This window comes from Capricornis sumatraensis, chromosome 4 (genome assembly GCF_032405125.1).
Source record: "Capricornis sumatraensis isolate serow.1 chromosome 4, serow.2, whole genome shotgun sequence".
NCBI lineage: Eukaryota > Metazoa > Chordata > Mammalia > Artiodactyla > Bovidae > Capricornis > Capricornis sumatraensis.
The window spans coordinates 91961966-92034054 of record NC_091072.1 but is presented as its reverse complement, the minus strand read 5'-3'; the positions used below and the strand labels follow the sequence as shown (position 1 = coordinate 92034054).

The 72089-nt window shown below is 42.1% G+C and overlaps 1 protein-coding gene across 1 annotated transcript; it reads left to right on the top strand.

The window, feature by feature from the left end:
- The first annotated feature begins 22143 nt into the window (after positions 1-22143).
- IRAK3 (interleukin 1 receptor associated kinase 3) lies at positions 22144-62520 on the top strand. Its single transcript, XM_068971774.1, has 11 exons — positions 22144-22183; positions 28892-28956; positions 29696-29750; positions 31180-31331; positions 34523-34587; positions 40041-40155; positions 40974-41092; positions 57606-57804; positions 59028-59090; positions 59185-59349; positions 61749-62520. The coding sequence occupies exons 1-11, from the start codon at positions 22144-22146 to the stop codon at positions 62274-62276; spliced, it is 1566 nt and encodes a 521-aa protein (XP_068827875.1). The 3' UTR covers positions 62277-62520.
- Positions 62521-72089: the final 9569 nt, after the last annotated feature.

Sequence of the window (72089 nt, the reverse complement as noted above, 5' to 3'; positions counted from 1 at the left end):
GAGCAGGACATTCTCCAGGCATAGAACAAATGAGCTGGTTAATGACTTTATTAAGATCATTCTCTCACCAGACCATCATCCCTAGGACTAACATCACTCTATCTCTGTGTGGTTACAAAATGGTTCCAGAGACAACCAGAGCAGCCACCTGTCCTTATTTCAGGTCAAGAGCAGTCGAGAGAGAAATCTGAATGAGATTTCGGTCCCCCACGCCATAAATTGTTGGCAGCTCCAGTCACATGCCAGCCTAAATCTAAGTACAAGGACCAAAGCAATTTTAAATATGGAGGTCAGGGAAGAATATGGGAAGAGTATACCAGGCAAGAGAATAGCAAGTACAAAGGGCTCTAATGTGCGATTCTGCCTGCTGTGTTCAAGGACCAGCCAGGAATCAGTGTGGCTATGTAGAATGAACAAGGACACATGATCACAGGGCAACAGGGTGGAGGGGAGTGGGAGAGAGAATGTAGCTCATAGGAAGAGTCTGATTTTTCTTCTGACTGAAAGTAGAAGCCATTGTTGGCTTCTGAACAGAGGAGAGACATAATCAGATCTGATTTAAAAGGATCAGGCTGGCTGCAGTGTTGAGGAACGCCTGCAGGAAGCAATAGTGAAAACTACTTTCAGTTAGGAGACAACTACAGTGATCTGGACAAGACATCATGATGGCTCAAACCAGGGTGGCAGTTGTGAAAGTGGAAAAAATACATATTCTGAATTGAGTCAACAGGATCTGCTGGTGGACTGAACATGGGCTGTGAAGAAACAGAGGAGCCAAGGATGACTCTATAGTTTTTGGTTCAAGCAACTGGAAGGATGGTGTAATCTAGATAAGGAACAGTATTGAAAGGTAGGTTCAGGAGGCACGATCGAGGATTCAGTTTTGGACCTGAGTCTGAAGTCCAAGAGAGAGGTCTAGGCTAAACAAGTATATTTCGCAGACCTGGGTAGATAGTTGGTATTTAATGCCTCCGAACTGGCTGAGCTCACCAAGGGAGTGGGTGTCAATACAGACAACTATGGACTGAGCCCTGGGGTGCTCTGACATTAAGAATTAAGAGAACATGGAAGCAACCAAGATGTCCAAGATGAATCAATAAAGACTTGGTACATATATATACAATGGATAAAGAAGTTGTGGTACATATAAACAATGGATAGGGCTTCCCTGGTAGCTCAGCTGGTAAAGAATATGCCTGCAATGCAGGAGATCCTGTTTTAATTCCTGAGTCAGGAAGATCCCCTGAAGAAGGGATAGGCTACCCACTCGAGTATTTTGGGGCTTCCCTGGTGGCTCAGAAGGTAAAGAATCCATCTGCAATGCAGGAGATCTGGGTTTGATTCCTGGGTTGGGAAGATCTTCTGAAGGAGGGCATGGCAAGCCACTCCAGGACTCTTGCCTGGAGAATCCCTGCGGACAGAGGAGCTTGGCAGGCTACAGTCCATAGTGTTTCACAGACTGAGCAATTAAGCACAAGCACAGAGCTGATGCAGTAAACAGTGAGAAATTGCTGATTCTGTAGATCATGAGAACAGCTGTCTTTAATGCCTAGGAGTATAGGAGAGGAGATAGGATCTATTGCCCAAGTGAAGGGATTAGATTTAGGAGCCTAGATAATTAATCCATGAACAAGGTTGGCGAGAGGGAAGTGTATATTGCTACAGATGCTGGTAGGTAGGTAGGTATGTGGTAATGAGATTTTACGGAAGTTTTCTCCTGATGCATCAGTGCTCTCAAGCTCATTAGTTGAGCATGAGGATGGGAGAGAAGGTGATGGGATTGAGAAGAGAGATGGCATAAACCGGTTGCCAAGGAGTTCATCAGAGTAAAATAAAAGCACAGATGTGACTGTCTGGCAGCATAAAGAACCCACATGAGGCCAAGGCTTTGATTTTAAATTGTGTCCAACTAATAGGGTTTTTATTGCCCCTCCCCCTTCCAGCTACATTCAGGTGTATGTTGCTGCTGCTGCTAAGTCGCTTCAGTTGTGTCCGACTCTGTACGAGCAGCCCACCAGGCTCCCCCATCCCTGGGATTCTCCAGGCAAGAACACTGGAGTGGGTTGCCATTTCCTTCTCCAATGCAGGAAAGTGAAAAGTGAAAGTGAAGTTGCTTAGTTGTGTCCGACTCTTAGCGACCCCATGGACCGCAGCCTACCAGGCTCCTCTGTCCATGGGATTTTCCAGACAAGAGTACTGGGGTGGGTTGCTATTGCCTTCTCCATCAGGTGAAGAATTTCCTGAATTTCCAAATTGGAAAATTGGATTCAATCAGGTTGCTAGATTTGCCAAGGAAGTTCAACAAAGTGACGGGGGAGTAAGAGTAGAGAGAGCATGTGCAAGGGAGGGACTATAATAACTGAGTGTGAACTTTATGGCTAAAGAGAAAGGTGAGAACATCAAGAGGGTGGGGCCAGAGAAGAGGTGGCAAGATATTGGATCTGATATTTTGGTGAGGGTAGGGATTGTTGGGGTCAGAGTACTACAGGATGGGAGATGTAATCAGAGAACAGATTCTTGAAGTAGAATTTACAGACACGGTGCAATTATTGATAATGACAAGTTCTAGGGGATGAGTAAGTGGCTGAAATAGCGTGAAGGAGAAAATTACTGTGGGAGAAGACATATGAAGGAACTGAGAGTCCAGGGTACTAGAGATTATCATCTGTTCTACATATATTTTAAATCACCAAGGATTAAGAAGAAATTAGCATTGGAAAAAAACTACAGTAAGCAGGAGCTATCTAGTTGAAAAAGGAGGAGGAGAAAGTGAGGTGGGGGAGAGCGGTGGATGATAGCAACAGCGAAGAGTAGTAGTCATACAACCTGATGAAATAAAATTCAAAAGTCAAAGGCAGTTTTAAGAAATAGGGAAGGAGCGTGGTCTGATACTAACTGCCAATACTGAAAATAAAAGACATTTCACATAATCTATATCGATTTCCCATAATCCCGCTTTCACGTACAATTCTTGATTCTCTGTAAATTAGACGCTCTGGCAAAGCAGGCCTTGCAGACTGCTTCACTGAGCCATAGTAAATCCCTGGCTCCTTGGCGTATTTGAATTTGGCTCTTCGGTTCCAGCAATTCAAGAACTACTAGATACTTGACCGCCTCTACTAGCCACTGTTGCTGAGTTTATTCAGGTAATCCCTCAAGGAATATAGGGCTTCTTAAGTGTGTGCAGATTGACAGGAAAACTGTAGCCATTTGAACATTGAAACAAGCGGTACACAAACCCTTGCCCAAACGGTATATATATTTTTTATGTTATTTATTTATTTATTACCAATTTTCAAGTATATTTTGTGGAATACTTGAGCTGAGAACGACTTTGAAATTGAGGCAGCTACCAAACGATGGTGCATTATCACTGTTGACCCCTAGAGGGCGTCATTCCCAAAGAGACCAAATCAGAAAGGTTGCAAACAGATGCTGATCTTTTTCAATGGCGGCTTCCGTGGAGGTTCAGTTCAGTTCAGTTCAGTCGCTCAGTCGTGTCCGACTCTTTGCGACCCCATGAATTGCAGCACGCCAGGCCTCCCTGTCCATCACCAACTCCCGGAGTTCACTCAGCTCCACTGATCTCCAGTAGCATATTGGACACCTACTGACTTGCGGAGTTCCTCATTCAGTATCCTATTATTTTGCCGTTTCATACTGTTCATGGGGTTCTCAAGGCAAGAATACTGAAGTGGTTTGGCTTTCCCTTCTCCAGGGGACCACATTCTGTCAGACCTCTCCACCATGACCCACCCTTCTTGGGTTGCCGCGCGGGCATGACTTGGATTCATTGAGTTAGACAAGGCTGTGGTCGTAGTGTGATTAGATTGACTAGTGTTCTGTGAGTATGGTTTCAGTGTGTCTGCCCTCTGATGCCCTCCGTGGAGGTTCAGTGGTAAAGAAATCCTTGGCCAGTGCAGGAGACGCGGGTTGGGAAGATCCCCTGAAAAAGGAAATGGCGACCCACTGCAATATGCTTGCCTGGGAAATCCAATGGACAGAGGAGACTGGCGGGCTACAGTTCACGGGGTCGCAGAGAATCGGACATGACTTAGCGACTAAACACGAATAAATTTTTCAATGACCGTCGTCCACTCTTCAGTCCTTCAGGCTGGGATTTTTCTCACCATGTTCCAATGTTCCATGCTCTTTTTTTTTTTTTTTTTTTTTGGCAGTAGCATTCGTATCAAGTCCATGGGGTCGCAAACAGTGGGACACGACTGAGCGACTAAGCACAGCATTCATATCACGCCTGCGGTGGGATATTATAGCAAAAATGGTAGAAGACTTCAAAACAATGTGTGATTTTACTTAAACTCCTTGTTGAAAGCTACAGGAAAATTCTGCGAAGCATTTTGAGGAAGGAAAAAGTGGTCGAACAATATTTCACCAGGAAAATCCACGGACAAAAGACTCCAAATAGTTTGGAGAATGGACAACTTCATGAAGAAGACGGCCACAATTTCATCCCACTTCGTTCTCTCTTTTGTTTTTCTGTTGTCTGTATGCAGGTCCGTCTTTTCCAATAATCATTTCAGACATGCCCATTTATCTAACTTGGGTAAAAGGTCGGAGGAAAATGTGCCAAACGTTTAGAGAGGTTGGTTGTCTTCAGCGGAGTGGGGCTATGAGTGATTATTTTCCACTTTCAATTTTTGTGGGTTTTTCCAAGTGTTTCCTCAAAGAAGAGGATCAAAAGATATAACTTTGTAAAAAGTCAGTACAGATCATCTCCCATCCATCCAGGCCAGGTCGAGGGGATGGCGGACTCTCCATCAGTTCTGCGCTTCTGGTCTTTCTCACCCCTCCCTCTTTTCTTGGCCTCTTCAGTCTCGTCTCAAAGCCGGAGGAACCGAAAGCCAACCAGCAAGGGAGAAGCTGGGACCTGGTGAGCCGCGGCGCACCAGACCGGGCGGCCGCTGGGGCCTCTCCGGGGAGCCGCGCAGTGCGTCACGGGGGGCCCGCCCTCGGCGCGGCCCGGGCTCCAGGCGGGCGGCCTCCTCGGCCGTCGTCGTGCTAGCAGGATTTCCGCGGTTGTGTAACGGCTCCGCATCCCTCCCAGGCGCGGTCCCTGGTCCCCCGCAGCGCAGCCATGGCCTGGACGGCGGGGGCGGCGGGGCGCGGTGGGACCCGCAGGGCGCTCTCGTCGCACACTCTGCTCTTCGACCTGCCGCCAGCGCTGCTGGGCGAGTTCTGCGCGGTCCTGGACAGCTGCGACGGCGCGCTCGGCTGGCGCGGCCTCGGTGAGCGCGGCGGGGGCGGCGGGGCGGCGGGGCGGCGGGGCGGCGGGGCGGCGGGGCGGCGGGGCGGCGGGGCGGCGGGGCGGCGGGGCGGCGGGGCGGCGGGGCGGCGGGGCGCGCTCGGTCAGACGGGCTGCCCGCGCAGCGGGCCGGCCCTGGGTGCTCAGGGACCGCGAGGCCTCCCAGGCTCTGTTGCGGACATGCCCTTTCCTCATTCGCCCTGGGAAGGACGCAGATACCCCCGAGACCCACCCCAGAGCTCCCCCTTCGTCACGAAAACTTGGGGTGAGATTAAATGAGCGGAGCCCGTGGGGGAAACCAGCCACCCGCGTAAAGCCATCTAACGTTTCGCCACGATTCCTGTCTTGCCTGGTTCGGAATATTTTAAAAAGACACGCCTGTGAAATGTCTCTTGTCATTGTAAAGGGACCACCAGAGTGTAATTTTCGTATGAAGATGTGTTTATACCTTTAAAATATTTATCAAGTAGTGTTTTCGATGAACTCCCCTTAATTACATTTCAGGTGAAATGCTAGAGTAAAAAATTATTTGTAACTAACGTGGCTTCCAGCCTTCTTAATTAAATATACCTTGCTTATTTACCCAATCTGGTGGAATGAAGGTTTAGGTTAGAGAATGGTTCTTGAATTTAGTAAGTTGCCTCCAAGACTCCATTTTATTCAGACTTCGGAAAGTTAAGCCATGGCCTATGGCCATGCGTTGAGTGTGATCAACAGAAATAATTCAGACAAAAATCTGTCAATACCTGCGTTTATGGTTCAATTTGATATTGCATGATGTCACATTTAATGTTAGTTGAAAATAAACACAAATCTGTCAAAACAGTATAGCCTTAATTCTTTGAAATAGCTATCTATTATTCTTACCCCAAATAGCAGAAAACAAAGGAGGAAAAAAGTTTAATTTGTTTTTGATGAATAATATGGTCACACTTTATGAAATGTGGCATTATTGAGTTTCTAGTTGTATAAAGATTTTCTAGGTATTATAAGCTCTATAATTTTATATTATAGCCCTGCAGTAAAAAATCAGAAAACTCTGATTTCTGGAGACCGTGGACATTTCCAGTATGCATTTGAGAGTTAAGATCCCTCCCACACCTTATCTTTTTGAAATGGATGATGGCATGGCAGTTTTTGCATCTCTTGGTTTCCTGGAGTTACCAAATTCAGAAGAGAAAAATGTCTTTAGTTCAGTCCATGGTTAAAGAATGTTAGAGCTGAGCAGGTATCATAAATGAGGGAAGTGGGTTGGTGTAGACCCACTTGAAACCCAAGGGAAGAACATGTCTCATCTAAAAGAGGCAGTTAGTACTCAGCCCCAGGCCACTGCTCCTTTTCAGGAAGTTCAGCTCCATGTTGCTGAATCTTGTTTCTCCCACTCCCCTCTCTCTTTCTCTCCCTCCTTATGAAACTCAGATATTCATTCATTATCTGGGTTGTCTCATAAACTCTTCCAATATCCCTGTCAGGCCGGTGCTATCATCATCAGTGTTTGAACAACTGAGGAAACTGGTGCAAGCTGGTTAAGTAACTAGTCCAAGCCAACAAAGTAAAAAGTCCAAAGCCAGAAAGTGCAGAGCAAGAATTTGAAGCAGAGTATACAGAAAGGATAAAGTGTATGAGGACTCTTTATACTCTCTTCTGAATTTTTCTGTAAATTTAAAACTGTTCTAAACAATAAGGTCTATTTGAAATTAAAAAGAAATAAGACATGTAGACCTTGGAGTTTGATAACCTACAACTTCCCTCTATGACTTCCTCAGGGTCACAAATATTACTGTGTTCTTTCAGCTGCATCTCACAGCCTCCCTAAAGTACAGCCACTTCTGCCATGAAAAAACCACTCGGTGAGCCATTTCAAACACATAGCCCTATTTTCCTAGTAGTGGAAATAAATGAAGACCACCCAAATGAGAACAAGCAAAGGCTATTTATTCAAAGCAAGGGAGTCAGCCCCCATCGCTTGCATTTGACCGAGGCAAAGGCAAGCAGAGAAGTGGAAAAACTGTAGCTCCAAAAGAGAAGGCTTCAGGTGTGCCCCGAATGGAGGCTGTTGGCATGGGGAAGCTGCACATAGGCCACTAGAAGTGGGACATTATGTGTGATAAGGGTACATATTTGGCTTTCGCCAGTTGACTGTAAGTTGGAATTAGGGGCAAAAATTAGGAAAGCTGTCAGCTATTAATGAAGCCCTGGCCATTTGGGGCCAATTGCTGTAAGGGTTATTGTTTGGTTTCCTGGACTAGTTGCTACTGATAGTAGTTTGACCTCCCAGACTGGTTACTCTAGATAGAACACTGGCTTCCTGGGCTAGCTGATGCACGTTGTAGGTCAGGGTTCTGTTTTATAGGTAGCCTAACCTTTGTTCCTTTGTAAATTTGTTCTCTCCTAGGGGGAGACTGTAAACTGTTATAGCTATAATTCATTGTGCAGGGGCCTGTGCCCCTGACTGCCTGGACCATATTCTGAAATGAGACCAGGCATGGACCAGCTACTTCATGAATTGTTGGCTCAGCAGAAAAGGAAGGCTGGATTGGTTCCTGGCTGTTGAGGGCAACTGCCCGTGTTCAATAGACCAAGTTTCCCCACTGGCACAGTGAAAGTAAGAAGTAAGGAGAGAGCTGCAGGGAGGGGAGACTTGACTTTGGAGGGCAGAGGGGAGAATGTCGGAGGACTGAATCAAGGAGATGGTTTCTATTATATATATAATTTAATTAATTTATTTATTTATTTTTGGCTGTGCAGAGTCTTCGTGGCTGCCAGGCTTTTCTCTAGTTGCGGCGAGTAGGGCTACTCTCTAGGTGTGGTGTGCTGGCTGCTCTTGCTGCAGATCGCAGGCTCAACAGATCGTGGGCTTCAGTAGGTGCCGCGCGTGGCTCACTAGTTGTGGCTCCCACGCTCCTGGATAAGGGATTGAACCCGTGTCTCCTGCATCTGCAGGCAGATTCTCTACCACCAAGCCTCCAGGGAAGCCCTGAGGAGACAGTATCTTTTATGCTCAGGACAGCTGAAAGCCTGAGGATGCAGAGGGTCCAAAATTCCATATAGAAAACAACTGTAATAGTGATAGACAAGAGAAGAGAAAAGCAAAAGGGAAGATTAACTGAACTAAGTGTTGGTTCTCACTGGAACTGATCATGTTTGTTGATGATGGTGAATATCAAGCTGTATTTACAAAGGCAGTTCCAACAAAGGCCGATCTTATGGTGGCCTATATGATATGATCAGTGTTTACTGATAAGGTAGGCTGGACGTTGACAAATGGGAATCACTTGCAAAGTCTTTCAAAGCTGCAGATGCCCAGGTTCCACCCCTGCATAGGTCCAGCTTCTTTCTGTTTTCTGCCAAGCCCCAGGGTGAATCTGATGCACAGTCTGGTTTGGGAGTCATTTGCTTAGGCCAAATTCTCTTCTTTAACAGTATCTTAATATAGCAGTTATTTTACTGTAGTCTTTCACTACTCCACTTAATTCTTTCCATTTTTAAACACACCCTACACATTAATCTTTAAATCACTTTTACTTCATTGTTATTAAAATAGTGTAATCACAAGATAATTTATTCTGGTTGATGTTGATGATGTTATGGCTTTGTAATGAAAGTAGGAACCCAATTTAGAAAATGAAAAAAAAAATGCCATTTATCATATACTACTCAGAGACATCATAACATATATGCAGAGCCTCTGGTGACAACTGATTTCATTACATTACATGGAACTAGTGTTTAAATTGTTTGGAGCAGCTTACTTTGTAAAACCTCTCAACACTTATGGTACAATGAGAGAAACCCTTCTTTCTTACAGATACTATGTAATAGGTTATATTCAACTTTCTTCCTCTCAACAAAGGAAAGAAAATTCCCATAGAAATTATTATTAATCTGTTTAAAACAAATTAACTGTAAAATCACATTAAATGTGCATTTGAATATTTAGTAAAGATTTAAAGCAATAATATGATACTAATAGTTGCCACCATCTATTGAGTGCTTGTGCACGCATATTCAGTCGACTACTCAGTCATGTTGGACTCTTTGCGACACCGTGGACTATAGCCTGCCATGCTCCTCTGTCAATGGGATTTTTCCAGGCAAGAATACTAGGAGTGGGTTGCCATTGCCTACCCTAGAGGCACTTCCTGACTCAGGAATTCTTTTCCGCTGAGCCACCTGGGAAGCCTCTATTGAGTGCTTAACTATTTGCCAGAGACTGTGCTAAGCACTGTCCCTGATTATTTCATTATTTATCACAAAAGCTCTCAGTTACTCGTATCTGAGAGGTATCATCTAGGTACTCGTCCTATTTCCATTTTATAGACAGGAAAACTGACTCAGAGAATTTAGGTAATTTACCCCAAATCAGGGATTTCCCAGGTGGCGCTAATGGTGAAGAACCCTCCTGCCAATGCAAAAGATGTAAGAGACACGAGTTCAATCCCTGGGTTCGGAAGATCCCCTGGAGAAGGAAACGGCAACCCACTCCAGTATTCTTGCCTAGAAAATCTCGTGGACAGAGGACCCTGGTGGGCAATAGTCCATGCCATCTGCAAAGAGTCAGACATGACTGAAACAACTTAGCATGTACCTCAAATCATAGTCTAATGAGTTGCAGACTAGGATTCTAACCAGATGGTCAGATTCCAGAGTTTATGTTGTTTTTATTTAATTTTAAATAGACTTTATTGCTTAGAGCAATTTTGAGTTTACAGAAAAATTTAGAAGATAGCACAAAGAGTCCTCATATATTCTGTCCTTCCCATATACTCTGCACCCAGTTTCCCCTGTTATTAGCATCTGACATTAGTATGGTACATTTGTTCCACTGTTGATACACTATTATTAAATTGCATTGATACTTTATTCAGATTTCCTTCGTTTTTACCTAAAGTCTCTTCTGTTTTCCAGAATCCCACTCAGTATATCACATTTCATTTGGTTATCATGTATCCTTTGGAGGCTTTTGGCAGTGATAATTTTTCTCACTTTTCTAGTTTTTGATGACCTTGACAGTTTTGAGGAGTACTGGTCACTACTGATCAGGACTGGTCTACTGTTTTGAAGAATGTCCCTCAACTAAGATTTGTCTGATACTGTTCTCATAACTAGACTGAGATTGTGGATTTCGGGGAAGGGCAGACCACAAGAGATAGAGTGCCCTTTTTATTACATCATATCAGGGGAGCACACTGTTTACAGGACTAATCCTTGTGGATGTTAACCATGGCTGGAGTAGAGTCTGTCAGGTTTCGACACTGTGAAACCACCCTGCCCCACCCCCTTTCCATGTTATGCTCTTTGGAAGGAAGTCACTGTGGGGCCCAACTTAAGAAATAGAGAGTTAAGCTTCCCCTCCCTGAAGGTGGAGTAGAACCCATGTTCTTTGCCCACTATGTCATTTCTCACATCTTACAGTGTTCTGTCTAGATCAGACTTTTAAGTTGCTACCTCTTTCTCCGTTCCCCTTTATGTAAAATTCCTCAAAAGGGCGTTTTATACTCCAGTTTCTCCATCCTCCCTTAAACCTGCTCCAGTCAGGTCTTCTCCCCACTGCCCCGCTGCTCCATTGACGTTCCCCTTGTCCAAGGTCACTGTGGCTAAATCCAACAGTCAGTTCTCAGTGTTCGTCTTACTTGACACATTTGATCACTCCTTGCTCTTGAAAGCTTTGCTTCTAGAACACTACACTCTCTTCCTTGTCTTCGTACCTCGTATGCTCTGTCCTGATCTCTTAGGATACCACTGGGATCAGTCCATGGGCCTCTTCTCTGTTGTTTATCTATCCTACCCACTGTCTTTGTCAGTACCATCTATGTGCTGATAGCTCCCAGATCTCTTGCCCGGGTCTCTGTCTTAAACATCAGCACCATCCATCTACTTGCCTACTTGACAGTCTTCACCACAACAGTCCAGAAGTGTTCCACTCCTTCAGAGTTTTTCCCCGTCTCAATGGCAACCGCATCCTTCATTTGTTCTGGCCAAAAGTTTAGTCTCCTGTGACTTCTTGCTTTCTCTCACAAACCACTTCCTGTCTCTCAGTAAATGCCATTGACTCTGCCTTCAGAATCTATCTAATTATCTGACCACTTCTTATTATCTCTGCCACCACAGCCATCCTGGGCCAAACCACCATCAGATCTCACCTGGATAATTCAGCAGTTTCCTAATTGGGCTCCTAGTCAGTCACCCTGCCTCACCTCGAGTTCCTTTCTTTATTTCTTTTTAAAAATCAGTTAATTATTTAACTATTTTTGGCTGTGCTACGTTTCTAGAGTTGCGGCAAGTGGGAACTGCTCTTGGCTGTGGTGCTCCAGCTTCTCATTGCGGTGGCTTCTTTTGTTGCAGAGCACAGGTTCTAGGTGCCTGGGCTTCAGTCTTTGCAGCTTGCAGGCTCAGTAGTTGCAGCTCATGGACTGTAGAACATAAGCTTCAGTAGTTGTGGCATGTGGGCTTAGCTGCTCCAAGGTATGTGGAATCTTTCCAGATCAGGGATTAAACCTGCATCGGCAGGATCAAAGTCCCCTGCCTTGGCAGGTGGATTCTTATCCACTGTGCCACCAGGGAAGCCCCTTGAGTTTTTTTTCAACACGGCAGCCAGTAAGCCTGTTAAACATGTGAACTGTCTTATGTGTGTGTGTGTGCGTGTGCTAAGTCACTTCAGCCATGACTGACTTTTTTATGACCCTATGGACTGTAGCCCACCAGGCTCCTCAGTCCATGGAATTTTCCAGGCACGAATACTGGAGTGGGTTGCCATGCCCTCCTCCAGGGGATCTTCCTGGCCCAGGGATCAAACCTGCATATCCTATGGCTCCTGCAGGAAGCCTAAAGTGTCTTATACCATTATCCTATTAAGAACCTTCCAGTAGCTTCCCATCTCATGCTAAGCTTCCCTTAGCATGCCTGCATGCTAAGTTGCTTTAGTGGTGTCCAACTCTGTGCGACCCTATGGACTGTAGCCTGCTAGGCTTCCCTGTCCATGGGATTTTCCAGGCAAGAATACTGGAGTGGGTTGCCATGCCCTCCTCCAGGGGATCTTCCCAACCCAGAGACTGAATCCACATCTCAAATGTCTCCTCCATTGGCAGGCAAGTTCTTTACCACTAGTGCCACCTGGGAAGTCCCATCTCACAGTAAACACCAAAGCCCTACATTGCTTTTCTCATTTCCTTCTTCTTAACTGCTCAACTCCAAATTAATTGGCCTCCATGGACATTCAAGGAATTTTTTTCCTATAGGTAACGTTGAGTCTTCCTTCTTCACATCCTTCATGGATTTTGATGAACCATTATGTACCCTGACTATGCTTTTAAAATTCATACATGCTCCTTTATGCTCCTTTGCTAAGTCACTTCAGTCGTGTCCGACTCTGTGCGACCTCATAGACGGCAGCCCAACAGGCTCCCCCATCCCTGGAACTCTCCAGGCAAGGACACTGGAGTGGGTTGCCATTTCCTTCTCCAGTGCATGAAACTGAAAAGTGAAAGTGCTGTTTTTCTCTATATCACTTATCATTCCTTGTATACTTTATATATATGCATATACATACATATATTTCTTTGTTTATTGTCCATCTAGAAATAAGCTTTATGAGGGCAGGGATTTTTTGTTTGCTTTGTTTCCTTCTTACTTCTCGAGCATCCAATGTTGTACCTGGTATAGAGAAGACATTTCAGTAAATATCTGTTGATTGAATGAATTAAAGAAAGTCTGTTAAACATCGAAAACCTTGTTGGGCAGAATCTTAAACAAAGCATTATACTAGATACAATGTCATGGCCCCTGCTTGTAAGGATTTTCCAGTTTAACATAGACAACAGACCAATATAGATCTATAAATTTTAACAAGAAGGAAGTATAGGAAAATCGAACTGATTATTACCTGAGTGTGGAAGGATACAGCTTCTGAGTTCCAGACAGAATCACTGCTGTTGAAGGTGAAATGTTCTTCAGTTATCTTCCCGAAGTCATGAATGTTAGATCCTTCCCTGGGTCAGAGATTGAGAGCTCAGGACAGATGGAAGGATCCCTCAGGCATAGGCCTTCCCATTTATGAAATATGAGTCCTACTCAGGTAGGAAATAAAAAGTACACATAAGCTTAAGTATGGACAAGTATTGTTTCTTGTAAAATGTATGAGTTAGTGGGTGTTAATGCTATGGTCTGGTAAGGGGAGTCAAGCTCACTTAATGCTTTTGAGTTTTGTTTTGCTTTGGGGAGGAATTAAAAATATCATTTCAATCTTAAATTTTTTTTTTTTTGCCTAATTTGTTTGTGTGCTAGACTAGACTAGACTAGACTATTCGCTCAGTCGTGTCCGACTCTTTGAGACTCTGTGGACTGTAGCCCACCAGGCTCTTCCATCCATGGGATCCTCCAGGCAAGAATACTGGAGTGGGTTGCCATTTCCTTTTCCAATTTGTTTATGTGCTAGTGGGAAAAAAAGAAAAAAGACATCTTTTCCTTTTCCCATTTTGTTATCTCAAAACAAACTTTGCAAGAATGTAGATAATTTCCTAGGGGTTTTGGCATGTGGTTATATGCAAATACAAAGATTCCAAATAGGGTATGTTGCATTATTCTAAAAAACCCCTTCAGAGACATATTTGCATGTGGAGAGTGATTTCTGCAGCTGAATTCCCCAGCGGTTAGCACTCCTAGATAGTTCTGCCCTTTCAAAACAGAGCCCCGACGACCTTTGAGCACTGAATAATAATTATCTTCAGATTAATTTCTTTCTGGACTTCTCAGGTACTTTTTGGCTTATATTATGCCAAGATGACTTTCAACCAAAAAAAAAAATGCCTTGCAAAAAATGATTTAAAACAGTGTTTAACTACAGCATATTTTTCCAAATATATCTTTTTATTTAGAATGCTTTTCACTTTCACAACACTGTGGTCATTGAGAAATTCACTGTTTGTTTAGGACTGTTTAAATAAATAAATTTCTATGTTCTGGAACAAGTAAGGAAGGACTAGAGAAGACTTTGCATATTGAAGAACATAACAGGAATCAAGAATTTGTATTCTTGGGTACATATATATGTACGTCTGAGTCCCTTCGCTTTTTTACCTGAAACTATTACAACATCATTAATCGGCTATGAAAAAGTGTAGCTGTTCAGTTGTCCAGCTCTTTGAGACCCCATGGACTGTAGCCTGACAGGCTCCTCTGTCTATGGAATTCTCGAGCCAAGAATACCAGAGTGGGTTGCCATTCCCTTCTCCAGGTAGTCTTCCTGACCCACAGATTGAACTTAGGTTGCCTGCATTGCAGGCAGATTCTTTGCCACCTGAGCCACCAGGGAGTCAGTCCCCTGTAGAAAATAAAAAGGTTTTAAAGAAATAAATTAAAGAATTTGCATTCCTGTCACATCAAATTAATGTTGTCTTGCAGAATTTGATTTAAATGAATTATGCATTTTATGGATGCTAATAATATTCTTTTAGTAGTGTTTCTATTCCCAATGTGTCATCACTGGAGAAAAGCTATTAAGGTTATGCCATGAATCACCACTTACAGAAAGATAATACATTTCATTTCCAGTCCTGGAAGCAACCCATGCTTTCAGGATTCACTGAGCTGGGTCAGTTTCAACACTGTCAACTATTTACTGTTAGAAAAACACCTTTAGCTTTCCTTAGACTTAATGCAAACTCAGAAACCTTTGCCCCAGGTCAGTGTTAGGGAACTGTAAGAACCTCAGCGCATTTGGCATCTGTTCATTCGCCCTCCAGCTAAATCTCAACTCGAGGGAATCATGGCCTCTTGCACTTTTAAAAAGGAAATTCAGAAATTAACGGAAAGAAAAATGGGTAATAGAATTATGTGGGAAAGCTGACATGCCCTGGAACTTGAAAGGTTAACTCCAAATTTCCTTAATAGTTATAAACTGTTGCTTTCCTACTGTGAGAATTGTGAGCTATAAAAAGTTTATACCTTTTTATGTGCAAATACTGTCTATGAGACTCCTGCTGCTATTGCCACCAGATGGGTCTTCTGAAAACTAAAGCTTTCATCTCCTCATTACCTCCTCAGGAATCTTAGATTTGTCCCGTTTACTTTCAGGATAAAGTTTTAAGTTACGCTAACACTCAGGGCCTCTGTCTGTCATTCAGCAAATATGCCCTGGACGTGGACTATGTGCTAAGCACATTCCCATGAAGGTAACATGGACTTCATTGAGCTTACTCACCCTGTCTTTAACGTGAACCCTCTCCTGCAAGCATACTGGTCTCCTCTTGGCCCCTCATGTCCTTTTCTTCATTTCTGGAGCAGTTCTCCATCTGAGAGGCCTTAATCCCCCAACTGTTGCAAAGTGAGCTGATGTCCCATGACCTCCTGCTTCTTCCTTCCCTGGCTGTGGCAGCCAGCATGGGCATCTCCTTTCTTCACCCCTGAGAAGTTGTGTGTAGGTCTTATCTCACACAGTTGAAGTGGAAAGAGAACTGTTTTATTAAGGAAAAAATAAAGTCCTGCTGCATGGTATATAAATAATGTTAATTTTTATGGTACCTTAGAGGCTTCCCTGTGGCTCCGTCAGTAAGGAGACTGCCTGCAATGCAGCAGATCTGGGCTCGATCCCTGGGCCAGGAAGATCCCCTGGAAAAGAAAATGGCAACCTACTCCAGTATTCTTGCCTGGAGAATCCCATGGACAGAGGAGCCTGGTGGGCTACAGTCCATGGGGGTCATAAGAGTCAGACAATGACAGAGACTAAACCACACTTGGTGCATTATGCCTGATTCCTATGAATGTTAGCCAGTTGATTTACTAATAGACAAAGTGGATATCTAAACTTTTCTTTTGCTGAAATTTGATATTTAGCATTCCCTTTCTGGAATGTTAATTTGGAGACTGGGAAGTGTTTTAAAGACTGAAAGTGTTTTAAAGTCCCTGCTTATATAAGGTAGGCCAGGGACTTCCTGGTGGTCCAGAGGCTGTTTCCGTGCTCCCAAAGCAGAGGACCAGGGTTCGATCCCTGGCCAGGGAGCTAGATCCCCTGTGCCACAACTAAGAGTTTGCATCCCACATGCAGCGAAGACTGATGATCCTGCTACAGTTAAGATTACATGTAGTGAAATGAATACATAAAAATAATTTTTAAAAAATCAGCAGGCCAGTGAAGAACAACCAAATGTGGTATCTGTTTTTTGGGAGGGACTGTTTGTCAAAGGACATTAACTGATGAGAAATTTGAGATTGCTCAATGAGGCTGTGACTTGTCTGGAGTTGAACTGTAGGTTGGTGGCAGATCCGTCACTCAATCCACGTGTTCCTACATATATTCACTGGGCTACAATGATGTCTGAACTGGTGACTTTTCTCATTAAAAGAGAGTATAGCCCATGGGGCTCAGAGATCATTCTTTGGTCTTGTTTTCAGATTGGAACTTGAGTGATTTTTTTTTTTTTTTTCTCTCCAGGGTAGTATACTCTATCCAGTTATTCCTTAGGAATTGGCATCTCTTTAGAAATACTCAAAGTTTTAATCTTGACTCAGGCTCTGGAAACCGCTCCTCAAGGGAGCCCATGGTGCCCCATCTTTAGTTAGGGACCTGTCTTCATGCTCCATGCACACTCGCTATGTGCAGTTACGGCACTGCTGACAGTCAGTAGATGCTCACCAGATGTTTGGATGACACTGATTTGTGGTATTACTTCTAGGAACTTTTAGAAAGAGTTGAAGTGTTCATGTGATGAGTGAGTTGTGAGATGTGAGAGTTGGACCATAAAAAAGGCTGAGTGCCAAAGAATCAATGCTTTCTAATTGTGATACTGGAGAAGACTGTTGAGAGTCCCTTGGACAGTGAGGAGATCAAACTAGTCAGTCCTATAGGAAATCAACCTGAATATTCACTGGAAAGACTGATGCTGAAGCTGGAGCTCCAGTACTTTGGCCACGTGATGAACTGACTCATTGGAAAAGACCCTGATGCTGGAAGGATTGAGGGCAAGAGGAGAGGGGGCTACAGAGGATGAGATGGCTGGTTGGCATCACTGACTCAATGGACATGAGTTTGAGCAAACTCCAGGAGACAGTGAAGCACAGGGAAGCCTGGTGTGCTGCAGTCCATGCGGTTACAAAGAGTCGGACACGACTTAGTGACTGAACCACAAATGTTCATAAAATTGTGTCTCAATCAGATAGACAAATGAAATAATCTAAAAACACATTAAAATAGAGTTAGCAGATCTTGCCAAATATTTTGCTTTGAAGGTACCTTTCTATTTTTTTTTAGTGATATTTTGTCTCAAACTTTTATTGGCATTTGGATAGTCCCTGCTTCTCCATGAGACATCATCTGTTCAGAGATGTGAAGGGAAGATGTTCTTGCCAGAACCTAAAATATGGAAGAAGGGCAAGACGTTCTAACTAAATGAATGATGTTAGATATTTTGTAGTAACTCTTCCTCTCCCACCCCACCACTTAAGCTGAAGCATGCATGCATTCAGATTGAATGTTTCAACTTTATCTTCCTTTGTTTGTACTCACTTCCTTTCACTCATTTCGGGTGTAAGATGTGACCGAAATAAAACATTCAAGATAAGAACTTTGTATGTTATTAGTTGGGTTAGTCTAAATTATACTGCAGTTAAAAAAAAAAAAAAGCACAGCAGCTAAATCTCAGTCGTTAACCTAAGAGAGGGAGAAGGCAATGGCACCCCACTCCAGTACTCTTGCCTGGAAAATGCCATGGACGGAGGAGCCTGGTAGGCTGCAGTCCATGGGATCGCTAAGAGTCGGACACGACATTAGCGACTTCACTGTGACTTTTTCCCTTTCATGCACTGGAGAAGGAAATGGCAACCCACTCCAGGGTTCTTGCCTGGAGAATCCCAGGGATGGGGGAGCCTGGTGGGCTGCTGTCTATGGGGTCACACAGAGTCGGACACGACTGAAGCGACTTAGCAGCAGCAGCAGCAGCAACCTAAGAGAAGCTTCCTGTTTGCTTGTGGGAAGAGCACTGAGAGTCCGGGACAGCCAGTGTCCATTGTGGCAGTGCAGCATCTCAGGGCACTCCTTTCTTGACATGTGCTTCTACCATTGCTGCGGCAGGTCTAGGAGCCTGGAGAATTGCACCCTGGCTCTTCAGTGTTTCTGGCTGGAAGAGACACACAGGCATAACCACCAACCTAGAGCAGGAAACTCTTGTCCTCTGATGAGACTGAAGCTGGAAGTACTGGTGGGCACTAGGGCTATCTACCAGATCTGCTTTGTTTTCTCAGAAAGAGGGATAGCAGTGGTATCATTTAGGGCTTCCCACATGGCACTAGTGGTAACAAACCTGCCTGCCAATGCAGGAGGCATAAGAGACGCTGGGTCAGGAGGATCCCCTGGAGGAGGGGATGGCAGCCCACTCCAGTATTCTTGCCTAGAGAATCTCATGGACAGAAGAGCCTGGTGGGCTACAGTCCCTGGGGTCCCAAGGAGTCAGACACAACTGAAGTGACTTAGCACAGCACAGTGGTATCATATTGTGATCTCTTTCAACTTTCAGAATTTGCTTATAATCTCAGCAGAAACATAAAACCGAAGGAAATTAACAGTCCCGCAAACCCGTGTCGGACTGAAAACATGGGGGAGGGATGCCATAGTACACAGAAGATATTTACCTTTCTGATGTCTTGATTCAAATACTGTAACTGGTGTTCAGTCAGTTCAGTTCAGTCGCTCAGTTGTGTCCAACTCTTTGTGACCCCATAGTTCCTTAAGAAATTTTTAAAACCTGTGGAGTCTGAAGCAGACTGAAAAAAAAGATAGTCACCTCGGGCTTACTGCTCTGCTCAGAGCTGAGAGCCTGTTCACCTTTTAAAAGGACATCAGCCTTTGGAGAACGTCTTTGGTGGCTGAGTCCTTCAGTGAGGTTGCCTCTGTTACTACTGGAGGGCAGCTTCCAAATTTGCATGTGTCAGAGGGAGAGGGGGCTGATTCCCACTGCCAGTTATGGTGAGGTGTTGGGGTTCTCCATGAGCACTTTCAGGTGGCAGTTGGATTTTGACCTATAGACCTGTATCTGACTTCCTGGAGTTTTAAGACTCTCTGGAGGATAAAGGTATGAAGGGTTGCTGCCATTACCATCACTGGCCGTAAAACACATTGTTCATTTCAGTACTCAAGGTGGTTGGACTAACCTGTGAGTACTGTCCCAGGGACGAGAAAACTACCTTTCATTTGCTTGATTTTCCCACTCCTTTGCCTTAAAATACACTTTAAAATTTGGAATTTATGTGGAAAGTTTGTATAATTTTTTACCCAAAGAATCCTCTTATCTCACAGTGCCATAAAAAGTCATACTAAATCAACTATACTCCAATGAAACTTTCTTAAAAAGTCATATACTTTCATTTAAGATATCTATATGGGACCCTAAAAAAGTCATAGAGACTGTTTTAGAGTAATTAAAATCCTATTATCCACCAGAACATATTTCCTTGACCCTACTCAGACCCTACCCAGATAATAACTTTTAATTGTTCAAACATGTTCAGCAAGACAATCTAGAATAAAAATTTTAAACAGCATTTCATAAAAGTTTCAACAAATGAACCGAACTAGTGATATATTATCAGTGACCACACTGAAGAAAATGAGAAAGAAAAGAACTGACCTAAGTAACCTTGGAAAACACGCTCTTCCCGGAATAGTCAAGCTGAGGACAAAAACAAGTGTACACAAATGCTGTAATTTGGTTAGCTAATCTGTTCTTCACGGGGATTTGGGTTAGCCATTCTGAAAGTACTTTATGTACATAGTAGAAGGGAAGAAACAAGCAAATCTATTGTAGATAATGAGAGCAGTTTCTCACTGTGTGAGAATGAAAACTAGACATGAGACGGGACTAAAATGCGCCAAATGGTATTGACTTGGATCAAAGGAATCAATAGAAAATCGTGGCTTTTCATATGTGTACCAATAGAAAAATACAGATATATGGGGGAGAGAACCTACATGTATGTGTTTCCCAGCTCTGTTTGCTTGGCGGACCTCAGTTCAGCTCAGTTCAGTCGCTCAGTCGTGTCTGACACTTTGCGACGCCATGAACTGCGGCACACCAGGCCTCCCTGTCCATCACCAACTCCCGGAGTTCATCAAACCCATGTCCATTGAGTTGGCGATGCCATCCAACCATCTTATCCTCTGTTGTCCCCTTCTCCTCCTGCCCTCAATCTTTCCCAGCATCAGGGTCTTTTCCGATGAGTCAGCTCTTCGCATCAGCTGGCCAAAGTATTGGAGTTTCAGCTTCAACATCAGTCCTTCCAATGAACACCCAGGACTGATCTCCTTTAGGATGGACTGGTTGGATCTCCTTGCAGTCCAAGGGACTCTCAAGCGTCTTCTCCAACACCACAGTTCAAAAGCATCAATTCTGTGGTGCTCAGCTTTCTTTAGAGTCCAACTCTCACACCCATACATGACTACTGGAAAAACCATAGCCCTGACTAGACGGACCTTTGTTGACAAAGTAATGTCTCTCCTTTTTAATATGCTGCCTAGGTTGGTCATAACTTTCTTAGCAACAGGGAATACCTCTAGCATCTAGTTATTGCTTTCTAAATACCATTATCCAAGAAAAGGAACTGGGACCCTTGGGAAGAGTAATTATCTTGAAGACTGGAGGAGAAAAAATGCAGAATGAACCTGGAGCAACTTGTATAGTCAGAAAATAAGGAACTGTTCCCAAAATGACAGGGCTTGTCAGAAGAATGCAGAAGCCAAACTGAATGGACAAAGCTGGAGCAATTTTAGCAGCAAAATAAATAATGATAGTATTGGATTTTAACTTGTAGAATAAAGTAAATATTCATGAGTCCACACTGATAAAGATAAATTAATTACCTAAATAAATGGGGAAGAAGAGAACACTTTCTTACAGAATTACCAGTTAATGAACATAGATGAAAAAGCATGAAATAGAAGAAGACCATTAAGCAAATCCTGCAGTAATGATTATGATTAATAAGAACCACTGATAGTTGCAAATATTTGTAGGCAAAATCTGAGAAGCAAGATATTTCCATAGTCTCCAGTATCTCCCCCAACATAGTTATTAGTTTAAAATAATAATAATTTTATAGTGGAAAAACCTGAGACAAGTCCTTAGCCAGCGGATCAAGATTAATATAAGCAGTAATAAGACATGGGGATCACGAACCTCTTGATATTATGCACAGAGAAGGATACAAGTATTTCGCTGTCTGAAAAACAAGGCAAGATTGAGGAACATCAGATTAATGGAAATTAAGGAGATATAACGAGTAATTGAAATGTGAGAAACTGGATAGGATCTTAGAACAGAAAAAAGACATCAATAGAAAAATGGGTGAAATTAGAATGAGGTTTGCAGCTTAGGCTTTCCTTGTGGCTCAGCTGGTAAAGAATCTGCTGCAATGCGGGAGACCTGGTTTCAATCCCTGGGTTTGGAAGATCCTCTGGAGAAGGGAAAGGCTACCCACGCCAGTATTCTGGCCTGGAGAATTCCATGGACTGTATAGTCCATGGGGTCTCAAAGAGTTGGACATGATTGAGTGACTTTTCATTTTCACTTGCAGCTTAGTAACCACTGGGTCTAATCATTGTACTGTGGTTATGTAAGGTCTTAACATTAGGGGAAGTTAAAGGAGTACATGCTAAAATTAGTTCAAAACGAAAATGTAAATAAAAGGTAGTAAAATATACCAAGGACTCCAAAGTAAACTATTCTTTGGTTCTTCCTATTACAATTTCCACAGCGGAGCGGCTTTCAAGCAGCTGGCTGGATGTTCGTCACATTGAAAAATATGTAGACCAAGGTAAAAGTGGAACAAGAGAATTGCTTTGGTCCTGGGCTCAGAAAAACAAGACCATCGGTGACCTTTTACAGATCCTCCAGGAGATGGGGCATCATCGGGCTATCCATTTAATTGCAAACTATGGTAAGCGCTGATCCAGATGATATGGCTCTTGGTTCATTTTATATAAATTTTAACTTGTAAATATTGTATTTTATCCAAGACATTGACTGGTCATGTTGATATGTCAGTGATTCCTTACCTACGGCTTTTACCTGAAGGGGAGTTTGCAGCTTCATCTTTTTGTGACACTTTCTTTTCTTATTGCCTAACTTATACAACAAACTCCTTTCCACCACTTTATAGTTGTTTTTTAAATTTTATTTACAAGCTATACTTCTTAAAATGTTCATTCTTACTTAGTTAAGAGAATCAGCTCTCTTTTCAAGGCTCTGAAACTGAGTCATAAACATGATCAGAACCACAATATGAGTAGAATGAAAATAATGCTATCATTTATTTTACCCTATGATAACAAGTTAAAAATAATTGCATTTCCCCTGTGTATTTTAGGGCTATCTTGGTGGCTCAGCGATAAAGAATTCTCCTGCGAATGCAGGAGACATGGGTTTGATCCCTGGGGCGGGAAGGTTCCCTGGAGGAGGAAATGGCCACCCACTCTAGTATTCTTGCCTGGAGAATCCCATGGGGAGAGGAGCCTGGTGAACTACAGTCCATGGGGACACAAAGAGTTGGACATGACTTAGTGGCTAAACAGCAGCAACCATCCGTGTATTTTGGTGCAAATGATAACCTCCAGAATAACCCTGGAATTTCTCTGTTATCTTCACTGTTGAGTTTATGCCATGGCTTCTAACTGTGCTTTACCTATTTACATCTATTTCACCATGTCCTGCTTCTTCCCTCTCTATGTCTTTTCTTTCTGATGCTGTGCCATTCCCTACATTTAGAGTTACCTGAGAAGTAAAACGTGCGAAGTTTTCCTTGTACAGTCTTTGTCAATAAAATAATCTCCTGATGTCCCTTGTTCTGTTTATTCCACTTTGGATTCATTGACATCAACAAGAATGATCTTGAGTGATCTTGGATCTTAGGTTATGGACGCGGGACTCTTAGGTGGGAAACTCCTTTAGATCAGCAGCCTTATTCTTTGAATCTTTCATCCAGGCATATTTGTAGTTCTGTGTATTTGCACACATGCTGTTTGATAATATATTTAGTTCAGGCAAGCCACTATCTCATCATTTGAAGAAGCTTTACACACATGAGAAGAAATCCTGAGAGATTTGTACCAGAAAACTGTAGCTTCAGACTGACTTTTATCTTGTAGGGTTTTCACATGAACTAGGTATTAGTTCCCATAGGTTTCTAGCATGATATTATCCTATTAGTGATATATGTATAACTTGGCTAATACCTTGTGTCTGCTGCTGCTGCTAAGTCGCTTCAGCCATGTCCGACTCTGTGCGACCCCATAGACAGCAGCCCACCAGGCTCCCCCGTCCCTGGGATTCTCCAAGCAAGAACACTGGAGTGGGTTGCCATTTCCTTCTCCAGTGCATGAAAGGGAAAAGTGAAAGTGAAGTTGCTCAGTCGTGTCCGACTGTTAGCAACCCCATGGACTGCAGCCTACCAGGCTCCTCCGTCCATGGGATTTTCCAGGCAAGAGTGCTGGAGTGGGGTGCCATTGCCTTCTCCTTACCTTGTGTCTATTGCACACTATTTCTTCACTGAGTTTTACACAGCAGAATGCTTCACTATGACACTGACTGATCTAGTAAAATGCCATTGAGTCTCTGGGAGCTGTAAGGTAATGCTTTTTCATTATTTGAGCCTTGTCCAGCCACCTTCACCACCCCTGCAACTTGTTCACAGCATAGATTCACACCAATATATTTTATACTTCAGTATATTTTATACTTCGGTTTTCTGGAATTAGTTGCAGAATGTCTTTTCACACTTTATGTTGTTTAATTATGCAATGGGGGATTATATGGACAAAAATTACACATCTTTGGTTTGACTCCTAGGCTGTGGCACATGCAAAATTTCATTTTTTTTTCTGAGTATTTTTTTGATTCCTCTCTTGTTTTTGTTTATTTATTTTTGGCTGTGCTGGATCTCTGTTGCTCTAGTCGGGCTTTCTCTAGTTGCGGTGACCAGGGGCCGCTCTCTGGTTTTGGCTCACGGGCTTCTCACTTTGGTGGCTTCTTTCGCACGGCCTCTTGCGCAGGCTCCAAGTGCACAAGCGTCAGGAGTTGCAGCATGTGGACTCAGTAGTTGTGACTTGTGGGCGCTAGAGCATGGGCTCAGTGGTTGTGGCGCAAGGGCCCAGGTTCTCCGAGGCATGTGGGATCCCCCCAGACCAGGGATCAAACCTGTGTTCCCTGCATTGGCAGGTGGACTCCCATCCACTGTGCCACCAGGGAAATCCCTTCGTTTATTAAAATGTGAGATTAGTTGATTGGTGGAAAGACAATATACTGCCCTAATACCAGAAGATAGATAAATTTGACATGATAAGGAGTGTTTTGTTCTGAATCCTTTGCTAGGGAAAATAACATTATTTAGTTGGAATTTATTGAGTAAATGCTTTAAATTATAATCTTATAAACATTAATTATATAGCTTATTAAAAGCAGCCAGGTGATGACTCCTGATATTTTTGGCCATATCAGGTCTTGATCGAGGCATGTGGACTCTATAATTACAACTAAGCAATTATAGTCGTGGGCTTAGACACATGGGCTTAGTTGCCCCGTGGGCATATGGGGTCTCAGTTCCTTGACCAGGGATTGAATCCAAGTCTCCTGCACTGGACGGTGGATTCTTAACCGCTGGATCACCAGGAAAGCCCCACTTTGGAAACATTTAAGCGTAATTTGCTACACTTGTGTTTCCTATGACATCAACTCACTGAGTCAGGAGTTGGAGCTCCTAACTGAAAGTACATAAAGAGTTAGTCTTTCTTTCTTGTTAACCATGAACAGTTATCACTTATCCAAATAATCTATTTTTGTCTACTTTTCCTTAAAATTGTTTTATTTGGGGGAGTGATTTTCATGTTAGAGGGTTTTTTGGCATTTCATATTCCAATCTCCAGAGATCACTTTCTAGATTTGGTTTTTCTTTTGAGTAGTAAATCCCCTACATACCAAAGAGTTCCTTCCATTCCCAGAGTTCATTTGTAAATCCAGTTTGTTTGTAAGTCCAATAAAGTTGGCCTAGGTACCCAACTCACACTATCAGCTAAAAAGTATTGTACTTAATAGGTTTATAATACTTTTCACACAAATAAAACATAAAAAGCAAACAAACACAAAAAATAAAGTATGTTTAATCTTATAGTATAGGACCTTGAAAGGTACAGTAGTCTAGTACAGCAGCTGGCATATAGGGCCTGGCAGTGAGTGAACAGGCAAGAGGAGTCACTGACTGGAAGAGGGAGAGGAGGTAGGAGATGGTAGCGCTGAAGGATTGTTAGCAATAGGAAATGGACAGCAAGCTGCAATTAACACCTGAAATTGAGGGAACACGTTTGCATCTTTGGAAGTTCTCACCTTGAAGGCTGATATGTAGAGGACTTGACTGTGTTACAGAGGAAGGCCTTGTATTTCTTCCCAGGCATTGTTCCTGCAATTCAGGTGGCTGCCACTAGGTGGTGTCTTCACATCCATGAAACATGCCCTCAGATTTCAGGGCATAACCAAGTTGCTTAAGAAACTAGAATTTTTACTTGCTGTCATTATATTTCTGGCGTGCATATCCTTCCATGGGCTTCCCCTGTGGCTCAGTGGTAAAGAATCCACTGCAGTGCAGGAGACACAAGAGATGTGTGTTCAATCTGTGGGTCAGGAAGATTCCCTGGAGGAGGACATGACGAACCACTCCAGTATTCTTACCTGGAGAATCCCATGGACAGAGGAGCCTGGCGGGCTACAGCCCATAGGGTCCCAAAGAGTCAGACATGACTGAAGTAACTTAGCATGCGTGCATATGTCCTTACATATCACATTGTGCATGTAAATCTCAATGATCAGTGGTTGTCTTTTAATTTTCCTTTTTATAATTGTTTATTTTTTATGGCTGTGCTGGGTCTTGGTTGCTATGCAGGCTTTTCTCTAGTTGAGCGAGAGCTACTCTTTAGTTGCCATGCACAGGCTTCTCACTGCAGTAGCTTCTCCTGTTGTGGAGCATGGACTCTAGGCACGTGGGTTTCAGCAGTTGCAGCACGTAGGCCCAGTGATTGTGGTGCACAGGCTTAGTGGGATCTTTCTGGACCAGAGATGGAACCAGTATCCCCTGCATTGGCAGGCGGACTCTACCTCTGAGCCACCAGCAAAGGCTGGTCTTTTAGTTTTGACATGAAATCCGCAGCTTTCTGCTGGCTTCTTAGGAGAACCATTTTGAATCTTCCATTTTATCCGACAATGAAGTCTTGTCTATTTATATGCAACAACAGGACAATGGCTTTTAGTGCCCTTGCAACCTGAACACTTCAAATGTTATTCTATACAGCAATACCTTATTCAGAATGTTTATTTATTTTTCTTGCCTAATTGTCCTGCTGGAAGCCTCTAGTATAACATTGAATAAAAGTGGCAAGACCAGACCTTCTTTCTTATTCCTGATCTAAGGGAAAAACATTTTCTTTTACCACTATGCATGATGTTCACTGCAGGTTTTTCACAGATGCCCTTTATCAAATTAAGGAAATTTTTTTCTCCCTAGAGTTTTATCATGATAGCTTATTGAATTTTATGAGTTTTGTTCATTTTACACATTGATTGATTTTCAGATATTAAGCTAGCCTTGGATTCCTGGGATGAATCCCACTTGGTCATAGTATCTCATCTTTCTTATTTGTTTCTGGATTTAATTTGCTAATATTTTGGGGAGCATTTTTGCATCTATATTTATAAGGGTTATTGGTCTATAGTTTTATTGTGCTGTTTTGTGTGGCATTGATATAAGAATAATATTAGCCTCAAAGAGATTTGGGAGTTGTTTCCTCCTCTTCTCTTTTGGAAAAATTAGTGAAGAACTGGTCTTAAGTCTTCTTTAAATGTTTGGTAGAGTTCACTTGTGAAGCCATTTGGACCTGGGCTTTTCCTTATGAGAAGTGTTAAAATATTAGTTAAATTTCTTCGCTTGTTACAGATCCATTCAGATTGCTTACTTCTTCTTGACTTAGTTTTGGTAGTCTGTGTCTTTCTAGGAATCTGTCCATATCATTTATCTAGTTTGGGGCAAATAGTTGTTCACAGTATTCCCTTATAATTCATTTTATTTCTGTAAGGTCAGTAGTTACGTCTTTTGTTCTTAATTATGATAATTTAAGTCTTCTTTTTTTCTTTTTTGGTCAGTCTAAGTAAAGGATTGTCAACTATGTTTATATTTTCAAAGAACCGACTTTGATTTCATCTATTTTTCTCTTTTGTTTTTCTATTCTGTTCTTCTGTTTCATTTATTTCCACTCCAATCTTAATTCTTCCTTCTTTTTGCTTCCTTTGGTTTAGTTTTCTCTCCTTTTTTTATTCCCCAATGCAAAACTTCAGGCTGTTTATTTGATATCTTTCCTTTTTTTGAAGGAGAGCATTAACAGCAAAAAAATTTCCCTTTAAGCACTGCTTTTGCTGCATTCCATAAATCTTGGCATGTTGTATTTTTGTTTTCATTTATCATAAAGTTTTTTCTAGTTTCCCTGTGATTTCTTCGACTCATTCATTATTTATGAATTTGGTGTTTGTCAATTTCAAAAACTTCCTTTTGTTATTGCTTTCTACTTTAATTCCAGGTGGTCAGAGAATATACTTTGTATGACTTCATCCTTGCAAGTTTATTAAGGCTCATTTTACTGCCTAATGCATGATCTGTTCTGGAGAATGTTTAGTGTACAATTGCAAAGTATGAGTATATTGTGTTTTGAATGGAATGTTCTATAGAAGTCTGTCTGGTCTAAGGTTTGTAGTTTTGTTCAAGGTTTGTTATTGTGTTTTGTTGCTAGTCTTCTAAGCAAACTAATCTGAGAAACACTGGAATACAATCTAAGGAAAACTAGAAAATGAAATAAAACTTTTCCAAAGTCCGAATCAAAATGTCAGAAGTAACTGCAAAATGCTGCAGCTTAAATTTTTTGTAGGAAGCCACCACAGACTTCCTTAGTTCAGGCAGAACCATAACAGACAGAAGTAATAGTCCAGCTGGGGAGAGTGTGGGCATTTGTGGTTGGTCTCTCTCTCTCACACACACACATACACACACACACACACACCACACCCTTCTAATACCTTATGGCGCAAGATAGGATAACAAGTAAACTAACCCAGAGGGATATAATCCCATAATTGTAAAAGTTTTAAATATATGTACAGAGAACTGATAACAGGGTTGCTTTCTTCTTGTCAGTTCTCACCTTCATACTTTAATATTTTTGATGATGTCTAAGAATAGTTTAAGATAGGTGCTGATGGACTTCCCTGGCAGTCCAGTGGTGGAGACTCCACACTTCTATTGCAAGGGGGCATGGGTTCCATCCCTGGTCAGGAAACTAAGATCCTGCATGCCACATGTTTTTCGTTAAAAAAATAAAAAATACAAACAAAAAGATAGGTGCTCACATTTTAAGCAAACAACGGTATGTTTTTATATTTGATCATTAGAAAGCTCTTTCATATATGGAAATTTGTAACCATTCAATGGGAATGAAACTGAGCTTTAGAAATGAACCTTACTAGCAAGGTATTTATTTTCACAATGTAAGAAAGAAAAAAAAATGTTTGTTAAGAACATAACAGTTATTATACCTAACTTCCCTTATTTCTCTTTCAGGAGCAGCCTTGAATCCTATAGAGCAGAGTCATCGGGGAAAAGAATTTCCAAACAAGTTACAAAAGGTAGAATGTGTGTGCGTAGATAATGACCCTTGAACCCTGTTGCATCTATAATCGAGTGTAAGGAGTGAAGTTATGAGGCAGAAAAAATGCTGTTATTTGCAGCTACTTTTTTAAAGCCAGGAAAGCTTTCATTCTCATTCTTCTTCACTTATTTGGGAATTCAGGAGATTGTGTGTTAGTCACCCAGTCATGTCTAACTCTGTGCAACCCCAAGGACTATAGCCCACCAGACTTCTCTGTCCAAGGGATTCTCCAGGCCAGAGTACTGGAGTAACAGTTTGAAGAGTTGAGGGCTTTCTCCTCTCAGTGATGTGTCAGAGATGAGTCATAGAACATTTAAGAATACTGTGAGTTATGTATTTGTCTTAACTTAATTTTTAGTTTTCCTGTTCTAGTTGACGTTTTGCATGTTATTGTTAGTTTTCATTAAAGAAAATTAGAGATAATGAGTTTTATAGGACTAGAAGTCATTTAAAATTAACTATAAGTGACTGACATTGATGCTTGATTTTTTAGCTTTGGTGTGGAAGCCTGCATTGGTGTGGAAGCCTTAAATATATATGGCAGTGAATACTGTCGAATAGAATAAAATAACTTTGCATTCTACTAGCTTTCTTCTAAATTATATTCCACTTTCTTGCACTGTATAGTCCCAGGGGTAGCTTTGGATTTCTGTTGAGGTTCTATTCTTTCTAGACTTATGAAATTGAATTACTTTCATATGTATTTCTTCTCTTAGGAAACAGCCAATGTCACAGTGGATAATATTCTTATTCCTGAACGTAATGAAAAAGGTAAAAAAAAAATAAACCAACTCTTCTGTAAATCATGCTTTCCTTTAAGTGAATTCATGAATTCCTTTAAGTGAAATTTAGACATATCCAGTAAACATGGTAACCATTAATATGCAGATTCAGGATAAATTTTTCATAGATATCAAAATAGTCTCAATTCTGACTAATCCATTGTTCTGATGGATGATATGTTGCTATTATATTACAAATTCATTGTCCAATAAAGAGCATAATTGTGGTCTCACTTATAATTTCATGACATTTGCTATTTTAATGTGTCATAAGAAGACATTTAAAAATTACGTTGAGTTTTGTGTAGTTCTAGAAATGTTCCTAGCACTTGTAGATAAATCTTTAGAGGTCATTGTAAAGGGGTACTGGTGGTCACTATGAAAAACAGTTATTTGCCACATCAACTTTCCTGTTCTATCAGCTGAGAGAATAATTTCCTTCTGTCTGGGAATCAACCTGATAAACTTTAGTGGCTGTTTAAGGCTGCTTTGCCTAATCTTCGCCACCAAATCTGATGCTTCTTTGGTTCAAAACAGAATTTAAAAAGTTAGATAAGGTTATGGTTTTTTGAAAGTGAAAGTGTTAGTTGCTCAATTGTATCCAACTATTTGCCACCCCATGGTCCAGTAGCCTGTCAGGCTCCTCTGTCAGTGGAATTCTCCAGGCAGGAATATGGGAGTGAGATGACATTCCCTTCTCCAGGGGCTTCCCCAGGGATCAAACCCGAGTCTCCTGCATTGCAGGCAGATTCATCTAAACCACCCATGGTCTTTTAAGATTTTGCAAAAAGGTCCAAATGAAACATGAAATGTGTTAAGTATAGCCAGAATTGGTCTCTGCAGGATTTATTTAGGCTTTTCCCTTTGAATTTGCATTTGGTTACCTCTGAAATGTTTCCTCCCATTCTCTGCTTGAGATGATTTTCTTAAAGAGCTGAAGCATCTTCCCAATTTACTCGGGGAAGTAAGTTGGATTTGGCTCATGAAAAATATTTCTACCAGTCATGCTTAGTGAATATTATTTAGTCATATTAAGATTTCAACTTCTCTCTCTCTATATATATATATTTACTGGTTTTGGGTTCATCATGGGTCACCAGTAATCTGTTGATCTAATGACAAGGAAATAACCTTAGGAAAATTATCCCAACTAAGATGTCTGTCTGATCTCTTTGGAAAGGTGATAGAATCACAGTGTTATTGTCTGAGTATCTAAGAAACTATTTGCTCTGTGGGATGGCGGGAGCCAGGCCCAAGTGAGAGTACAGAGAGCTCACGATAGGCTCCTGGGATCTCTCTACTGACTTTTCACTGGACTCTGATTTGTTTCTAATAGGGAAGTCTTGGTTCTTTATAATGATGGCTGATTCTTAAAACGCAGAAAGATAACTTATCTTCTCCCTACTTTCCTTCCTAAGGAATATTGCTAAAATCCTCCATCAGCTTTCACAGCATCGTAGAAGGAACCAAAAATTTCCACAAAGACTTTTTAATCGGAGAAGGGGAAATTTTTGAGGTATACAGAGTGGAAATCCAAAACCGAACATATGCCATTAAATTATTTAAACAGGTATGGAAAGAATTACTATCTCAGGATATCGATTCCATTTATTTGCTCATATTTCATATTAAAATGTGTCATTTTTCATCAGCATTGAAAGGAGGTGTACTTGAGAATAAAGTTTCATAAATGGAAATAAGATATATGACCTCAGGCGACTGGAGAAATGACTAAGGAATGAATGCCTGTCTTGCAGGGATGTGGGAGTTAAATCCTTCCCCTCCCCAGGTGTAAGGCCTGAGAAAGACTTTTCTGAGAAGCCTTATAGGGCCATTGGGACTTTGGTTAAGATGGTCAGATTGTGTCGGTCTGCTCCAGTTTTTCCTGCCCTCTCCAGACTGCTTCACAGGTTAAACCATAGGCTAGTATTTGGTGCTACTAAATTGTCTTCAGTTACAGTCCAGGAGAGCAGGAAAGAGGAGGCTTCAAGAGCAGCTAGGCAACCATCAGAGCAGGAAGTTGGAACACAGCTGAGAACAACCAGGAAAGCAGAAAGGGGTTGGGGATCTGACTTGGGAGTCAGGAGGAGATAGGTTCACACGTGCGCACCAAAAGACCTGGTCTTCATTGCTGGTCAGCAGCCAGTAAACTTTTACTAAACTTTTATGGGCTGGGTACTGGGCAGAGATGAATAAAGCATAGTTGTATCTTCTAGGAGTTCCCAGTCTTGTGGGGAGAACAGGTGAAGAAAAGATTAAGTAGTAGAGTGATAAGTACCTTAGCAGAGATTTGCCCTAGAGGTCATGGGAGCACGTAGAAGATAGCCAGAGGAGAGGCCGGCGCCTCCAGCACCCGGAAGAGTGCCCGGCACAGAGTAACTACTCAATAAACGTGTCTGCAGTAACCAAATGGAAAAATGGATGAAAGAAAGTGACCTCTCAGCTGGATTTTGAAGAACAAAGAGACTTTTGCCGGGCAGGGAGGGAAGATGGAAGATATAGCAGGTGCCAAGACCTATGGGGGCATGCATGGGAGCATATGTCTTTTCACAAATACCAGACTGGTAGAGCAGAATTTAGTGTGGGAGAGTTTAGTGTGAATGTAGTGGCAGCAGATGATACTGGAAAGATAGGTCAAGTCCATAGGTGCTTTCTAAGTAGGGGAGTGAAAGGACTAGATTCGTGTTTTGAAATATCACTTTGATTACAGGCTGGGTGATGAACTGGAAATTGGCAGGGAAATTGGAGGAAAGACAGCAGGAATTAGACTAGAGGTGGAAAGACCTGGTAGAGGGTATTTCAGACGTGTAAACTGAAGTGGATAGGGCTGAAACCTGTTTTCTCCAGTCTAATGTTAGAATCACCAGGAAGGTTTTTTTTTTCTTTTTAAAGGAATATAATTGCTTTACAATGTTGTGTTAGTTTCTGCTATACAGTAGAGTGAATCAGCTGTATGTATATCAGCTGTGTGTGTACTAAGTCACTTCCGTCGTGTCTGACTCTTTGTACTGTAGCCTGCCAGGCTTCCCTGTCCATGGGGTTCTCCAGGCAAGAATGCTGGAGTGGGTTGCCATGCCCTCCTGCAGGGAATCTTCCTGACCCAGGGATCAAACCTGCGACTCCTGCATTGCAGGCAGATTCTTTACCACTGAGCCACTGGGGAAGCCCCTCCTTGTAGCCACAGCAAAGTAGCACTATCTCTTAGTATCACCTTCTTTATCTGCCTTTCCCAGTGGACTGGATGGTTTTCTTTAGAGAGCTCTTATGTATGTTTGTATCTCAGTGCCTTGTTACAGGGCCTGCCCTATAGTATTTGTTCAATAAATGTTTGTTAGGTGAATTGAAAGAAACACATATGCTGTCTTTATGAATTTAGTTGCAATTCACTATTAGTAAAAAGATAGAAGGTAGCAAAGTTACCCAAGACCTAAAGGTTGAACAAAGTCCTATACACACATCAGTAAAAAAATGAGATAATTTAATGAAGCTTTAGTCACAGAGCCTTTTTTTTTTTTTAATAAGAAATGTAGTTTTGTAACAGTTGGGACCTTAACTTCAGTAACCTTTCTTAGAGGGCCTGAGGCTGGGCAATGTACTAAGTTAGACTCATCCGAATCACCTGGGATCTTACAGCACAGATTCAGATTGTGATTCAGTGGGTTCATGTAGTGACCTGAGATTCAGCATTTCCCACAAGCTCCCAGAGAAGCTGGTGTTCCTCCTGCACAGAACACACTTTGAGCAGCAAGACTGGAAGGGTAGCATGAGCACAAAAACTGACCCTTCACATTTTCAGGCTAAGAAAAGTCGGACCCCAGGGAGGTCCAGTGACAATAAGTCACAAATAGTGAGTGTTAAGAGGTGGGCCTGAGACCCAGTCCGCTTGGTTCTCAGTACCGTGGTTTATAAAAATATAAATTCCCATAATGTGGTCCTTGAAAATGATTTGTTAGCCAAGTTTATTGCTTCTGACTTCTTGGGTTAACTTAGAAAATAGCTTCCAGGATTCCTGTTGGCTTTCTCTCCCTTTGTTCCTAGGACAGAGAACTCTAAAAACTCTGCCCTTTCTAGCAATTTACATATGGTAACTGGAACACACTTTAACCCTTTCATGGGAGAAGTTAGGCATTTGAGATTCAGAGACATGCAATGCTGTAAGATGTAGGAAGCCATCAAAGACAGTGCCAGGTACAGAAGAAGTCCTCCAGATAATATTATTGAATTCATTAATTTGTCCATATGTCAGGCACTGGGCTAGCTTCTGAAGCTTTTTTGAAGTAAGGAGTAAAATTTTTCATTTTCCTAGTGGACCTATTTTTTCAAAATTAATACAAAGGTAAACTTAAACCAACAGCCAAGTGACCCAAGTCGTGAATGCCCAATTATTGAAATCACTTCTAAGTAGGATTACAACCTGGATTCTTTGAGATCCAGTGGGGAGTTTCTGTCATGAGGTTTTCTTTGACTACATAAAATATTTTCGAATTTATGTAAGTGTATACAAAATACGGTGAAAGGGTTTAAATATAAAATGCAGCAATCTGATACATTTCATGAAAAACTTCTAATTCAGAAGCAGCAGTTCTAAATCTGTTTTGGCGTTAATGGGTTTTTGAAAGGCTGATACAAGCTAAGGATTTTCTCCCCAGAAAAACGTTCATATGCGTTTATACCAAAAAGTATCTGATTTCATAGACCCTAGGTTAAGAGTACCAGAAATAGATCCTTTCCTAATTTTTTTTCTTGTTTTTCTGTATTTAGGGGGAAAAGATGCAATGTAAGAAACAATGGAAGAGGTTTTTGTCTGAGCTTGAAGTTTTGCTACTGTGAGTACATTGCTTGAAATGTCTCCCCTTGTGCCTGGTTTTCATCTCTGTTCATCTTTGATTCTACAGCACAGAGCTTGGCATGGTTGGCATTTAATAAATGTGGGTTGGAGGTTAGAACACTGGGTAAATTTTTGACATCTGCTTTAGTATATTCTTTGGAATACATTTAAAAATATACTATTTACATAATTCACTTGAGCCCATTTTAACAAGAAACTGTCACAAGGAAGTGGATTAAATCATGTGTGACTAACATGACTGAATGTAAAATGATTCTTAGAACATTAGAATTGTATATATTTTACCATTGCTCCTCTTTCTTAAGAGACATTCCAGTCAAGAAACTGTTTCATCAATATAAACCTCTTCTGGAAGAGAGTTTAGACAAAGAAATCAAGTGCTTTTGATGTGCATATTATTTTCTGGGAATTCGTTCATGAGCCTGAAAGTCCTTGGAGACAAACTAAAATGACTTCATTTTCATATATATTCATATCTGCAGCTGTGCAGCCTGCTTCATCGAAGGCCCCTAACCCTATAGAGTTCAGTCATCACCCTTTACAATAGAAAATGTTCTTTTCAGATGTTTCCTAAACCAATATGTGAATTCAGGGGAGGGAGGTATTATCCTAAATCCTTCTCCTTTTATACCTAAGACCAGAAATCAAAATGTTAGAGGCTAAGCATAAAAACTTAATATATCATTTAGTCAACAAAAAAACTAAAACCAAAATTGTAATAAGAAAGTTTTTATATTTAAGCTTTATTTTTTTGCTTATGAATAAATAATAAATTCGGACACGCCAGAATTCCAAAAGGGAAGAAGGGTAAGCCAAGAAGAGATTTTCTTCCATGTTCTCATCCAGCCACCCAGCCACTTTTCCCAAAGGCAACAGTGTTATCAGTTTCCTATGTGTCTTTCCAGAAATGTTTTATTTGGGAGCATATATGTATTCTATTTTCTTACTTTCCTCTTCTCACACAGGAGGCAGCATGCACACACTGTTCGCTTTGCTTATTTTAGTATTCCGTTGTGTGCTGTGGCTTCCCTGATAGCTCAGTTGGTAAAGAATCCGCCTGCAATGCTGGAGACTCCAGTTCAACTCCTGGGTCGCGAAGATCCCCTGGAGAAGGGATAGGCTACCTACTCCAGTATTCTGGGGCTTCCCTTGTGGCTCATCTGGTAAAGAATCCGCCTGCAATACGGGAGACCTAGGTTCGATCCCTGGGTTGGGAAGATCCCCTGGAGAAGGCTACCCACTCCAGTATTCTGTCCTGGAGAATTCCATGGACTATAGTCCGTGGGGTCGCAAAAACTCAGACATGACTGAGCGACTTTCATGTATACTTTTGTGTGCCTGTGTTATAATGTCATTAACCATTTTCCCATCAATGGATTTTTAGATTTTCCTAATCTTTTACTTAAAATAATGCTACAATGAGAAAACCTTGTATATTGTTATTTTATATGTGTTGAAGTGTATCTAAGAAAACTTCATATATAAATAAATTCATAGGGTCATGTTCCATGCCACCAAATTGTCCTTCAGTAGAAACTATACTAGTTTACACTTAACACCAGTCATATATAAGAGTGCCTGGTTCCCCATATTCTAGCCAATATAGCATTTATTCTTTTATCTGTTTTTTTCTGATCTGCTAAGTGGACATGGTTTTTCAGTGTAGTTTAAATTTCTTTTTCTATGATGAGTGAATCTTTTCACATATAAAGAGATCTATTTCCTTTTCTATGAAATATCTGTTAATGTTCTTTGCCCATTTTTTATTAGACTGTTGGATTTTTTTAAATCTGTTTTTGATCGGAGGATAATTGCTTTACAATATTGTGTTGGTTTCTGCCATACATCAACATTAATCAGCCATACCTATACATATGTCCCTTCCCTCTTGAACTTCCCTCCCACCTCCCACCCCATCTGACTCCTCTAGGTTGTAACTAGAGGGAGGTCGAGCTCCCCGTATCATACAGCAAATTCCCGCTGGCTGTCTATTTTAATATGGTAACGTGTATGTCTCAATGCCGCTCTCTCAGTTTACCCCATCCTCTCCTTCCCCCACTGTGCCCACAAGTCTGTTCTCTATGTCTGCATCTCTGTTACTGCCCTACACATAGGTTCATCAGTACCATTTTCCTAGATATCCTTCACTTTCATATATGTGTTAATATACGATATTTGTGTTTATCTTTCTGACTGACTTCACTCTGTATAACAGGCTCTAGGTTCATCTACCTCACTGCAACTGACTCGAGTTCATTCCATTTTATGGCTGAGTAATATTCCATTGTATATATGTACCACAATTTCTTCTTCTTTTTTTTTGGTGCCACAACTTCTTTATTCATTCATCTAGATTGCTTCCATGTCCTGGCTATTGTAAATAGTGCTGCAATGAATATTGGAGTACATGTGTCTTTTAGAATTGGGGTTTGCTCAGGGTATATGCCCAGTAGTGGGATTGCTGGGTCATATGGTAGTTTTATTCCTAGTTTTTAAAGAAATCTCCATACTGTTCTCCATAGAAACTGTATCAATTTACATTCCCACTAACTAGACTGTTGGGTATTTTTCTTAATAGTTTGTCAGAGTATTTCATATAGTAGAAAAAATTAGCCTTATTTTTATGTTTTAAGATACAAATAATTATTTTTACCCCATTATCATTTGTCATTGCTTATTCTAGTTTTTTGCCATTTGGAGATGGTTCTCATGTAGTTGAATTTAATCTATATTTTCTTTTATGGATTCTAGGTTTTATAGTTTAAAGACCCCTCCAACTGAAAGGTTTTTAAATAATTTTGCCATTTTTTCAAGTACCTTTATATTTTCACTTATATACCTGACCCATTTGGATTTATTATACTGAGGCATTTATGTATTACTTTTGCGAGAATTAACGACATATGGCATTGGATGTTTCTGGTATGCCATCATTATCATTTATGTTGCTGATATTTCTTTAGTTTTAACCCTATACCAAGTGCTTCATGTGTATTCATTCTTTAATCCTCACAACAGGCCTGAGGCGAGTCCTGTTATTATCCTCATTTTGTAGATAAACTGAGGTAGATGCTACTTTTTTTTTTTTTTTTGGCAAGATCCAACTTATTTCCTAAGTCATACTCACCCTTCTCTTCTTAGACTTTTACTGGTGAATAAGTCAGAACATTACAACATACTGTCTGGAGTGGAATTAGGAGAGAAGTGCACAAACAACAGATAGTTTCAGTAAGTTAAATAATAAAGCAAGTACAGAGTGCTGAGGACTTCCCTGGTGGCTCAGTGGTTAAAAAATCTGCCTGCAATGCAGGAGACATGGATTCAATTCCTGGGGTGGGGAAATCCCCTGGAGAAGGAAGTGGCCACCTACTCCAGTATTCTTGCCTGAGAAATCCCATGGACAGAGGAGCCTGGTGGGCTATAGTCCGTGGGCTCACAAAGGAGCTGGACATGACCGAACATGCTCACACACACACAGAGTGGTGAGGGAGGAGGAAATGCTAATTTGGGGGTGGGGTGGGTGGCAGAGTAGACATCTTAGAAAAAGTAAAATCTAAGCTAATACCTGAGCATGAGTTTCTTTTTGTTATAAAATTGAAGTGAAAGTGAAGTCGCTCAGTTGTGCCCGACTCTTTATGACCCCATGGACTGTAGCCTACCAGGCTCCTCCATCCGTGGGATTCTCCAGGCAAGAGTACTGGAGTGGGGTGCCATTTCCTTCTCCAGGAGATCTTCCCAACCCAGGGATCGAACCCAGGTCTCCTGCATTGCAGGCAGATTCTTTACTGTCTGAGCCACCAGGAAAGCCCAAGAATATATATGTATGTATTATAAATTAAGGGAACTACTTAATGGATTGTGTATGTGTTTATGTACATACACACACACATACATGTACACACATACATACACCCACACTCCCTTTCTTAAAGTAGGAACAGAGGGACTCAGAAGGGATATATGTGTGCTTAGTTGCTCAGTCATGTTCAACTGTTTGTGACCCTCGGAACTGTATAGCCTGTCAGGCTCTTCTGTCCATGGAATTCTCCAGGCAAGAATACTGGAGTGGGTTGCCATGCCCTCCTTCAGGGGATCTTCCCAACCCAGAAATTGAACCCAGGTCTCCTGCATTGCAGGCAGATTCTTTACTGTCTGAGCCACCAGGAAAGCCCAAGAATATATATGTATTATATAGATGTGTGTGTATGCACATATGTTTCATAGGTAAGCTTTACAATTGAAGAAATGAATAATAGGACTTTATATATAGCACCATTTTTTTCTGTAAAAAATAGCTTTATTTGTTTTAATATCCCCAAATATGCCTTGAAAAGCCTGGTGGACTACAGTTCATGGGGCCACAAAAGAGTCAGACACAACTTAGCAACTAAACAACAACAATAAAGCTTACCTAAGACATAAAAGGTGTTCAGTAAATAATTGTTGAACTGAGTTCACAGTATGTGTGACTTTCACATGCTTTATATTTCATAGCTGTTACAAGGGTTACATTGGTTTTCACTGTGATGACACATGCCTTCAAGAAATAGTTTAAAAAGGAACCTGAAAAATGTATACAATACGGACATAGAATTCTGTGATTTAAAAATCAGTGGTGTGTTTTTCAACCTCAGATTTTACTAGTCACATGGATCTTAGGTAACAATACAAACTTCATGAAGGCATTGGATGTCTCTTAATTGTGTGACTTGGTGCCTAGTACTTTAGTCCCTGACACAGTAGCATTCAGTAAATGGATGAATGAAAACAGTCTTCCATACTCTTCTATTTTGGTGATTTTACTTGCACATGTATACCAAAAGCAATGAAATGGATCATTTCGGTTGCATTATATTTATTTATGTAACAAATAAGTTATATTGGGTTTCATGTTGATAAAAATAAGTTAATATTGAATATTGTTTTCTATATTATAAAGCTCCCAACACCCCACATCTTAAGAACTCTCATTTCTGAACATTTTTGTCCTATTTGGATATTAGTTATTATTTGTTAGAATGTGTGCATGTGTGTGTGGTGTCACTTCAGTCGTATCCAACTCTTTGCACTCAGTAGACCATAGCCCACCAGGCTCCTCTGTCCATAGGATTCTCCAGGCAAGAGTACTGGAGTGGGTTGCCATGCCCTCCTTCAGGGGGTCTTCCTGAACCCATGTCTCTTGTGTCTCCTGTACTGGCAAAAGGGTTCTTAATCACTAGCACCACCTGGGAAGCCCATTTGTTAGAATACTTTAAGCCAGTTTGGAAGGAAAACTGTCATGTGTCCAGTGAAATTCCCTCTCCCTTGGCCACATTTATATTCTGCTTTATGCTGGTTCCACAGCCCACCTTACCACCCCCCAAACAGAGTGTTGTTCATTTCCTATTTGAATAACCAGTTTGATAGATTTAAAAAATCTTTTGTTTCAAGGTTCCGTCATCCGAACATACTGGAGTTGGCTGCATATTTTACAGAGAGTGAGAAGTTTTGCCTGGTTTATCCATATATGAGAAATGGATCACTCTTTGACAGATTACAGTGTGTAGTAAGTCATATCCATCACTCTGCCTGATATTCTGACCCTCTAAGCCCTGGGGGAGCTGCTGAAACCTTTTGAGAAAACCAGGAAGCCAACATGTGTTCATGTGAGGGGATGCCAACAGTGGGTTTCCCAAGGAAGTAGAGGACTTCTCCATGAATTAATTTCTTACTTTTAGAAGGTTGCATAAATACCCGAATTGTTTTGTGTTGTGCAAAATGGTGGCCAAAAGAGTTGTTGGGTCCTCACTCCTCATTGGTACCATGTCTCAAATGAGTTTATGTCAATTACCATTATTTCTCAGGTGATTTTTATTTGCTTAACTTTATGCAAAGTACCATTCAATATGAAGGGTAGACATAAAAATGATATCTATATCACTTAAAAAGAAGGAGGTTGAATAAATGCCATGGTTTCTCTTATGATGTTTTTGAAAGATAAGTTAAAAAACGGATTCCAAATTTGCAAAATTGCAATTAAGATGAGAATAAAAACAGATTATTCTCAATTACCCACACTGTTGTGCCACAAATAAACTAAAAATCTTATACAATGAAATTTTAAGCATAGTTATCTTATTAGCCATATTTCAATTTATATGACATTAAAATTATTGGGTATTTTCATTGCCTATAAAGGGACCTAGAACCAGCATGGAAAACCCATCTTGAATTAAAAATAGGTTATGGTTAACTAAAATATTGATTCACTCACCTCTGCCCACTTTATCATTAGAGTTTATTCTGGCATACACCTAGGTAGTGAATACAAACATGGTTTTTACTCAGAAAATACAACGAAACCAACCACTGTTGTCTTTTCAGGGTAACACAGCCCCACTCTCTTGGCACATTCGAATCAGTGTATTAATAGGAGCATCTAAAGCCATCCAGTACTTGCACAACACGGAACTGTGCTCTGTCGTCTGTGGCAGTATATCCAGGTAAATTATCCCAGAGCTCTAGGTTACACCTGAGGGCTCCTTTTTCATCATCAGTGGTAAGTCAGACTTCACCCGATTTTCTGTCTGTAGTTTCCCTGATATATATCTGTATGTTAAGAATTCTCATGGAAGTACTTAAAATCTTAGCTTTTTAATGAAAACATGTCTATTGAATTTTAAAAGCTACATTTGTATTGCCAATGGAAGAGTTTATATTATTTTTAGGAATTATTGAGGAGCAGTATAGGATAGACAGTTTTGTGTGTTTTATTAATTACTCTGCATAGCAAACTGTGAAACAATCTGCTGTATTCATTGTACTTAAAAAACAAACAAACTGAAGTCTAAGAAAAGATTAAGTGGCTTATACAGGGATTCTTCACAAGATTAACAGTAGTGATCGGCAATGTAAGTTCTTTGTCCTTGAGTCTCCAGTGTCTTGCATTGCCACTGAGCCTGCTGCCTCCTAGCTGTAGATATTCCCCTTGACAAGCCAAGCAGCACTCCCAGTGTTCCTTCTTGATCCATGAGAAGATGAGAAACAACATCTTCCATCTTTTTCCCTCTTCAGCAGACATGAATCTTTCAGACAGAGAGTAGATGCCCTCCAAACCTCCACACTGTGAATTCTTCCTCTGTGCCCTTCATGATGGACTTATCCCCAAATAAATACACCTTTGCTGAATAGCAGGGAAGACTGGCTTTAAAAGGCTCTGCCTCTTCTGAGCCATCATCTAGCATCTTTGAGAAAGCTTTTAGTGTGCTTTCCAGTTGAGCAGAAGAGGAACTGATTGCTTACTTTGTTTTTCTGGTGAAGTGAGCTTCATATAAAAAGCCTCTAGATTTTACTTCATCCTGTGGCAAAGGTGGGCTGGGGACACAACCACTAGGTAGCTTCTCCTGTTGGGAAGATGAAACTGTTAGTCACTCAGTTGTGTCCCACTCTTTGTGAACCCAAGGTCTATAGCTTGGCAGGCTCCTCTGTCCATGGGATTTTCCAGGTAAGAATACTGGAGTGGGTAGCCATTCCCTTCTCCAGGGGATCTTCCTGGCCTAGGGAATGGACCTGGGTCTCCCACATTGCAGGCAGATTCTTTTATCATCTGAGCCACAAGGGAAGCCCCCACTTTCTCCTGCTGCAGTGTGGTAATTCATCAACTACCAGTGACTTTATAGAATCAACATAAAATTGGTGTACCCTCAGGGGACCTGGGACACAGATGGATAGTGAAAGTCTCAGAAGTCAGTGGAATCAACCACTGAGGTTGGTTCTGGTGGGCCAAGGTGGCCACCTGCAACCTAAAACAGTCCCTCTTCTACCCAGCTCGTAGCCCGCTCAGCACTATGAAAGTGAAAAGTGAAGTCACTTAGTCGTGTCCAACTCTTTGCAACACCATGGACACTAGGCTCCTCCGTCCATGGGATTTTCTAGGCAAGAGTACTGGAGTGGGTTGCCATTTCCTTCTCCAGGGAACTTCCCACCCCAGGGATCGGACCCAGGTCTCCCACATTATAGACAGATGTTTTCCATCTGAGCCACCACTTGATCTTAGCCAAAAAGCCAAGAAGCTCAGCACTATAGGTGCTCAAATATATGTTCAAACTGAGTTGCTGTTGTTCAATCATCAAGTCATGCCCAGCTCTTTGTGACCCCATGGACTGCAGCATGCCAGGCTTCTCTGTCCTTCTTCAGTTCAGTTTAGTTCAGTCACTCAGTCGTGTCCGACTCTGCAGTTGCAGCACATCAGGCCTCCCTGTTTATCACCAACTCCTGGAGTTCACTCAAACTCACCTTGCAAAGATCACCCAGAACTGATCTCCTTTAGAATGAATTGGTTGGATCTCCTTGCAGTCCAAGGGACTCTCAAGAGTCTTCTCCAACACCACAGTTCAAAAGCATCAATTCTTCGGCGCTCAGCTTTCTTCACAGTCCAACTCTCACATCCATACATGACTACTGGAAAAACCATAGCCTTGACTAGACAGACCTTAGTCGGCCAAATAATGTTTCTGCTTTTGAACATGCTATCTAGGTTGGTCATAACTTTTCTTCCAAGGAGTAAGTGTCTTTTAATTTCATGGCTGCAGTCACCATCTGCAGTGATTTTGGAGCCCAAAAAAATAAAGTCTGACACTGTTTCCACTGTTTCCCCATCTATTTGCCATGAAGTGATGGGACCGGATGCCATCATCTTTGTTTTCTGAATGTTGAGCTTTAAGCCAACTTTTTCACTCTCCTCTTTCACTTTCATCAAGAGGCTTTTTAGTTCCTCTTCACTTTCTGCCATAAGGGTGGTGTCATCTGCATATCTGAGGTGATTGATATTTCTCCCTGCAACCTTGATTCCAGCTTGTGCTTCTTCCAGCCCAGCGTTTCTCATGATGTACTCTGCATAGAAGTTAAATAAGCAGGGTGACAATATACAGCCTTGACATACTCCTTTTCCTATTTGGAACCAGTCTGTTGTTCCATGTCCAGTTCTAACTGTTGCTTCCTGACCTGCATATAGGTTTCTCTTACTGGGTAGGTAAATAAATAAGTGGAATTTCTTCTTTTGTTTTAATTTCTTCATTTGGTGCTTGATGGGAGAAGGGGATAGGGAAGTCCACTGATCGGAGCCCAAGGGAACATTAGGGTGCAGGACGCGGATTCGAGCTCTGCCTGAGTCACAGGGCTTCCCCAGGACACTGGGCGGGGAGATGTGCATGAGCTCTTCCAGCATTCCTCTCCCACTCTTAGGTCTAAGCACAGCCTGTGACCCCGACTGCTGCTTTCTCAGGGTTGGCTAGTGTCTTCAGGCAGTTCCCAGGAAGCAGGTGCAGTGGCAGAGAGGTGCCTGCAGGGGAATTTTTTGAGTGCTCTCAGGAAGAATAAGAGTAAGAGAGGAAGACAGAATTGGAGACTTGGAGTTGCTGAGCTGGGGTATTGTATTTATAGAAGAGGCCAGGAAGATCCCCTGGAGGAGGGCATGGCAGCCCACTTCAGTTATTTTGCCTGGGAAATCCCCTGGATAGAGGAGCCTGGTGGGCTACAGTCTGTGGGGTTGCAAAAGTAAGACACGACTGAGTGACTAAACCACCACCACTACCAGAGGTCTTGGCCGATGCCGTGGGGACTGCTGAATCTCGGATGGCCCTTAAAAGCTGTCCCTAGATGAGGCAAGGCACGGATTTTTGCACCCCTGTACCCTACCAGCCATGAGTGGGGCTGTACAGGGGGTGAGGCAACTCTCTTCTGCCACTGGTGGTTCCCAGGTTGGGGCTTAGCTGGGAGCCATCAGCAGCCACCCCTCCCTCACAGGGGGTGTGTGCCTTCCTGGATCCTAAGGGAGGGTTGGGCCCATGGCCCTGCAGCCACTACAGTTCAGAAGAGCTGGCTGGCTGGCATTCTGCAAAATGTCTCTAAATGATTTTCTTTCCTTTTTTTATTAAATTTTTATTTTTACTTTATTTTACTTTACAGTACTGTATTGGTTTTGCCATGCATTGACATGAATCTGCCACGGGTGTACATGGGTTCCCAATCCTGATCCCCCCTCCCACCTCCCACCCCATATCATCTCTCTGGATCATCCCCGTGCACCAGCCCCAAGCATCCTGTATCCTGTATCGAACATAAGAAAAGTTATGACCAACCTAGATACATATTCAAAAGCAGAGACATTACTTTGCTGACTAAGGTCCGTCTAGTCAAGGCTGTGGTTTTTCCAGTGATCATGTATGGATGTGAGAGTTGGACTGTGGAGAAGGCTGAGCGCGCCGAAGAATTGATGCTTTTGAACTGTGGTGTTGGAGAAGACTCTTGAGAGTCCCTTGGACTGCAAGGAGATCCAACCAGTCCATTCTGAAGGAGATCAGCCCTGGGATTTCTTTGGAAGGAATGATGCTGAAGCTGAAACTCCAGTACTTTGGCCACCTCATGAGAAGAGTTGACTCATTGGAAAAGACTCTGATGCTGGGAGGGATTGGGGGCAGGAGGAGAAGGGGACGACAGAGGATGAGATGGCTGGATGGCATCACTGACTCGATGGACGTGAGTCTGAGTGAACTCCGGGAGTTGGTGATGGACAGGGAGGCCTGGCGTGCTGCGATTCATTGGGTTGCAAAGAGTTGGACACGACTGAGCGACTGAACTGAACTGACTGATACATGCTTCAGTGCCATTCTCCCACATCATCCCACCCTCTCCCTCTCCCTCAGAGTCCAAAAGTCTGTTCTATACACCTGTGTCTCTTTTGCTGTCTTGCATTTCTTCCCATCCTTTCCTCTTGGTTCAGTATCCACAATTGTTTAAATCAGACAGATCTGTTTTAAGAAGCCGACTTTTCACTTAAAAGTTGATTCTGACCCAATTGCTTGCCTCTTTTAAGTCTCAGCTTGTTTCCTCTACAAATGCTAATGAAGGAGCCTGGCTGACTCAGTCAGTAGAGCATGAAACTCTTAATCTCAGGGTTGTGGGTTTGAGCCCCACATTGGGCAATCTCTTTTCTTGGGCTTCCCTGCTAGCTCAGTGGTAAAGAATCCTCCTTCAGTGCAGAGACTTAAGAGATCCAGGTTCGATCCCTGAGTTGGGAAGATCCCCTGGAGGTGGGCATGGCAACTCACTCCAGTATTCTTGCCAGGAGAATTCCACAGACAGAGGAGCCGGGTGGGCTACAGTCCAGAGGGTCACAAAGAGTCAAACATGACTGAGCATAGGAACTTCTCCCTCTTAAGGTTAAGTGGCATAAAGTGTACATGGTGCTTAGCAAAGAGGATGCACTCACTAAATGCTAGCTAGCTCCTGTGACAGTAGTCAGGAAGTGGTAGGAGTAGCAGAGGCTGAGATGTGATGGCCAGCCAGCTTTTTTACTTCTCACTCTTTCACTTCTTGTCTTAGTCCATTTGGACTACTCTGACAGAAATACTATAAACTGAGTGGCTTATAAGCGTTACATGTTTGTTTCTCACAGCTCCAGAGGCTGGGAAGTCCAAGACCATGGCACTGGCCAGTTCTCTCTCCCAGGCAAGCTCCCTTTCTGGTTCACAGGTGCTATCTTTTCTCTGGTGGAAGGTGTGAGGGGTCACTCTGGAGTCTCTTTTATGAGAGCACTAATCCCATCCATGAGCGGAGCCCTTATGCCCTAATCACCTTCCAAAGGCCCAACATCCTAACCCCATTACAATGGGAGTTAGGATTTCAATATATGAATTTCGGGGGACACAAGCTGGAATCAAGATTGCCTGGAGAAACATCAACAACCTGAGATTTGCAGATGATACCACTCTAATGGCAGAAAGCAAAGAGGAACTAAAGACCTCTTGATGAGGGTGAAGGAGGAGGGTGAAAAAGCTGGCTTAAAACCCAGCATTAAAAAAACTAAGATCATGGCATCTGGTCCCATCACTTCATGGCAAATAGATGGGGAAACAATGGAAACAGTGAGAGACTTTATTTTCTTGGGGGTCCAGAATCACTGCAGATGGTGGCTGCAGTCGTGAAATTAAAAGATGCTTACTTCTTGGAAAGAAAGCTATGACAAACCTAGACAGTGTAATGAAAAGCAAAGACATCACTTTGCCGACATAAGTCCATATGGTCAAAGCTATGGTCTTTCCAGTAGTTATGTATAGATGTGAGAGTTTGACCATAAAGAAGGCTGAGCACTGAAGAATCGATGCTCTTGAACTGTGGTGTTGGAGAAGACTCTTGAGAGTCCCTTGAACTGCAAGGAGATCAAACTGGTCAATCCTAAATGACATTGACCCTGAATATTGATTGGAAGGACTGATGGTGAAGCTGATGCTTCAGTACTTTGACCACCTGATGCAAAGAGCCAACTCATTAGAAAAGACCCTGATGCTGGGAAAGATTGAAGGCAGAAGCAGAGGGCAACAGAGGATGAAATGGTTGGATGGCATCACTGATTCAATGGACATGAACTTGGGCAAACTCCGGTTGATGGTGAGGGACAGGGAGGCCTGGCATGCTGCAGTTCATGGGGTTGCAAAGAGTTGGACATGACTTGGCGACTGAACAACAACAAGCATTCAGCCCATAGCACTTACCTCTATCATCAATTTATTGTGTTTGAAAATTGGACCCACAAACTAGCTCTATTTTAATAAAAATCATTTCTGTATTAGCATATGTTTATCGAACATTTTGAAAATCACCTTCCTTTTAGTTCACAAATACTTATGGAACATCTGCCATGTGCAAAGCATTGATTTACACCGCAGTGGGGGAAAACATTGATAATCAGTCTTGAACTGGAAGCTTCAACCTGGTGATCAGATAAGATAATAAAAACACAGAGAATATAATACATGGTATGACACTAAATATGCCCAATATGTGTTTGGTCTGAGAAGGTTAATGCTAATTAGATAGTTCTAAGCCAGCTCTTATGACAGTGGGTTGGTTGAAGGAAGGGACAAGAATATTCCTGGTGGAAGGCAGTAATTTGTTCAGGGGACCAGAGTGAAGAATTGCAGGGTATATAATGAAAGCAAGAAGGGTTGGTTGGAGAAAAGAGGAAGAGATTGGAGAATAAGGAAAGAAGAGTGGATAAAAATAAGGAAGTGATGGGCTGAGGGTTGGATGATACTTTGAACACTTAACTAGGTGGACAACATGGGTTTGATAAGCCAGGCTCTTACAATGGACTCTGAGGCTTCTTCTCTCTGGGATCTAAATGGGAATAGAAAGTTTCTGGAGTTTCTTAGGTGGTATCACAGTTTAAAAGGAGGCTGTTTCTTCCAGAATAGTATCTCAGATATTTGTCTAGATGTGCCAAGCTCTGTGTGTGTGTGTGTGTGTGTGCGTGCGCGCGCGCGCAATCGCACGCACTCAGTCATTTCAGTTGTGTCTCTTTATGACCCCGTGGACAGTAACCCACCCGGCTCTTCTGTCCATGGGATTTTTCCCTGCAAGAATACTGGAATGAGTTGCCATGCCCTCCTCCAGGGCCTCTTCCCCACCCAGAGACTGAACCCACGTCTCCTGCATTGCTGGCAGATACTTTACCACTGAGCCACCAGGGAAGCCATGCCAAGCTATAATATCACTTAAATAACACTGTTAGACAGAATGCCTACCAGGTAATATAGATTTGAGTACCAAAAGAGATCTGATCAGAGAAGGGGAGAATTTCATGGATGGGCAGGATTTGAACTGGAAATGCAGCTGGCAGTGTATTTTATTTTATATTTTTGTTGGTAAAGGGGCTGATGCTGATTGTTTCCTTTCTGGGTTTTCCAAAGGGTTTGAGGACTCAAACATAACCATCTTTAGATTACACCCACCCAGGCATGTGTCAAGGTGTGGAGTGTGGAGGCTATGGGCACTGATGTGAGAACTGGTTTCACAAAGGCTCGTCAGTATGTCCCTCTCTGTTCCAGGGCCAGTCAGCCCCCTCCACAGCCTCTGACCTCTAGGCCTTTCTGCCGAGCCTGCCAGGGAAGATGTTAATGAGTGCCAACTATAACAGTTGACTTTTCCTCTTTTCTTTGGTGATGTGCACACCTGTTCTTTAGAAACTGGAATGAGACCAGCTCATTTCATTCAGGGCACTGAACATCTGTCAGATGGTAATGCATTCAGTTCCCAGCAGTCCTGGCCAAACGTGAATTGGCTGAGCTGGATGACCCTCCTGAATTTCTTAAATGAATCCATCACTTGGCTCTAATCTTGGGCCTCCCTGATTCTCAGTCCCTCTGTGTATAGCCATGTGCTTTCAGGAAGGTCTGAAATCCCTGCTTTTCTGACTTCATCATATTCATTTTCTCATTCTTAGCAAGGAAAGGCAGCTTCTAGGACAGATGTCGTTTTCTTGTACAGCCTACTGGCTCAACAAAGGACATCTCAAACTGTGTTAAACAGTGACCTTTTCTGTGGGTAAGTCTGGGCTCTGTTTTTGTTGAAGTGAGACATGGAAAATATTGTTACCTTTGTTTTCTTTTCTGTATTTGGGCCTCAGACCAATGAGTCACAGAAGAGTTACCATACATCATTTGACATTTTACACATTGCTTTTAATCGTAAGAAGTAACATACAGTATATATAAAGTGACAGTAAGTGAAAAAAGACACATTGAAATAGTAAACAATATACAATTATAACTTTGTAACATTACAAATTCAGGAATTAAAAGAAAGTGAAACGGACCAAAATATAAATAAAACTTCATTAGATGGAGAGACCGTGGCTTTTCATTTAATGGCTTAGTTTTTTATTTTACTTCTATTTGATGTAAATTCTTATTTAAGGATTACATCTTCTTTTATAATAGAAATAAAATTTATTAGGGAAAAAAATAACAGCATCAGACCTTTTTATATCAAACCGGGGAATCAGAAATTTCAAGGAGTCTTTAGTTAGTTAGTGGATAATATCCCAAAGTTTCATTTTAGTCACTCTATCTACAGAGAAGCTTGATAATCTCATACTTTGGTGGTTTTAAAATAGTTTGAAAATGAAGATTGTAAGGAAGATCATCCTTCAGCAGCCTGGTGCCCAAGGTGTGAGCAGCACCTTTTGTCTGAGCAAAATGAAATGCCGTCACTGGGGATGACCTGGGAAGAGCACCAGAAATCTCTGTTCCCGCCGAGGTCCTGCCTCCCTCTCTTAGACCATGGTTTCCTCACTTGTGCATCAGAGCCAGCCGAGATCATCTCAAGCTGGACCTCTTCTTGATTTCAAATTCCGTACAACTACACCTGCTTGGTTTTGCCCCATGCTCTAAGACTCACAAATCTAGGGGTTATTGCAGGAGAAGGACGTGACCCCATGTTTTTGTAAATCTTGACCAAGCCTTACTTACCCAGGCCAACTTGGAGCAAGGATGCGCTCAGACAGGTTTCAGGAGGCACCTTCTGACACCTGCTCATCCTGGAGCAGGTCAGGCAAAGTCCTGACACGCCCGTTCTCCAGAAACATCCCCAGTCCTGCCCCTGTCCTGCCCCCCATCCTGCCCCTGCCCTGCCCTGTCCTCCCCCTGCCCTGCCCCTGCCCTGCCCCTGTCCTGCCCCCTGTCCTGCCCCTGTCCTGCCCCCTGTCCTGCCCCTGTCCTGCCCCCCGTCCTGCCCCTGTCCTGCCCCTGTCCTGCCCCTGTCCTGCCCCTGCCCTGCCCCTGTCCTGCCCCTGTCCTGCCTCTGCCCTGCCCCTGTCCTGCCCCTGCCCTGCCCCTGTGCTGCCCCCTGTCCTGCCCCTGTCCTGCCCCTGCCCTGCCCCCTGTCCTGCCCCTGTCCTGCCCCTGTCCTGCCCCTGCCCTGCCCCTGCCCTGCCCCTGCCCTGCCCCCTGCCCTGCCCCTGCCCTGCCCCTGTCCTGCCCCTGTCCTGCCCCCCGTCCTGCCCCTGTCCTGCCCCTGTCCTGCCCCTGTCCTGCCCCTGCCCTGCCCCTGTCCTGCCCCTGCCCTGCCCCTGTCCTGCCCCTGTCCTGACCCAGTCCTGCCCCTGCCCTGCCCCAGTCCTGCCCCTGTCCTGCCCCTGTCCTGCCCCTGTCCTGCCCCTGTCCTGCCCCTGTCCTGCCCCAGTCCTGACCCAGTCCTGCCCCTGTCCTGACCCAGTCCTGACCCAGTCCTGCCCCTGTCCTGCCCTGTCCTGCCCCTGCCCTGCCCCTGTCCTGCCCCTGTCCTGCCCCTGCCCTGCCCCTGCCCTGCCCCTGCCCTGCCCCCTGTCCTGCCCCTGCCCTGCCCCAGTCCTGCCCTGCCCTGCCCCTCCCCTGCCCCCTGTCCTGCCCCTGTCCTGCCCCTGTCCTGCCCCAGTCCTGACCCAGTCCTGCCCCTGTCCTGCCCTGTCCTGCCCCTGCCCTGCCCCTGCCCTGCCCCTGCCCTGCCCCCTGTCCTGCCCCTGCCCTGCCCCAGTCCTGCCCTGCCCTGCCCCTGCCCTGCCCCCTGTCCTGCCCCTGTCCTGCCCCTGTCCTGCCCCAGTCCTGACCCAGTCCTGCCCCTGTCCTGCCCTGTCCTGCCCCTGCCCTGCCCCTGCCCTGCCCCTGCCCTGCCCCTGCCCTGCCCCCTGTCCTGCCCCTGCCCTGCCCCAGTCCTGCCCTGCCCTGCCCCTGCCCTGCCCCCTGTCCTGCCCCTGTCCTGCCCCTGTCCTGCCCTGCCCTGCCCCTGCCCTGCCCCCTGTCCTGCCCCAGTCCTGCCCCTGTCCTGCCCCCTCTCCAGCAGCCACCCCAGTGACCTCATTGCTGCTCCCGTCTCTTGTCACTGGTTGAGGGTGTGGCCTTCGGATTCTGCCAGATCTGAGTACAAAGGCCAGCTTTACCACTTTCCAGCTGTGTGATCTTGGGTAAATCAGTTCCTTGGGGCACAGTCTCCTTGTCTGGAACTGGAACCTCTGCTCTTCTTCCCAGGGCTGTGAGGATGAAATGAGCTCATTTCTGTGAAGCACAGCCCAGGAGTTGGCAGTAAGTATAGTTCTTCTCACCTAATGGAGACTCGGGTATCTCATCTGACCTGTCCTTGGACCCTGGCACAGCACCTTGTTAGAGCTCTTTTTGGGTGCAGCTCTGATTGTTAGAACTTCCTCCGTATTAGACAGGAAGGGGCGGGGCATTATACCAGAAGGGGCGGGGTTAGGGTTAGGGTGAGTCTTCCAGTGACTCACCCATTTGCCATTGTTTTGGCACTAGAATTACCTACCTACAGCTAAAAGAAAGAAGAGAGAAAATTCACTTCATTTCTGCCTTATAATCAACAGTTTCTTAATCTTTTATGAGTAGCTGAATAAAAAGATGTTTTTTTTTTGTTAACTACAAGTTGAAAGTGCACTGAGCAGAGAGGTAGGAGCCCTAGGCTTTAGCATAAGCTATTTTGCATAGAATGGGTGATTTCAACCAGCTGGGCCTCATTTGCCTCATCTGAAAAAAAAAAGCAATTGTGCTTATAGAAGTGATGACAAATCAGTTTTGTCTCACATTCCATCTTGGATTGGTTGGTAATGAGTTCCCATGGGCAGAGTTGAAAGGGAATCTGGGGTGGGTACTTTCTGAAGTCAATTAGTGATGTCTGCCAAGAATATGAGAGGATGTCTTGGCAGCGTTTGGGCCACATATTTGCCATATGCCGAGTGGTCCAAGGCTATGTATGGTTTCAGATTCTCTTCATTTACAAACTGATTATATCATCAGATGTTTATTTAGTATCTTCTATAGATTCAGCATTATGCTTATGCAAACGGAAGCTGGCCTCTGGGAGTGCCACGTGAAAGAGTACAGGCTGTACAGTAGGAACTTGGAGAAAAGGGCCACTGGAATTCAGATTAGTGAAAACTTTCTGGAGAGAATTAATCAAGCTGCATAGAGGAATTGGATAACAGTAAGTGGGAGGGAAGTACTTTCCAGGTAAGGGGAACACAAAGAAAGCCCCTCGTACAGCAGTAACCACAGTCTACTTGGGGCTTCCAAGGAGGTGCTAGTGGTCAAGAACCTGCCTGCCTGCCATTGCAGGAGACCCTGGTTCGATTCCTGGGTTGAGAAGTTCCCCTGGAGAAAGGATAGCCTACCCACCCCAGTATTCTTGGGCTTCCCTGCTGGTGACTCAGACGGTAAAGAATCTGTCAGCAATGCAGGAGACCTGGGTTCGATCCTTGGGCTGGGAATAGGCAACCCCCTCAAGTATTCTTGCCTGCCTGGAGAATCCCCACGGACAGGAGCCTGGGGGCTACAGTCCATAGGGTCGCACAGAGTCAGACATGACTGAAGCAACTTAGCAAGCACATATGCATCCTGACCGCAGTGATAAGTGTTAGCACATTCCTTGTGACTGATAGGCTGCAGAGACATATTAGGGAACTCAGTGAAAGCCAGAGGACTGAGTTTACACATCATTGGTGTTATCATTGGTTTGACTGAGAAGAAAGCTGAGATTTACAGAGGTTAGTAACCTGCCTTGGTCACATGCTGATAGATGGAGGAGAGGAGATGGGGTTCCATGCTTGTGTGGGTCGAACAGCATGCTCATATTAGGTCATTAAGCCGAGACTCCTGGGAGCATGTTGGTTTCAACAGCAGAGACAGGGAAATGGGGCAGAAGAGGAGAAGGTAATTAGCATGTGCAAATTTGGAAACGTGGATTGTTGGGCTTCTAGTGAGAACTGCTACAGGCAGCAGACTTTGCAGGGGGTGGGGAGGTAAGGCCTGGTGGTCTGCATCTGGAATCTTCACCTTGTGCAAGCAGAGAGTAAACAGTCTTCGAAGGAAGACCCTATCAGGGACACAGCCACAGAACACCCAAGGAGGAAGCCAAGCCCACATTTCAAAGCTATTTTCAAGAAGTCTGCTGGTTTAGTTAGCCCAAAAATGTCTTAGTAACTTGAACTCTTCAAAAAGAGCATGTTATAAAAACAAAATTCATTTCCAGATGGTGGAATTTGAGGAGGAAAAGGATTTAAAGAAAAGAATCTTGAAGAGTTGAAGTCTTTATTCTTGGCAAAAGACGCTCACATTTTTATTGGGGGAAACAAAGATGTTTTTGAATTACGGGATCACATAAAAGCATCTGAAAGCAGTAAACCTTCTTGTTATTTCCATCGTATCCCTCAGCGAGCTTAATTGTTTTCACATTTATGAACGATTTTAAATTGAAATGCGTTTTATCCCTGGCATTTTTCATCCCAGACATTCATTCTTGTTCATGTTGCCAAAGCGAGGTAATCTTGGGGAACATTTCTAATGTTTCCTACAAGATCATTTTGTCTTATGCTATGGCCGTGGGTCTCCTGCCAAGTGAAACAAACTCTCTTACTAGGGAGGTGGTCTCAGAAAAAAAAGGAAGGAAGTGGCCATTTGCTTAAAAATGAATTTTTTTAAAAAATGGAAATTGATCAGAAATGTATGGGCGTAGTAAGTGCATGGGGAATTTCCTTTGTGAGGGAATAGAAAGACTGAGTGGTTGGAAAGGGGATGGGATACCGCAGAGGGACTCCTTCCTGTGACCATGTCACCCTTGCCAGAGGACCCAAGCTCCTGCCTTCACTCCCAAGACCTGATGTGTGTGGTGAGGCTGCTGGGCTCCAGCTCAGTGTTTAGCAGGGATAGAAAGCCTGCAGGGAATGCAAATGTTTATTTGACTGGTGGTTTAATTAACCATCAGTCTCCTCCCTCTCCATTTTCCCCTACCCTGCAAGAAAACTACTTTTGTTTTTCAAAAACATTTTAGATATAGTAATTCTTTTCCTTAGTTTTTTTTTTTTTTTCTATTTTCCTGCTAGTGCCTGCCTTCTTCTAAAATATCCATATATGTTCATTTTTTTTCCTAAGGGATGCCAAAACAAATGTTACATAAATTAAAATTCCCCCTAGTAATTTTATTTACTGCTACTGTCTCTAAGCTCTAGTGTATACTTATATACATGGATACATACATGCCTGCACACATACATACCAAACAATATGTATATGTTTATCCCCATGGTCTTAAAATATCTGAGAATATTAGTTTAGTCAGGTTCTTCCAACACTTCTCTAGAACTATTTTGAAATACAGCTGATGCATTGAAACTGATTAACCCAAGGATGTTCACATCTTCGGGTTTATCCTGCAACCCCTGTACCTTTGTTACATCAAATTGATGTCTTTAAACTTCTAGAGTTACCCGGCCAGGTCCAGTGGTGTTTTCAGGTAAAGAGACGAGTATAGGATGGACAGTGGGCAGCCTGTATCCTTCAGAACAAATCTCAAGGTTCTCCCTGAGCATCCGGCACTCTTCTTAGGTTTTCTCATTTAACCCTCACAACAACCCTGTGAGGTCTGCATTATCAGATCTTTTTACCTACAAGGAAAGCAAAGCTTAGGGAAGTTGCGCTAGCTTGATCAGAGATGAAATTTCACATTGAAAGGAGGTTTACCCCTTCTTGACTAAGCCTTTACTCAAGAGAGCCAAAAACAAGCCATAATACTAAGTGCTGCCTAGCTCAATGAGAAAGATCGAGAAGGCTGTTTATGCCAAAAGGGGAGTAAGGGTTTTAGTTTTGTGTCATTTATGCTGGATATACTGCATGCTGATGTTGGTGGGGGGAGGATGTGTATGCTTTTTCCCAGTAATCTGCAGGTTTATACAGAAACTGTGTCTTGCTACATCTGGTGAGGGAAGGCAAGATATCTGGTGAGGGGTGTCTTAGTGCTTCAAACAGCAGTGACACAGACAGCAAGCTGCCCTATTGCCTCAGGCTGTCATTTAGAACCCAGTGGGGTGCTCTTTATCTCCGAACCCAATTAAGTGAAGTCTGGACTTTTCTGGAGTATTGCAAAGTACTCAGGGACTGGGCTACTAAGCACCAATAACTCTTCCTAAAATTAAAAATATATATCTTTAAAAACCAGTCATGCGCTTACATGTCAAACATAAAATTTGCACTTAGATTCAGATCCTGCATTATAATCTAGGTGTATCATCTTGCTTTATATTTAAGGCCCAAGAACTTCAACTTTAAATTAGGAGACAAATGTAAGCAAAGAAAGCAATTCTCATAACTTTGGAAGGGCTTAGGTACCCAAAAAGAATTGTCCTAGAGACCCCTAGCTACAGAGAGTTGAACTAACATTCCCAGATTCAGAATACAAACTCACCACTTTGTGTGACTTTTCCCATCACCTTAATGAACCATGACTAGTCCTTCTGCCAGAAGAGTTCTCTAGAGAGCTGATGGTCTCTCTGCTACAGAAAGTAGCTTGTGGGAAAGACTAGAAGAAATAGGTTGTAGAAACACTAAGTCGAAGGTGTGGGCCATTGGGTGTTTCTTACCTGTTTCCTGGTGGCTCAGATGGTAAAGAATCCACCAGCAGTGCAGGAGACCTGGCTTCGATCCCTGGGTTGGGAAGATCCCCTGGAGGAGGGCATGGCAACCCACTTCAGTATTCTTGCCTGGAGAATCCCCATGGACAGAGGAGCCTAGCAGGCTACAGCCCACTGGGGTTGCAAAGAGTTGGACATGATTCAGGGGCTGCCGTCTCTGGGGTCACACAGAGTCGGACACGACTGAAGCGACTTAGCAGCAGCAGCAGTGACTAAGCATAGCCTGCACAGCACCTGCTTGTTGCATTATATTGTTACTTGATTTTAGTTACTTTATGTTGTCTTTATTTTGTTAGTCTGTTTTTACTCCTATAGAAAGAATGTATTCAGTTGACCTGCAAGGTAGCTGAAGGCACTTTATGTCTGAATATTCTATTTGAGGTTGAAGCAGGAGAAAGAGTTTGAGTAGAATTGATTGTTGAAGGGCCTTTTGGAATTCCCACTTTCCTAAAACAGAACATCCTTCTTCCTCAGCTGCCATTAACCTTTATTTAGAACAGAGTAAATCACTGAACTTAAAATTTATGTTATACACTAAAGTCTGCTGGTAAACAACTTGTCTTTTCACCAAATACCATTATTCAAAGTGTGAATGCAGTGCCCTGGAACAATTTCGCATTCTTATTGATGGCCTTTCACTGACCCGAAGTCATCTGTGGGTTTTATTGTGTAACATGCTGTGGTTACTCAGCGCCCCTCTGCCTAACTCTTAACAGAAGTATGAGTCACCAGCCGCTGCAAACTTCCCCAGTTTTTCTGAGGATCAAATAAATGGATTAGATTATGAGTATTGTTGCTGCTTCTTTCCCCTTTTGTACTTGGAAAAGACCTGTTCTTTACGGATTCTAAGTGTTTCACAAATTCAGCTTTTTGCATTCTCTTTTAAGTTATGGTTTAAGTTAAGTTTAGGTTCTTTAAAGCGGGGGTGGAAGAAGAAGGGAGGATGAGATGCTTGACATTGAACATTTGGCACTCAGATCTTTGCATTCCTCCTCTTATTGCTGAAATAAAGTGGGGGGCAGTGGTAAGGCAAGGGGTACAGAAGAGAGCCAGACTCTCAGAGTGGCAGAAGCTGGAGGGGTAGAAGCTTGGGTCCTGATAATGAGAGTTAATGAACCTCTCTGCCCACCTTACCTCCTGGCGCATGTGGCAGACTCCTGCTTTAGGTACCCAGTGATCAGGGCATCTCCAGAAGCCCCAGCTTTGATCTGAATAAGTGAAGTGTACATCTGGGGAAGAAGTCATTAAGAACCACATGCTTGTTCTAATCTAGAGCTAGAGCAAAGATAGGATCTGGCTCTAAGGTATTGGCTTAGTGGTTCTAAGCCAAGCATTCCGCAGCACAGCCCTGTGCATATCAGATACTTAATTACTATCTGATTAAAACTCATTTAATGTTCTTATTACATGTAAGTAGATCACAAGGAAAGCTGCTTTGGTTAACTTTAGTTTCTCCTATTGACAAAGCACCAACTTCATCCACCAATTCCATACATAGACCTGTAAATTTGAAATACCTGCTGTCCCTAGGTCAGGTTTTTGTTTTAGGTGTTATGTAATGCTTGGATTTATACTTTGAGAAAAAGATGAGAAAATCTCCTCTAAAAAGTTCATGGAAAGTAATGTTTGACTATTTGGAATTGATCAAATAGGAAAGCGAGCTTGTCCTGTTGTTTTCCACCAGAATACCTTTATGATGTTTTTGTCTTGTTTGCCTACAATCACAATTTCAGTGCAAACATACTTCTGGATGATCAGTTTCAACCCAAACTAACTGATTTTGCCATGGCACACTTCCGACCTCACCTAGAACCTCAAAGCTCTGCCAGAAGCATGACCAGCAGCAGCAGTAAGCACGTGTGGTACATGCCAGAAGAGTATATCAGACAAGGCAAACTTTCCATTAAAACAGACATCTACAGCTTTGGAATTGTAAGTACCAACTCCCAGTTAATGAAGGAGAAGAGTTTATCACCAGGAATGCTCTAAATTCTAAGAACTGTTTTAAAGACTTTAACTTTTAGACCTCTTGATTTCCTGTTACTCATTGTCTTCTATCACTACGTTAATTTTATGTAATCAAACAGTAAAACATAAAGTGATTAATTAGAATGAACTATATTCAGTACTGAGGTTAACTGAAAAAAGACACATGTACCCAGGGTTCATCACAGCACTGTTTACAATAGCTAGGACATGTAAGCAACCTAGGTGTCCGTTGACAAATGAATGGATAAAGATGTGGTACATACGGAATGTTAGTGTAATGGAATATTACTCAGCAGTAAAAAAGAATATATTTGAGTCAGTTCTAATGAGGTGGATGAACCTAGAGCCTATTATACAGAGTGAAGTAAGTCAGAAAGAGGAAAACACATATTAATGCATATATATGAAATCTAGAAAGATGGTTCTAATAAACCTATTTGCAAGGCAGCGAAGGAGACACAGACATAGAGAACAGACTTTTGGACACAGTGGGGGAAGGAAGGACGGGATGATTTAAAAGAATAACATTGAAACATACACATTACCATGTGTAAAATAGGTGTGTGTGTGCTGGTCACTCAGTCGTGTCCGACTCTTTATGACCCCATGGACTGTAGCCTGCCAGGCTCCTCTGTCCATAGAATTCTCCAGGCGGCAAGAATACTGGAGTGGGTTGCCATTCCCCTTTCCAGGATGCAAAATAGCCAGTGGGAATTTGCTGTATGACTCAGGGAACACAAATCCAATGCTCTGTGACAACCTAGAGGTGGGATGGGGTGGGAGGTGGGAGGGGGGTTCAAGAGGGAGAGGACTTATGTGTATCTATGGCTGATTCATATTGATACATGGCAGAAACCAACACAATATTGTAATTATCCCTCAATTAAAATTTTTTAAAAAGAGCCACAACTAATTACGAGTGTGGCTCAGATGGTAAAGCATCTGCCTACAATGCGGGAGACCTGGGTTCAATCCTTGGGTCGGGAAGATCTGGAGAAGGAGATGGCAACCCACTCCAGTATTCTTGCCTGGAAAATCCCATGGACGGAGGAGCCTGTAGTCTACAGGACTGAGCAATTTCACTTTTTATAATATTTATAATAATATAATAATTATTGTGTATGTTATTAATATTATGTAGCTGACTTTCTATATATTCCTTGTAGGTAATAATGGAAGTTCTGACAGGTTGTAAAGTGGTGTTAGATGAGCCAAAGCATATCCAGCTGGTAAGAGTTGTCTCCACCTCTGCCCCTACCTCTTGGTCACTTTTCTGATCGATTCTGAGTTCTAAATGATGAGCTTGTCTTCTTTTCTTCCTAGCGGGATCTTCTTATAGAATTGATGGAGAAAAGAGGCCTCGATTCATGTATCTCCTTTCTAGATAAGAAAGTACCTCCCTGTCCACAGAATTTTTCCGCCAAGCTGTTCTCTTTGGCAGGCCAGTGTGCTGCAACACGGGCGAAATTAAGACCATCGATGGATGAAGTGCGTATACATGTGATTTTGTTAAAAACAGTCTGTGGAACCATGGAAAATCTAAACTGGATAAACTGTGTATCTAAGTGATTATCAGTGTGACAACTGCAGCCCCCAACAGAGTCTTCTAGCCTAATAGACAGCTTTTCTAAATCAGAAAGTTTGGTACTCTGAGAAAGGGTGTCATTGGATAGAACCAGGGCAACCACAAAAAACTGATGAAAAGACATAAGTGAATAATTTGGAGAGAATAGTTTATTCAACATTCATTAAGAGATCTGGTCCAATAAAATGGGAATTCCCTGGTGGTTCAGTGGTTAGGACTCAGGCACATTCACTGCCAGGGCCTGGGTTCAGTCCCTGGTTGGGGAACTAAGATCCTACATGCCACATGGTGTGGCCAAATTTTTTTTAAAAATGCAGCATGTATTTCTCTTGTTGATTTTTAAACTTACTCATCTGCCCATCAATTTAATCATCTAGGTATTTGTTTATAATAAACAAATATTTATTTAGTACCTGCTTTCATGTGCCAGACTTTGGACTAGGTGCTGGTGATGCAACAGTGATCAGATACTGAATTGCTGCTCTCAGCTCACAGTCCAAATGCAGAGTCAAGACTGATAAACATGGAATTTCGATGCAAGAAGATAGGCATCATGATAGATGAGAACACAGGCCAGTATCGGAGCATAGAGTCAGAATATGTCCCAGCAAGCAAGTTTCTTGATGGAGGTGATAACTGAGCTATAATCTGAAGAACAGGTTGGATTTAGGTGGCTTTAGGACGGAGGGATATTCCAGGCAGAGAGACTCTATGCCTGCAAAGGCTCCGAGGTGCAGTGGGTTCCATGGCACCGAGACTGCAGATAATCCTGCATCATGGAAGTACGATGACAGAGAGGGAAATGCTGGACTGTTTTAAAATAACAGGAGGTTCCAGGTGATCGAGGGACATGAAATCCATTCTAGGAATTTGGATTCCATCCTGAATCTGTTGTCGAGCCATGGAAAAGTTTTTAAACAAGGAGTTGACATAATCAGAATATAAAGACCATTGGCCTGGGAATCAGGAGAGCTGTGTTCTAAATCTGACACCACCAGTAAGAGTTATGTAACTAGCAGTTTTGAGCTCTGAATACATAGTGTAGAGAACATGAAATTGGAAGCCAGGAGACGTGGGGTTAAGCCACAGGTCTGCTCCTTACTGGCTTATGATAGTGATTTCCTTTTCTGAAAGGGACTCAGCCTTATCATCTATAAAGTGAGGATAATTATGTTTGTGTAGATTAAATGAGGTCATATGTGTGAAAACACTTTGTAAATTATAAAGCTCTTTATATGTATTTTTAAAATTACATGTATGTGTGATGGTATGTTATTTTCTATCAGGTTAATGGTTCTCAATTTAGCTGCACATCCAAATCAACTGGGAAGCTTTTAAAATACAGATTCCTGGGCCCCTATCTCCATATATTTTTTTCATGAGCATCTTTAGGTCGGTCTAAGAGAGATTTTTTAAGATATTTTAAGAGAGCTTCCCTAGGTAGCTCTAGTATTTGAGAACTATGGATTGGGTTCACTCTTCCCTGACCCCTTCCAATCTTTCACATATTAAGGTTGAAATAAAAAATAATCAGAGATTTGTCCAAGGTCACAAAGTAGTTAGTGGCAATCTTGGCCTAAAGTCAGTTCTCCTCTTTTTAAAAAAATTTTTATTTATTTACTTGTTTATCATTTTCGGCTGCATTGGGTCTTCATTTCTGCCCTTGGACTTTCTCTAGTTTCAGCAAGCAGGGGCTACTCTCTAATCGCGGTGCTTAGGTTTCTCACTGCGGTGGCTTCTCTTGTTGCAGAGCGTAGGCTCTAGAGTGTGCGGGCTTCAGTAGTTGTGGTACACAGGCTTAGTTGCCCCGCAGCATGTTATATCTTCCTGGACCAGGCATCAAACCCATTTCCCCCTCATTGGCCGGCAGACTCCTAACCACTGGACCAGCAAGACACTCCAGATCTCTTGATGTTGAATTCAGTTCAGTGGCTTTTCTGCTTTACTTCAAGTCACTTAATTTAGTTATTAATGTGAAGAATTTTAGCTAATCTTTAATTCCTTCTCATTTCAAATGCTATAAAGACAATGTGTTAGTTGCTAACTTGTGTCCGACTCTTTGCAACCCCATGGACTGTAGCCTCTATCTATGAGATTCTCCAGGCAAGAATACTGGAGTGGGTTGCCATTCCCTTCTCCAGGGGAATCTTCCCAACTTAGGGATAAAATCCAGGTCTCCCACATTAGTTAAACTTATTTCATGAAAAAAAGAGAATATTCCTTAATAGGTAGACAGAAAAAAAGGTTAAAGGAGAGGTTCTTGAGACTTCATTCAGTGTGTGTTTGTTTCTTGGTTATTCAGGTCCTAAATATTCTTGAAAGTACTCAAGCCAGCTTGTATTTTGTGGAAGATCCTCCCACATCCCTCAAGTCCTTCCGGAGTCCTTCTCCTCTGTTCTTCGATAATGTTCCAAGCATTCCAGTGGAAGATGATGAAAACCAGAATAATCCATCGCCGCCTCATGATCAAAGTTTGAGAAAAGATAGAATGACTCAGAAGACTCCCTTTGAATGCAGCCAGTCTGAGGTCACATTCCTGGGCTTTGACAAAAGGACGGGGAGTAGGGGGAATGAGGACTCTCCCAGTGGGTCTGGGTCTCCTTGTGAGGAAAGCTGGTCTCCAAAGTGTGCAACTCCATCCCTGGACTTGAGAGCTCCCGGTGTGCATACGGACCCTTCTGCAGAAGGTCCAGGCCATTCCTATAGGAGCAGGCCAGTGGAGACTAGCTGTTCCTCCGTATTTTCCTGGAATGAATGCGAACAGTACAAAAAGGCATCAGTTTCTGCCGAGGATAAAGAAGAAAGCAAGAATTGCTCAGGCACAGAGTAAGGTCTTATCTGCGGAAGCCACTGTCTTCATCAGTAGTGCTGGAGGATAAGGGATGATACATTTGGCTGATGCCCATCAACAGTGTGACCAATCCCATTCCATTCCTTCCCTTCCAACTTGTAGAACAGAGTGGCTTAAAAGTTTGTTTTAGTAGGATCATTGCCTCATGATCCAACCTGGGCTAAATTAAAACTATTCAGAATTACTTAAGATTGTGGACTATGACTTCAGACAAACAGAGCAGTCAAAACCTACTAGAAAGGATCTGGATTACAGTGTCTTCTCTGTCACATCCATGTGAGTCCTTAGAGCCTCCAATCTGCTTCCAAGTACGTTCAGTTCAGTTGGATTCCATTGTTTTGGTTTAGCCTGCCTGCAGAGGTTGCAGGAAATGTCTAATTTATAAATGTTAATAGAAATCTTTTTAAAGAATTGCCTTTTTGCTTATTTTGATTGAATCTTAGTATGTTTCTTTCATCCCTGTTAAGTCTGCATATGTGAAAATGAACCAGTTTCACCCTTGGTCATTACATGCCCAAGATCTGTATTTCTGTATTTAAACTCTTAGTTTATTTCATATAATATAGTTGTTGACTAGTATTATAATTTTTTACATACTTAGAGACTATTATATCCTGAGTAGACGATGAAATTTTAATCAAATAATTCTTGTTCCTAAGAAACTGGCTGGTCATAAGGGCCTCAGTCAGCTTTTTGTTTGATTCCAACTCTATGCCTTTACTCCTAGTGTTTACCAGATCTCTCCCTTTTGAAATTCTAGCCAGTCTTCCAGGGCTCACCATAATTGCCTCCTACAGGAAGCTTTCCTAATCTTTCCAGCCAATATTACTTACTTTATCAGCATTTCTACAGCAATTTCTCTTTTTTTTTTCCATTTTTAAAGATTTTTTTATTGAAGTATTGTTAATTTACAATGTTAGCTTCTGGTGTACAGCAAAGTGATTCAGTTATATATATATATATATATATATATATATATATACATATATATAAAAGAATATATACATATTCTTTTTCATATTCTTTCCCACTGTGGTTTACTACAAGATATTGAATATGCTTCCCTGTGCCATACAGTAAATGCATGTGTGCTAAGTTGCTTCAGTCGTGTCTGACTCTTTGTGACCCTATGGATTGTAGCCTGCCATGCTTCTCAGTCCATGGGATTCTCCAGGCAAGAATACTGGAGTGGGTTGCCATGCCCTCCTCCAGGGCTATATAGTAGGACCTTGTTGTTTATGTTTTATATATCATGGTTTGTATCTACTAATCCCAAACTCCTAAATCTCCTTTCCTGTTTAATTATGATGTTTGTTTTCTGTGTCTGCGAGTCTGTTTATATCTTGTAAATAAGTTTATTTATATCATCTGTGACAATTTCTTTGCCTTTCTGTTTTATACCTGTCACTTTCTGAATCATATCAAAGTTACCTATGTTATCTTTTCTCTCTTACTAGATGATAAACTCCCTGAATTAGTTTCCTACTGCTATCACAACAGTAGGTTAGTGGGTTAAAACAACATGAATTAATTATTATACAGCTCTGGAGGTCAGAAGTCCTTGGCATTCCTTCTGGAGTGTCTAGGGGAGAGTTCGTTCCTTTGCCTTTTCTAGCTTCAAAATGCTATTTGCATTCTTTGGTTCATGCTTTCTTCCTCCATCCTCAAAGCCAGTATCTGTCAATCTTTAAATCTAGATCTGTCTTTCTGAGCTCTTCTTCATCACCTCTTCCTCTTACTTGGCCCTCTAAAAGATCCTTGTGATTGCATTGGGCCCACTCAGGTAATCCAGGAAAATCTCTGTATCTTAAGATCCTTTGTTTAATCACACCTGCAGTGTCCCATTTCTCCTATAAAGTTGTGTGTTCAGGATTAGGACACAGACATCTTTGGGACCATTACTCTGTTTATCATACTCCCTGACTGTGTAGGGTCCATCTCTTCTGGGCCTAGCATGTTATCCTATACAGAGCAGGTGTTTCCTTATATGTTAAATTGAGTGCCATTATCTCTGTGAACCCACATAGTCAAAAATTCAGCTATAGTAAACATTCCTGAGTAAATTAACCAAGTAGAGATAATGAGTATCTTTATGATGATGGACAGAAACACTCATGAAAACCATTTCCAGAGGATTTACAGAATCTCCCTCTCCAGGATGTTTACTATATAAGGGCAGACTTCTAATTTTCTCTGTATCAAAGGAATAGGCCCATTTTTTTGTAATTTTATTTTTTTGATGAATCAATACAGTTGGGTTAATGGTCATCAGATTGGAGTCCAGATTCAAGAGCAGTTATTCAAAGAAGGAAGTCATCAGAAATCAGGGTCAGGTTAGCAGACCAAGGTCCAATGGAGCTATGGTTCTGGGAAAAAGGATCTTATGGCAGGAAGTGAGGTTCAAAACACAATAAGCTGTAGCCTGATTGACAAGTCAAATAAAAGTCCCAGGCAAGCAGCTGGGAGAGGCCGTCTCCGAGGGCTAGTCTGACACATCCTGACTGTCTTCCCCATCTGAGCATGAAGTATGTTCACGGTGCTCCCAAACTGCCCCTATGCTGAGACTGTTGGGGGGAGGAGTTGCACTAGACTTCATTGATCTTGCTTCTTGTGATGACCTGGCCTAGTTTGAACACTCTTTTGATTATACCCAACTGTTGATTCCTTGTTAATCACAGGAAGCTGTGAAAGTCTTTGACATTAGGCTTTATAAATAGGTAGCCATTCTGAGGTCAGTTTAGCTTCTCTCATGTAGGCTGAATGTATTTTGGCTGAATCGGGCAAATAAGCTTAGAATCTCATGAAGTTGCCACTAATAATTCGAACAAGGTAAACAAGATAATAAAGAACTGACTCTTTGTTAACCTGCTCTTCACTTTGAATCTGAATCCCCCAGTACCTTCAAAGAGAAATCATTAGGAAGTTCTGATTGACACCAGGCCCACACCGTTATTCAGCACATGTGTAATCTGTTGGTATGTTGTTGATTGGAACTTGCTTAATTGACTTAAAGCAGCATTTGTCAAACTTTAGTGTGCAACAAAATGACATGGAAGGCTTGTTAAAAACACAGATTGCTAGCTCCCAATCTATTGCATAGAAGTTTGCTTATCACCTTGCTTGGGTGTGACTATTTTGGACATCTTAAAAACCAAGTCAGATTAACTGGCAATAACCTAATTAACAATATGGTAAGCAGATACTACTGTGGTTAAAAATAACCAGAATTTTCTATTGGGTGACCGAGTCCTCCTTACTAGATTTGCCTTCTACTGCGTGTGTTAACTGATAGGAATTAAATCTCCCATCCTGCTATAGGCAATAAGAGGATACTTTAGTGGCCTCATGATACAAAGACTAAGACACATGAAGAAATCAAGAATGAGTCCCCAAGTGTTCCCTATGATCAGTAAAGATAAATTAGTAAAGAATTTCATTCACCTTCATCTTTGTAATGTACCATGGGCTATCTTCCAGGCAGATCCTATTTACTTGATAGATTTTTGTCCCATTTTATAGCCCCCAACACATGAAGAAAGTGTTTTCTTGTTTTTGAAGTTAGCTATGGGATTTCTGACCTAGTCAATTTTATTGGCTTCTGGAGAATTGTTGTAATGATCTGTGACCCACTGCGTCGTTGTGAAGTTTCATGGGATGGTAGAACAGCTTGTGTAAAACAGCTTTTATGACCTGAGATAGAGTGAGTCTAGGAAGTGAAAGTTACATGAGAAGCATTTGTGAAGCATTTGTGACGCATCTGCCAGAATCAAGGTACTGTGTTAGCTACTAGAGTACCTGGTAAGGAGCAAACATTTTATTAAGGATGAAAAGGCATCTGCCCAAGTTAACTGTTCTATTACAACATCTGTTATATGAGCCACAAACTTTTGGAACCGAAAGTAAGGGCTGAAAGAGTAAGGAGGAGGCAGAGATTACTAGTACTGATGCCGTCTTCAGCAGGCTTCCAGTAAGAAATCTGAAGCGTCTACAAATGCCTCACCACACCATCACCCCACACTGGAACTGCCTGTTGACTTCTCTCTGCTCCATAAAACTGAAACTTCCCCGGGGGGTAGAGGCTATATCCTGGTCTTTTTGGTATCCTTAATGGCTAGCACAGTACCTGACACATAACATGGCCCACCAAATGAATGACTGAATCGAATAATCCTTCAAACCTCTTCAGAATCATTGGTATCTAGTATCTCAACACTGTCATTTAGTTTGCACCCAAAGTCTGTCTTTCTGATATCTAGACTGTCATCAATCATTTGTTTAAATAGTTCCACTTCATCTTTCTTGGTTGAAAGTCTAATTTCAAATATTAATATCTGAGGCATTGTTGAAAAGAAGAATTAAAAATTGTGTACACATCTTATAAATTTGCCTCATGGTGAAAAACATTCCTAAATCATGTCTGCTGCTACTGCTAAGTCGTGTCAGTCGTATCCGACTCTGTGCGACCCCATAGACGGCAGCCCAACCAACAGGCTCCTCTGTCCCTGGGATTCTCCAGGCAAGAATACTGGAGTGGGTTGCCATTTCCTTCTCCAATCATGAAAGTGAAAAGTGAAAGTGAAGTCGCTCAGTCGTGTCTGACTCTTCGCGACCCCATGGACTGCAGCCCACCAGGCTCCTCCTTCCATGGGATTTTCCAGGCGAGAGTACTGGAGGTGGGAATCATGTCTAGGCAATGATAAGCCAACATTTTGAATTTTGACAGAGAAGCTGATGTTTCTTGTATTTTGCTTCCATCTTTATGTCCCAACTTATTTAGGTATATTAATGGTCCATTGGATTGCAAGTATTTTCTTGGGAAGCACTTTTATTCTGAAGATGCCTCCCAAACCTTCATTGCTCACCAGACTTTCACTTAAGAACCTTCTTGTTGATGTCATCTGCCTTACTGAAATTTTTTATGGTTATCTCTATAAATATAATAATTTGAACATCTCCATTGTTTTTCAGTGACTCCTTAATTTTGAAATTTTCTTGCAGACTAACGTTAATTGGGATGGAGTATAAGAAAGTAGGAAGAGTGTACTTGAAGGAGGGTCAAACTCAGTTAATATTTGGGTGTGCGAGCTGCAGTCACACGTCATCTAAACTATTGAGCTGTGTTCTGTTACTATAAGATCAAGGAAAATGAGGTTCAAAGAAGTTGACTCCCATCCTAAGTAACACTGATGATGGCCTGAGGATACAAAGTGAAAATTAGTTAAGCCCAGGACGTATCTGCTCTGAAGAGGAATAACATATTAGAGAAATGCAAATCAAAACTACAATGATATACCACCTCATACCAGTCAGAATGACTATCATCAAAAAATCCACAGACAACAAATGCTGGAGAGGGTGTGGAGGAACGGGAACCCTCCCACACTATATATGGGAGTGGAGATTGGTACAGCCTTTCTAGAAGGCAGTATGCATCAAAACTTTAAATGGTTCTGTTTACCCATTGCTTTTACCCAGAAATTTGTTTAGGAATTAATTCTAATGAATAAAAACTTCACAAGTATGTAAACATGAGGGGAAATAGGTACTTTTTAATGCTTATGATATTAAAATACTGGAAACAGTGTACATATCCTTCAATAGAAGACAGGTTAAATAAATTATAGCGCAAGTCTATAATTGAGTTATCCGCATCTGCCTAATTTAAAATTGTTTAGACCTATGTTTACTGCTATGGAAAATTTGTCCTTGAAATGTTAGTGAATGAAAAAGCAGACCACAGAATAGCATGTTTAATATGAGCCCGTTTATAATACTAGATATTTTTAAATTGGATATGTTTCATAGAGAAATCTTTGCTAAAATGTTAGTAATGGTTTCTTTCTGGGCTGTGGGATTTGGGTGATCATTACTTTTGTTAGACTTTTATGTCTTTGAAATTTTTATAATGAGCATGTATCACTTTTATGATCAGAAAACAATAAAGCTATTTTTATTTTGGAGAAAATATTCTCTACTTTTCTACCTTTGTCTGACTCTTTACTCAGCTGTGTCCTTGATAGCAACTGGCAACTGGTAATCTTGCTTTTATTCCAATGCCCTTTATTTATTTATTTTTTTTGGTCTTCCAACCTCCATGATATGGACACTTCCATACAGATTTATCTGGTATCCTCAGAGTAACAAGTTTTTAAAGGCAAAAGGCACCCCAAGAAGTGAAAACCAGATGAGCAGAAATATGGAAGAATGGAGAAGAGATCACAGTATATAACTGAGAATATCTGTAATCAAATATTAGTTGATTTTGGTAAAATCTTTAAAAGTTACTTTTAACATCTATGCTTAATTCAAGAAACAACCTACAGTTAAAGATCTTTTCACCCTAAAGTATCCATATCCTAGTCTGGTGCCCCACTATCCATTTTTAGCCTACATAAACATTTTAACCTGCTGAACTTAGTAGACTCTAACTGTAGTTACCAACTGAAAATAAAACTTGCAAGAATGCAGAGAAAGAATGACTGAACACAGAGCTTTGCTCCAGCAGGTAGACATGGAGGTTATGAAACAAGTCTGATGGGATCCACAGTAATGTATTCATCATAAAGGGAAAAAGCAAAATATACTCCAGGGTAAAATACCAATTCTAATGATTTCTGTTTGGGACAGTTGTGGACATAAGGAAGTTACAGAGTATATGAATATGATAAAAAAAATTTCCTTAGTAAATCTAGCTTTAAGATAAATGAGTGTTGACTTCTTAAGAGCATAACACAGCCACAAATTTTGGTCTTATATCGAATTAATGTGTTGGTGCTATTCTTGTGTTTCTTAGAAGAGAAATGCCAGGCAACACCAATGGCGCCATCACTACAAAAATTTCAGCAAAGAAAAGGAAACCAATACCTAAATACAGTGTAAAATGGAATCATTCTGAACAGCTCACTAGAGTGAGGTATAATTTTCTGGCGGTCTTCTTAGTCCCATTATTTACTGATGATGATTTCATGTCCTTCTGAAAGTGTACAGGGGAATTATAATGTACTTGCAGGACCATTAAGCACTGGATCTTGTGGGGTTTTTGAATGTTTATATCATATGACTTTTAAAAGGGCTGCAATGACTTCAGCCAAGGGCACATATTAATCAATGACCTTTTATTGTTTGTGTTTTATATACCTGGAGAAAAATGCGTGCTGCTTTTCCAGTATGCTTATAAACCCAGATACGCATGTTTATGCTAACTCACTGCCTGCAGCTCTAAGGCTCTTGCTGTGGTAGGCAGAGCACTCTCTGACATTTTCATTTTGCATTTGTCTGGCAATTTGAAGAAGGAGAAATAATTCATGTGATTATCAGTATCCTGTTTTGGCCACTAAAATGTATTTCCTTAATAAAAAATCATCACCATATTTTAGGAGGCATGGTCTGACATGTGTTCATCTCTCTTCCCGTTTCGTATCCTGGCATTTTTTGCTCTTGATTTCTATGGTCATGTGAGTGAACGAGGTAACATCGCTGCATCACAGTTAAAAGAGCTCATCGATTAGACTGAAGCTACACTTAAACTCCCCTTCAGCCACTATTCCCAAGGCGACATGCTGGACCCTATAACCCTCGAAGCTGCCAGGCACCAGAGAATCACAGTATGTTGTCCTTGAGTTCATAGACTTTATCTGATCTCTCCATGTTGCCCTGCCTGTCCGTGACCATTCTCTTCCTCTTCCAGTCTACTCCAAGTTTTTTCTTTGCATAGGCTGGGCCATGGGTTCATCTGTAATCAGTGATTGTGCTTGTGGAGAAATAGAATCTCTACTTTTTACCCACCACACTGAGCGTATTACATTTAACTTAAATGATTATACATTTTCCCTTTTTTCTCTTTCATCTGTAAAAGTGAGAATGGCTTCCTGTAGTATTACTCTCCTACTAGCTATTTCAAACAGATGGAGTTTAATATTGGGAACTGGCGATCAAAGAGCTGGAAAGCCTAGAAGTGCAGAAAGAGAAAAATGTGAAGTTATCCAGAGAGTAATACTACAGGAAGCCATTCTCACTCTTACAGATGAAAGAGAGAAAAAAAGGAAAATGTGTAATTAAGAGCTCATGACCACTGACCTCGGAGGCTGCTGAGAACTTGCTACTGATGCTTCTGGAATAGTGTTGCCAAGGAGAAAAGCAGGAACTTGGACATGACCCTTGGCTACTGCCACTGCCAGGGGCCCTGTAGGAAGCAGGGAAAGAAAAAGTTTCTCCATTTCTTCCACATCCCATAATGAGAAGTTAGCTGCCAAGGGCATCTAGGATGTACAGTTTTGTCTGAACTATAGTGGAAAGCACAGAAGGACAAGCATGGAGCTAAAAGCCAACAGACAAATTCTATTCTTCAGTCATTCAGCATTTATCCTCACCTTCGAACCCTATATTTAACTTTGCAGTGACAATGACAGTATCATACAAATAACAAATAATTCAAGATGCTGTCATCCTCCCCAAAGAGGAGACCCAAGGTCTCATCAGTCATCATTTCTGTCTCTAGGTGATCTTAATTTTTCTTCCACCTGGATTTTCTGACTATACAGGCAATCATCCCTAACATTTCTTATATAGGAGAAAGAGAGGGAAAATAAAAATTGATAAATAATACACAGATAAATACAAAACCAAGGAAATATGCTTGGCTGCTATGGTTTTTGTTTCTATTATTTGTCACAAGTCTGCAGTTTGCGTGTATAATATGCTTTTTTATTTTTTAAAAAGTCTCCTTCCACGCTCCTTTCGCCCTCAGCCAGCACCCTGGTGATCTGGGTTTCCTTCCTTGAGGGTGTGCACCAAACCTTCATTCCTGAAGGGTGTCAGTCTTCACTGGCCCTGCCTTTATTAGTGTGTGACGACTGCACGTGTACTTTTATTCCTGGATATGGAACTGTTAGCACACACAGCTTCCTGGATTCCCTACTCAGACCTCCTTGCCCTTGTGCTCACCAATCTGATTCCCCTTGATAACTGCAATCAGTACCCAGAAACAGTATAATAATCTACTTCTTTCTTCTTGGTTCAGTGGAAGAAAGAGCCCCAAAAGCCAGTCCCTCGAATTCCAATTCAGTGAAACCATGGTTGTGTCCACATGGGATCATTTCTCACTTGAGATCTAGGACCTTTAAATTAGCAGAGCTCAGAGTCTTGGAAGAATGGATGGAAAGCCAAAAACATATGTGAGTGGGTAATTTTATTTTTCACAGCATTCTGGTCATTGAAAATGGAAAAAAAATTTAATCGTCAATAACTTAAAATGTATCATCAAGTTAAATGTAATATGTTCAATGTGGTGGGTAAAAAGAACACTAGTTTATTCTGTCACTTAATTTGGGTATGTACTGTTCATTTTGTCTAAGGTCGTGCTGTTGTAGTGTAGTCGATAAGCCATGTTTCACTCTCTTGCAACCCCGTTTGAAAAACACCTCACGGCAGTGGTAGGTCCACAAGCTCAGTGAGAGCCAGTGTGAAATGAATCTGACACACACACACGCCCCCCACAAACAAGTATATGCACGTGCAAATGTGCATGCATTTACTCACACTTAACACAACTTTCAGTGGCAATGAATTCACTTGCCAGGCTTCTATGTCCATGGGATTTCCCAGGCAAGAACACTGGAGCGGGTTGCCATTTGCTTCTCCAGGGAATCTTCCCGACCCAGGGATTAAACCTGCCTCTCCTATATTGGCAGGCAGACTCTTTACCACTGAAAGCTGTGTTAAGTGTAGGTAAATGCGTGCACATACGCATGTGTATATGTGCTTGTCTGTGGAGTATGTGTGTGTGTGTGTCTC

Excerpts from the sequence above, each read along its gene's own strand:
- IRAK3 (XM_068971774.1), top strand. The coding sequence starts at position 22,144 with ATGGGGCATCATCGGGCTATCCATTTAATTGCAAACTATG. Across the intron at positions 57,805-59,027 it reads ACATCTACAGCTTTGGAATT|GTAATAATGGAAGTTCTGAC; the intron begins GTAAGTACCAAC and ends TATTCCTTGTAG. Across the intron at positions 59,091-59,184 it reads AGCCAAAGCATATCCAGCTG|CGGGATCTTCTTATAGAATT; the intron begins GTAAGAGTTGTC and ends TTTTCTTCCTAG.